At 43.0% G+C, this 60,948-nt stretch overlaps 6 protein-coding genes across 6 annotated transcripts in view; 4 read left to right on the top strand and 2 right to left on the bottom strand.

Annotated features, from left to right (window-relative positions):
- Window positions 1–1,917, top strand: part of evlb (Enah/Vasp-like b) — a gene marked incomplete at its 5' end in the record, with an annotated part of 32,053 nt that extends 30,136 nt beyond the window's left edge. Inside the window, 2 exons of the mRNA XM_079216073.1 lie at window positions 1–46; window positions 1,804–1,917. The exon at window positions 1–46 is cut by the window's left edge and continues 12 nt beyond it. Of these exons, the coding sequence (XP_079072199.1) occupies window positions 1–46; window positions 1,804–1,841 (84 nt within the window). The 3' untranslated portion in view covers window positions 1,842–1,917. The remainder of the gene's footprint in view (window positions 47–1,803) is intronic.
- Window positions 1,918–4,111: 2,194 nt separating this feature from the next.
- yy1b (YY1 transcription factor b) lies at window positions 4,112–10,482 on the top strand. Its single transcript, XM_079215559.1, has 5 exons — window positions 4,112–4,831; window positions 5,972–6,122; window positions 6,889–6,949; window positions 7,379–7,537; window positions 8,871–10,482. Exons 1-5 carry the CDS (start codon window positions 4,210–4,212, stop codon window positions 9,051–9,053), a joined length of 1,176 nt encoding a protein of 391 aa, XP_079071685.1. The 5' UTR covers window positions 4,112–4,209; the 3' UTR covers window positions 9,054–10,482.
- An 11,024-nt stretch (window positions 10,483–21,506) lies between these two features.
- On the bottom strand, window positions 21,507–24,825 carry lrfn5b (leucine rich repeat and fibronectin type III domain containing 5b; the record flags this gene model as incomplete). Its single annotated transcript, XM_079214823.1, has 3 exons — window positions 21,507–21,844; window positions 23,018–23,192; window positions 23,935–24,825. 3 exons carry the CDS (start codon window positions 24,823–24,825, stop codon window positions 21,507–21,509), a joined length of 1,404 nt encoding a protein of 467 aa, XP_079070949.1.
- A 9,240-nt stretch (window positions 24,826–34,065) lies between these two features.
- Window positions 34,066–42,075, top strand: LOC306734741 (methylmalonate-semialdehyde/malonate-semialdehyde dehydrogenase [acylating], mitochondrial-like). Its single transcript, XM_079216128.1, has 12 exons — window positions 34,066–34,143; window positions 34,498–34,542; window positions 35,738–35,812; window positions 36,197–36,358; window positions 36,520–36,598; window positions 37,512–37,814; window positions 38,113–38,234; window positions 38,532–38,721; window positions 38,851–39,032; window positions 39,364–39,543; window positions 40,824–40,922; window positions 41,035–42,075. Exons 1-12 carry the CDS (start codon window positions 34,108–34,110, stop codon window positions 41,137–41,139), a joined length of 1,578 nt encoding a protein of 525 aa, XP_079072254.1. The 5' UTR covers window positions 34,066–34,107; the 3' UTR covers window positions 41,140–42,075.
- A 2,204-nt stretch (window positions 42,076–44,279) lies between these two features.
- Window positions 44,280–50,727, top strand: entpd5b (ectonucleoside triphosphate diphosphohydrolase 5b; the record flags this gene model as incomplete). The annotated part of the gene is made up of 13 exons (XM_079215546.1): window positions 44,280–44,505; window positions 44,900–44,976; window positions 45,289–45,432; window positions 45,928–46,003; window positions 46,463–46,498; window positions 46,738–46,826; window positions 46,918–47,000; window positions 47,350–47,411; window positions 47,793–47,894; window positions 48,679–48,822; window positions 49,080–49,136; window positions 49,297–49,412; window positions 50,093–50,727. 13 exons carry the CDS (start codon window positions 44,280–44,282, stop codon window positions 50,174–50,176), a joined length of 1,296 nt encoding a protein of 431 aa, XP_079071672.1. The 3' UTR covers window positions 50,177–50,727.
- Window positions 50,728–50,876: 149 nt separating this feature from the next.
- Window positions 50,877–60,071, bottom strand: znf410 (zinc finger protein 410). The gene is made up of 12 exons (XM_079215547.1): window positions 59,993–60,071; window positions 59,619–59,726; window positions 59,479–59,530; window positions 59,248–59,380; window positions 57,651–57,836; window positions 56,783–57,004; window positions 54,387–54,546; window positions 53,766–53,947; window positions 53,220–53,309; window positions 52,980–53,099; window positions 51,733–51,852; window positions 50,877–51,012 (listed from the first exon to the last, which is right to left on the bottom strand). The coding sequence occupies exons 3-12, from the start codon at window positions 59,509–59,511 to the stop codon at window positions 50,912–50,914; spliced, it is 1,347 nt and encodes a 448-aa protein (XP_079071673.1). The 5' UTR covers window positions 59,512–59,530; window positions 59,619–59,726; window positions 59,993–60,071; the 3' UTR covers window positions 50,877–50,911.
- Window positions 60,072–60,948: the final 877 nt, after the last annotated feature.

Below are 60,948 nucleotides of genomic sequence, written 5' to 3' on the forward strand. Positions count from 1 at the left end.
GAGGTGTTTCGTGAATTGCACAAAGTGAAGGATGAAATCATCGATGGTATGTTTAATTTTCTCTCTTGAAACACAATGAATCAACATTTAGGAACACATGTCTCTCCCCTGATTTATGTTAATGAGTATTTAATTGGCTCAGGGGGATGAGTGGTCGTCCCGAAACTGCAAGGTACCCCAGTCCTCCCATAGCTCACATGTCGAAGTGTCCCTGAGCAAGACACCCAACCCCCGGCTGCTCCCCGGGTGCCCCAAAGGGCTGCCCACTGCCCCCCAACCAGTGATGGGTCAAATGCAGCAAAGAATTTCCCAAAGGGGACTAATAAAGTGCATGTTTCTGTTTTCTTTTTCTTTCATTTGGAGGATGATCGTTTGGTAGTTATGTAGAGTTGTGACCACTAGGTTGCACTAGAGTCAAAGAAACCTTCACATGGAACCTTAATACCTTCTTTTTTATATTGTTTACTTTCCATGACACATCTATTCTCAAAGTTGCACCATGTTTTTCCAGTTTTCTCTCACATATGGAGGGTACTCTGTAAACATATTTATGTGATTCTGGGGGACAGAAGAAAAAATGAATGATTTAGCACAGAAAAAGCCGAGATAACTTTGTACTCTTTTTTGTGCTTTCAAAAACACTGGATCCTACATTCTCCATAATGCAATTGGATAGTGTCTTTAAACAAATGTCCCCCTGGGGATGAATAAAGTATCTATTTATTTATACATATATCTATCTATACATATATCTATCTATGCATCTATCTATCTATATATCTATCTATCTATATATCTATCTATCTATCTATCTATAAGCCCAATTGACCCCTTAAACTCTGACTGGTCAATCACAGCGTAGCATCCAAACTAAACAGATCAAAGGGCCACTGCACACCATGGGTTTGTGGTTTATGCAGGCAAACGAGTTCCTTGTCCATCCAGGAATCTGAGTTTCTCATGATTGATTTAACAAAACAATCAATCAAATTAAATAAGAAAGACAATCGTATTGCTGCCTCTCCTGCTCCAGTAAAAAGCTATAGGCCCACCCCGGAGCATGCTGGTCCTGTACCTGCCTACTGATATAACCGCAAGTGTCCACAGTGTTACACAATTCATAAACAAACCCAAAAACTATACTAAACAACAAAAATTCTTTAACTAAATGAGTGATTATCAGAAGAAAAAAAATCTAAATATATGTAACCTAAATCAGCAAACATCTAGAATAATTAAACAATACTACGTGTGAATAAAATAACAAATTACTAACATTCCCTGTATTGACTTTAGTTATGTAATGTTCCTTCTAAATCATATATATAAAAAAACAGCAGCACTGTTGACGAGTTATCGCTGGGTTCACCAACATCTCGCGATATTTCAGTATCGGCGAGCATAGTGGCAACGAGAACGAGAACTAGCGTGGGACTGAGCGAAGAGAGTTGTTATCGAGGAAGAGGGAGAACAGTCAGCGGCAGGAGCAGAGCCGGGGGTGTGTGTGCGAGAGAGAGTGTGTGTGCTTGCGTGTGTTTGTGAGGTCCCCAAAATTAGGAGCACAACACGGCGTGAATGACTGAATGACTGAGTGACTGGTCAATCACAGCGTAGCATCGTTAAATTTCAACCAGGGTTCTACTAATGTACAAAAGCACGGCTTGTGATGACTTAGTGCCTCTTTTATTTTGTTGCTCCAGGTCCCTACTAAGGACAATGGAGACAGAGTGTTGTGTTATGAGGGTTGTTTCCAGCGTATTGTCAACCTAACGTTGTCCCTCGTTTTCTCTCTTTCACTTCCAGCCATTAGACATGAACTCAGTCGAATTAGCACGACATAATCTTTCAGAGCCACTCCCCCCGACATGAACCACCTTTTTGAACCATTGCCCCCTGCAGCAGCCGCTGTGGCCCTGAGAAGAGGAGGAGGAGGAAGAGGAGGAGGAGGAGAGAAGTCAGGAACGGAGGCCCAAACTGTGACATCTACTCATCCTGTTCAGCTGTGGTGTTGAAGCAACGCGGCTGTAACGCCTGCAACCTGTCTGTGTAACATTTGGTTTGTTTGTTTGGATGTGAATGGGGCTCACTCTCGCACTGATTCCTCTGATTTCCTCACATTTTCTGTTTCTGTTTGTTCGCACAGTTGGCCCCTCTGTCCTCTGCCTAAAGAAAAATTAATATGGTTTCATTGGCTTTTTTTTTTCCACAAGATTATTTAAAACTTTGTATTATTATTATTGTTATTACTATAATTTTCATTATTATTACTATCATTTTTATGATTGTCAATGTAATGTTGATATGAATAGTAGTAATGTAGTGAGTACAATGGTAATAATGAGGAAATGATCATGAGAATATGATAGTAATGATAATGTCAATAATTATAATTGCACATCATTTTATGTCAGCCTTTTTTTTTATTTTATATTGTTTGTTTTCATTTTAGATACAAGCACATCCCCGAAAAATATTCTCATTATTTATCCTGGAACATTTTTTTACATGTTTTTTATCCCTTTCGCCAACACAGCTGTGTGTGAAACAACGGCAGAAAAGAATAAACAGGCTCTGACCTGAAACCGAGGGTGGAATAAACTTCTTTGGATATTGCAATCTTATAAACAAAAAAATAAATAAATAATACACCAGAGTATTTGTGATCATGTTGTTAATAAAATGTTTATTGGCTGCAAGGATATGGTGAAGTATTTTTATTTTATTCTCTCCTTTTAATACAAAGTGCTTCCTGGTTGACAAAAAAAAGAAAAAGAAACGCACTAACTTTAAAAATGAATTCAAATAAAACTGTGAACAATGTCTTGGATTAATGAGGCTGTCTTGTTCCTTTTGTGTTTCTTCTGGTGCTATTTCGGTGCCTGTCTGGTGATGTTGTCCGACTCAATTTACACAGAAACATGTGCTTATTGAATAGCTGCCATACATTCCAGCTGGTGCAGCAGAGGAGTGTGAAACATCTGAGCAGTTTCAGTGCAACCTTATTGTGTCATGCAAGTGTTGCACATAATGAAGGATGCTGTTAAAAGTGTCCTGGAAATGTATTTATGCTCAATAGATTCAAAAGATAAGCCCAGATAATCAATTAATGTATTGATTTACTGGGTGTTCATGAAAGTATTTGTTATTAAATGGAATTAATAACAACAATTCATGAATTCAACCGTAGGAGTGTGGTGTGTTCCTGATTTTGAACTTTCTATTTTATTTTTTAATTTACACAACTTTTCATCTACATACAGTATTTGGTATGTTGAATAAAAAAAATGCAGCAATGGCAGAATGTGTCAGTTGAGGTCACAGAACTGATAATACAAGTTGGAAATCCTCATGAACTCTTTTCTTTAAAACTATTTTGCAGGTTTACAGTCGATATAAATCAATAAAATCAGGCAAGACTAAACAACTACTATTAATCAATCCATAGTGGTCATTTGTCCCCAAACAAATTTAAACTAAACAGATCAAAGGGCCACTGCACACCATGGGTTTGTGGTTTATGCAGGCAAAAGAGTTCCTTGTCCATCCAGGAATCTGAGTTTCTCATGATTGATTTAACAAAACAATCAAGCAAATTAAATAAGAAAGACAATCATATTGCTGCCTCTCCTGCTCCAGTAAAAAGCTATAGGCCCACCCCGGAGCATGCTGGTGCTGTACCTGCCTACTGATATAACCGCAAGTGTCCACAGTGTTACACAATTCATAAACAAACCCAAAAACTATACTAAACAACAACAATGATTTAACTAAATGAGTGACTATCAGAAGAAAACAACTATCTAAATATATGTAACCTAAATCAGCAAACATCTAGAATAATTAAACAATACTACGTGTGAATAAAATAACAAACTACAAACATGCCCTGTATTGACTTTAGTTATGTAATGTTCCTCCTAAATCATATGTATAAAAAAACAGCAGCACTGTTGACGAGTTATCGCTGGGTTCACCAACATCTCGCGATGTTTCAGTATCGGCGAGCATAGTGGCAACGAGAACGAGAACTAGCGTGGGACTGAGCGAAGAGAGTTGTTATCGAGGAAGAGGGAGAACAGACAGCGGCAGGAGCAGAGCCGGGGGTGTGTGTGCGAGAGAGAGTGTGTGTGCTTGCGTGTGTTTGTGAGGTCCCCAAAATTAGGAGCACAACACGGCGTGAATGAAAGAGGCAAGCTGGCGGACTTCAATATGGCATCCGGTGACACGCTGTACATCGAGACAGACGGCTCGGATATGCCGGCCGAGATCGTGGAGCTTCACGAGATAGAGGTGGAAACGATACCCGTGGAGACCATCGAGACCACGGTGGTCGGTGGGGACGACGACGACGAAGACGAAGACGACGACGACGACGACGATGAAGACGACGACGACGACGATGAAGACGACGACGACAGGGAGCCCATGATCGCGCTCCAGCCGCTGGTCACGGACGACCCCAACTCGATCCACCACCACCACCACCACCATCACCACCACCAGGAGGTGATCCTGGTCCAGACCCGGGAAGAGGTGGTCGGCGGGGATGACTCTGACATGCACACTGACGGCGGGAGCGGGTTCGAGGACCAGATCCTCATCCCGGTGCCGGCTCCCGGGGTGGAGGACGAGTACATAGAACAGACTCTGGTGACCGTGGCGGGGAAAAGCTCCGTGGGTCGGATGAGACGCGCGGGCGGCACCGGGGGCAAAAAAGCGGGCAAAAAGAGCTATTTGAGCGGCTCGGAGGCCGGCGGGAGGAAATGGGAACAGAAGCAGGTGCAGATAAAGACACTGGAGGGGGAGTTTTCTGTTACAATGTGGGCATCGGGTAAGTAAACGTTATTAGCCGTGACACGCGGCCTCGTTGCAGGGCGTTGTCCTGCTGCACCAGACTAGTTCCTGGAGCGGTGCGTCGCACTGCCGTGAACGGCGACGATTGACGCAAATTTTCGCTACAAAACACCACCGTGTCGTATGGAAATGTTTTTGTTTTGAAGGGAGGCCATGTTTTAAGTGTTGCTGGGCGCCGCCATATTCCCCGAGACTAGTAAGTATGGCGGCGGCCCCCGAAAAAATGGCGATAGTCGCGGCCAGGCAGAGATGGCGGCGGTGCGAGGGGGGGAGGGGAGACAGGGGGAGTCTACAGACAGCTGGTTTGAATATCTGCAGGCCGCAAATTGTGGCGCGCGCACGTGCGTACCCAACTACCGGGTGGTCTTGTACGTACGCGTGAAGGCTTTTAACTGTGGCGATAATTATCCGGTGGATCGTTTCAGCGGTTCGGCTCCGGTTTGTTCGCCGTGTAGCGGAGCCTCTGCGTTGGGCTGATTACTGCCTCCGCGCAGAGCGGCGGTACTGCGTGTAACGTGACACCGACCAGGTGCGACCAGGTGTTCACCCGTCAGTTTAGGAGGTTTTACAGGTTACGTTTCACAACCAGGTGTTGGGGGGAACTCTGGTTGTTGTATTGCTTTGTATTGTTTATAAAACAAAATGTTTTCGTGCTCGCTTGATTCACAACACATTAAATTAGGAATATGTATGTGCACAATTTATGTTATTTTCCGTACTACATGTGTAATTACTTTTAGCAAGGTAATATTAGCATTGTTTACAGTAGTAACATTTTGTACGTCTATACGGTATAATTTGCAAAGTAAAAACGTGCAAAAAATTCTCTGGAGTGAGCGTTGGATTAGACTGGATATTTGTCGTTTTTATCCAACGTTAATCATAATCCGAACAGTTTAATGCGAAGTACGTTACACAACCAAGGAATTTGACTTGGTGACCGGTGCATAACAAAAAACAACCCAGTGCAATAACATGAGACACTATTTAAACCGTGACTCCTGGTGTAACTACAGAGCTGCTGCAGGTGTGTTTTCCCTCCCTCAGGCTTGTTGCTAGGGAACACCGTTGTGTTATCGGTTCAGTCTCTGTAATGTATTCCTAGATGACAATAAAGACATTGACCATGAGTCGGTGGTGGAGGAGCAGATCGTCGGGGAGAACTCCCCTCCGGACTACTCGGAGTACATGACGGGGAAGAAGCTGCCCCCTGGTGGCATCCCAGGGATCGACCTGTCAGACCCCAAACAGCTGGCCGAGTTCGCCAGGTGAGTGTGTGTGTTGGGGTCTCTGCGTCCCTCGTTATCAAATATAAACACACCAGAAATGATAGTAGTAGTGTAAGGCTCTTAACACAATTATCAGATATTCTGATTGGAGTCCATCGTGCAGAAAATAAATAAATATAGCATGTCATACTCTAGTACAAACATGAATGAGGGAATGGATCAAATAAAAGTGCAAAGTTGGAGGCATTTTTGTGTGTCTGTAGATTGTATGTATTTCATGTTAAAGCAAACGCTTTGAGTAAGCTGTGTGTATAGTATTTATTAAGGAGAATACCATTGTTAGTGGGCTGAAGTGTGTGTGTCAGTGTGTGTGTGTCAGTGTGTGTGTGTCTGTGTCAGTGTGTGTCTGTGTCAGTGTGTGTCATTGCTTGTTATTCGTTCCAGTTTTGTTGTCATTTAATCGAGCAGCCTGTGAAATGTCAGCCGCATGTATAGCAGGCTTGTTATAGGAAGAGACCAGAGAATGTTTATAGTGAGTGGGCATTATGAAATAATTTACCATAATAACTGTATAGTCTTCCCTGTGTGCGTCACCTTTCTGTCAACATGTTTACATCTCGAATTGAAATGTTATATGAGGATGTTTCAACTGTCGCTCATACTGGCTATTGATTAACTAAAACAAATCAACATTCAAACTGGACTGGAAGATAACACGAGCTCTTGTGTAAAAGAAGGAAATACTTTGCAACATTTGTTTGTTTGTTTAAAATCCAGAACGTGCCCTTTTTTCTTTCCAAATCAGGATGAAGCCCAGGAAAGTCAAAGAGGACGATGCTCCTCGGACAATAGCTTGCCCCCATAAAGTGAGTCTAATGATGTCGTCCCCGAATGATCCTTCCTGCCACAAGAAAAATAGTTCCTGATGGGTTTAAGAGACATTGTTGCTTCTTTGCTTTCTGGGTACTTGAACATTCCTGTAAAGGTTATTTAAGAGTGAAGAAAGCACTCGAGTGTATTGATTTTCATGTACTTACAAGAGCAATCAAACCTTATCTGAACTCTACATGTTTAGCTAATGTAATGGAGTATTCACTGTGTGAGCAGTCTGCCATTTGAATGGGAAGTGGTTCACAATGCACTTCAATTTCAGGGGAGAATAGACGTGAATCCACTTCTTTTCAGGATTAAACAAAACAACTCTTTTGATGCACCGCTTTTCAAATCTGCTACAAATTAACCCATCCTTTATTTACTCATTTAACGCTGTGCTGCACTTCCTTTTTGTTCTCCAGGGCTGCACAAAGATGTTCAGGGATAACTCGGCCATGAGGAAGCATCTCCACACCCACGGGCCCCGCGTGCACGTCTGCGCCGAGTGTGGCAAGGCGTTCGTCGAGAGCTCCAAACTCAAACGTCACCAACTCGTTCACACAGGGGAGAAACCCTTCCAGGTCGGCATATGGACTAACTTTATACCCCCCCCCCCCCCCCCCCCCCCCCCCACCACACACACAGATTCACTTGCACTATTTTTACATTTTAAGCACATAAGCCCATCACAGTTTGAATATCAATTTAAGCAAAGGAGAATAGGATCATAAGTGATGCCACCCATCAAGTACCAGAGGTGTGAATCTTCACTGGCCTCACGATGCGATTACGATTCACAACACTTAATCACATCTATATGTGTTGCATCCTCAACTTCCTGTATTAATGCACATAAATGAATATAAACAGTCGGATAAATCTCAACTCTCTTTTTGATTGAGAAATTGCTTTAAAAATCATACTATGGTACAAAAAGCTGCATCTTTTCAATGCCAGTATCGGTGTTAGCCACCTCAGTAAATAAACATTACAATAAGCTGAAATGAAGCTAAGTAGAAGTACATGAAATGAAACCAAACTTCCAATACGGAGTCGGTGTGGCTTGATGCATTTCATAAAATGGAAGCGTCTCCGCTCCGTGACGTGCGCGAATGATGGACTTCAAAAACACTTGGTGAGGATTGGTCGTAACTTTCTATGACTCCTGACATATTTCAATTTCAATGTTTTCCCTGGTCATTTTTAACATGAGTTTTTGCTTCTCCTGTCAAACTTTTGTTTTGCAATGATAACGTTGACAGAAGCCTCCGCAGTGTTCTTATTCAAATAGCTTATCCATATTAGTCGTAAACCGTCGGTTTTGCCGACTGGAACGCCAACCGTGACTCGTAAAGTTTACACCTGATGAAGCTAACGTTAGCTCCATGAGTTGTTTGAACACATCTGACACATAGCTTTTAATATTTGGGAAAAACTTCGACACAGCGGGGGGAAACTACACTGTGATGGTGCTTTTTTTTTATTACATTTTTTTATGCATAACCTGTAAAACCCAAAGTAGTTTGTTTATTATCCAAAGTGTGGTTGCTAGTGTAGGTCTAGTCGGAGAGTTAGCTAAACATTTTAAACATTTGCAGCTTCCAGAAGAGCAGCTAAACACGCTGTTCAAGTCTGTTCCTTACGCTTTTTCTCTTGTGTTTTAGTTTTTTAGGAAGGTAAAAAAAATAAACTCCAAACTCTTGAAATGCAAAGTGTCGTTCTCCTGACTCTGCTTCCTCATGTTGGGGAAATCCAAAGATTGACAGGCCCTCTGTTGCTCATCTGTGATTGGACAATCGGCGCTTAGGCGGAGGTGTAACAAATAGTCAAATTAAGCCCTTAAATTGGATGTCACACACTGTATGATCAGCGTAAAGACTGACTCTCTCCCCCCGCTCTTCTCATTTCTTTTAGTGTACCTTCGAAGGCTGCGGGAAGCGGTTCTCTCTGGACTTCAACCTGCGCACACACGTGCGGATCCACACCGGAGACCGGCCCTACGTCTGCCCGTTTGACGGCTGCAATAAGAAGTTTGCGCAGTCGACCAACCTTAAGTCTCACATTCTCACACACGCCAAAGCCAAAAATAACCAATGAGAGCCCCGTCCACCAGCATCGAGACACAAAGACAAAATGAAGAAGAAGAAAAAAAGCATCCCAGTGTCACACCTGAAACCGGAATGAAAAGCTTGAGACTTATTGATTTATATGGAAAAATCTGACATATTTAAAAGACTTAAAAACACTGAAATTCAGCTAGTTCTCCTGCGTCCCCTTTCTTCTGCCGTCACATTGGATGAGGAACACAGTGACTATTCCCCAAAGCTTCGGCCAACACAGTCCCCCGGTTCTCCAGTGGCACTCAGCTGCCAGAAGATGGAACTCATGGACAAACATCAGAGACCTATTTTTACCAGAGCGAGCAGAGAAGCAGCAGCCGATTAGTATTTTTTATTTCCGCACATAGCTTTTATTTTCACACAAGCGTGCATATTGTACACTTGTCTCAGGCTATGTTTAGTAAAAATTGTGATTCATTTTTTTCCCTCTCATGCATTATGAGATCATACCGCTGATGCAAAAAGACCCGTTTCACACGTATGAGAAGTTTAAAAACAGCTGTATGTTTGCATTTCCATACCCTCTTTGGTTGTATTTTTCTCTAACCACAAAATAACCGTGTATACTTGTATTGTATGGCTGTATTGAAATTACGTAGACATAGATAGAGGTGTGATTTAAAGTGTTAACCAATTAAACTTTTAGTCATGAGTTGCTTTCTATTTTCTATGAACTGTCTTTACACAGATGAATGAGTAAAATGATGTTACTCAGCGAGTCTCGGTTAAATTATCCGGAGCGTACATTGAATCGACTGCGAGACCATCACTTATTTTTGTTTTGTTAGAATGTAATGTACAGACGTCAACCATTAACTTCCTTTTGTCGATATTTACACACATGTATCTCAACTGCCCACAATAAAATCGCTCATTCCAACCCTGTTCAAATATACCAAAGCTTTTATTAAGTGCATCTTCTTGATTGATTTGTTATCCGTCTTTATCGGTGGTGACCCAATGTATTTTTCACCCTGCTTGTTATTATCGTACACCGTCTAAAATAAATGTGTTGGCATGTTTTTAATTCAGTATTAGGTTTATCATTTAACTAATTAAGAAAAGATTTAGAGCTGAAAACAATGTTGATTAAAAATAATTATTTGATGAAAGTTAATCAGCAAATCTTTTTGAGAATACATTTATTTCCCTCAGAAATATGTTACTCGTTGTTTAGCAGATTATAATTCTGCATTCAATTAGAAGATCTTATTATTTTTATGGATTATTATGCCCAGTATATAAAGCAGTTAACGTTATCTCCCCCTCCAGGTCAACTACAACATTAAAGGACTGCTGACAATGCGTCAGTGCTAATTATCCCATAATTTAGTAATTTAACAGACGGGGGACATTCTGCTCAATGAGGACTTTTATTTGTAATACTTGTTAAACATGCACTTTTACTGCCAGTGTGTTTTCTTCTTTTATGTTGCTTGTATTGGAGAGTTTTCATAGTTTTGTTATAAGTAATGATCCGATCAATAGATGTCATGGTGCGTCTTTGTTCTTAAAGACCAGTAACACTAATATCCACATCACACGTAGGCTACAGTCTAAAAACTAGAAACAATGCATTATCACTATATTCAAGGGCTAACAATGACGATTAATCTGACTAATCATTTTCTCAAATAATCAATTATTTGATCTCTGAATAGTCACAATGTCCATCACAAGCGAGCATCCTTTTAATCGTGTTGTGTTTGTCCATTCGATGTTCTGAAATCAGTCAATGTTTCTTTTTTTGTTGTTGCTTAAATATAACTTCAGCTTCACAAAATTGCCCCGTCGTCTCAGTTCTTGTGATTAGTAAACACACCACATGCGTGTAAAAAGTGTTTTTGATATAGCTATATATATATATATATATATATATATATATATATATATATATATATGTATATATATATATATATATATATATATATATATATAAATAAAGCCCCTTCATTGATGTTTTAACTCAGGATAACTGACTTTCTCTAAGCTGCATCAGCTCGGTGGGATTTCCTTCCTTCCTTCTCCGGTCTACACTTGCAGTTTTTGAGTTTCCACATAAATCCATTCCCTTTTCTGCTCCGCCAGCAGGATTAGCACAACTGTCGACCTCAGCGTCCTGCTAAGATCCTGCTCTTTGGCCTAATCCTGGTCCTCCTACTGCAGACTCCAGACCAGTTCCTACTGCCCCCTTCTGGTACTAACCAGCAGTGCCCGGGTGGCGGTGCTATCCATGGTGCTGATCCCAAAGGGGTGGATACAGCAATGTCACCAAGCCTCTCTCTTTGTGTGTGTGTGTGTGTGTGTGTGTGTGTGTGTGTGTGTGTGTGTGTGTGTGTGTGTGTGTGTGTGTGTGTGAGAGGTTTATGTTTGAAGAATTCTCTCTTGAGTCCCTGCTTGCTGTCTGTCACGTTAATGATCCAAGAGGAAAAACAAAAGGGAGCTGTGTTGCTTTGTGTTTTCGGTGAGGAAATACATTGATTTAGCTTTTAAGATGTGCTGCTTGAGATTCAGAAGCAAGAGCTATTTTCCTCTACCTGAGACCAACTCAGTCAACGTATATGTAAAGGTTGATTCAGGCACGATTCCACTTGAGAGTCTCTGTCTTTTCTTTTTTATATACTAAGGGAGCATTTATCCCTGGGATTGGTTGTTTTGATTGACAAAGGCATGGGAGAGTAAATGCGCTACTTGTTATGCAGCTGAAGTCTGTCAAGCCTCCAACACCTGCTCTCTTTCAGATGCTTATTTCATTATGGCTTCCCTCTCCCAGGAGTCAAGGCACTTGTGTTTTTTTTTTTTTGGCATCCTGTTTTTATTTCTGTGCTACATGTTTACCAAGATGTTATTCCCTTTTTCTCTTTCTCTCTCTCTCTGCTTCGGTAAAATCAGAGCTTATTTGCAGCCGAAAGTGTGTTCGCACCTACAATCTCAACGCCTGGATTTCCTTTCATTAGGTTGTGTGTGTGTGTCTCTCTCTCTCTCTCTCTCTCTCTCTCTCTCTCTCTCTCTCTCTCTCTCTCTATCTCTCAAGCAAACAACGGCAACAGCATAGCGGGCGGCCTCGGCAGTGAGATACCCACAGTTCCAAAACCCCTTCATCTGTGAGTGGAGACTAAATCAGGAAATCCTCACAGATCAACCCTCAGCCCTCATGTGCTTTATAATTTATTTTACATTTCTTAATAACACCTCTGTCGAGGACTTTTCTCTCACGTGTGCTCTGCTGCCAAAAGCTGGATTTCATATTTGATGTAAATACATCTGGAGGCACACGACCACCCGGGCAAACATTAAAATGCATAAACTATCTTTATAGACAGAGTAAACTCCATTCTGCGAATATGAATACTTTGTAGATTCCTCTACATCCTTGGTTACATATAGCGAAAGCCCGTCTATTACGTTCAACTCCTCCATCGCTCCATCAAACGGACAATTTGATGCCAAGGCATGCAGAACGATAGAACTCAATTATTTCGTTAAGTTAAGTTAAATCTGTTCGAGACCCGTTTAAATCTCTTGAAGTGCCTGCTTTTTTTTGTTTTGCAGTGGGCACAGCGAGAGATGCTATTTCCAAGCAGAAAATATGTTGCCAAGGTAACAGAGGAGAGAGTGAGAGTATGTGAGAGAGAGAGAGAGAGAGAGAGAGAGGCTGAGATACACCCTGAATACCAGGACGTAGAGCACAGCGCTCCACCCTGTCAGCATCACTACAGCCGACTCTCAGCACCGTGTTCAACATCCGTTGCACATCTTTAGGCCGACTTTGAACGCTTTAAATGTCAAGACAGTCGGGTTTTTATTTGTGTCTTTATTTGTCAAGGTGTCACAGCCGAGAACAACATAGGTTTTAATTTATCTCTCTGCATCCCAGCCTCTTTTTCACCTCTGTTCTCCTTATCAGTGCTCTCTCTCTCTCTCTCTCTCTCTCTCTCTCTCTCTCTCTCTCTCGGTCTCTACCTATATATAGACTGCCTTTCCTTCTTTCCTCCGCTACAGTTTCTCAAACTCCATCTATCCATACCGGTCTCCTCTCTCAACTTCTCTATCTCTCTGTCAAATTCGCTTTGTTGGAACGGCTCTAATTAACTGCACTGCTGCCAAAGTGAGTTGCACACGGTGTACAATCTAAGTGTGATGGTTCAGAATGGAAATAAATACAACAAATGTTCTGCACATTACAATATTCTATAAAATAAACTCATTAATGGATTCATTATTAAGGTAATTTATCATGCAAAAAAGAAAAATGCTGGTACTTTGCTCCATTTGTCTGTTTTATATAATTATAAATAATATATAGAAATATCTTTAATATTTGGGGCATTTTTAAAAATCTTCTTATTCATGCATAACAATGGTATTATGTGATATATAATATTTTAGCAGTCAAAGGGGCCGTTTTACTGCCGAACAAGTACTATTCCATTTCATACACAAGTACATTGCTCTGCTTGTATTTGTGTATTAGTATCATTTCAAATGCAAGACTTTTTCTTGTAACAGAGTACTTCTACATTGTTGTATTTCTATTTTAAACTAAGTAAAGGGTTTAAATACTTCCTTCCCCATTATCAACAGGTTAATCACCAATGAAAATAATCATCAGTTGCAGCCCTAAAATATCGTAGATTATAATAATGAGAGAGCTTTGAAGTCTGAGAGCGTGTCGGGTTCTTGGAAGCTGAGTTTTAATTTGGTAAAGAGCTGTTTCTGCGTTTATACAGGCTGCAGTGAAGCTCCTCTTGCTCCTCAGTCCCTATATCTCAACATACTATCATACTATTTAGTATGCCAGAAAAAAATAGATTTGGTATGTCCAAATACTTAGTTGGTCGAATATGCCACAATTACCCAGACATCCTGATTGCATTTCAGTGTGCAAGCCAGCATGTTGTTCTGGCTACTAAATTAACTTCATAAAAGAAGTGGACGTAGTCACAGTGACGTCGCCCATTGGTTTGTCAACAACCTTTTTTAAGTTCTCCATTTTGGCTGTCGCCATCTTGGTTTTCTTCGCAACCAGAAGTGACACAAGAGGGTGGAGCTAAGTCCAAACTTAATATGACTATATTACTTTAAATGGACCATCATTTACTAAATGAACATCATCCTGTATTGAAGAAGATTTGAAACTAGCGATTGAGAAATAAGTCAAGAGATAAGTAATTTTCTGCAGAGGATCGCAGATCAGAATAGCCAGAAAAGCATGCTAGCTTGCATACAACAAAATGTGACCGGATGCATCAGGACATCTTTGTATTTTTGTCATATTGCATTTGACATGCTACGTATTAGGACATACTAAACGCACAGGCATTGTCGGTCTCTTCTGCATTGCCAAATTTGTCTGTATCCACCAGTCTCAATGGCCAACATGTGATCACTCACTTTGCATTTAAGTATTTAGGTCTATTCAGTGCTAAATAAACAGCTGGTGTACTGTTTGGTCCAGATTGTTTGAGGGTTGCACTGCCCTGTCTCTCACGATAGTCTCCACCTGTCTTTCTCTCCCTCCCACCTCTGTCCCCCATCTGCTACCAGACGTCAATCACAAATCGACCTTTATTTGATTAATGCCTCATTTTGGGATCCTCGTCACGTCCCCGCTTCGTCGGACGCGGTCACTAAAGGTGAACTCTCTTCAAAAGAGCGTAGCCGTTGCATCTACATTTCAAATCACTGACCGTAGAGATGTGACTGGCCTGCAGGTTCAGCACTGCAAAACGTGGTCACAGTCAGATCAAGAGACCTTTAAAGCTTTGTTTATGAAGAGCTACCTGACATTATCAATTTTACCCGCAGTGGCTGACAACTGATCAAACAGTAGCTGTGGGGACCACGGCACCGTTACTCCCTGTCCATATGCCCCCGTATATGTTAGCGTGTGCGCTTTGTGTGCCCAATTAGCTGAAATTCAAGTTAAATGTGGCACCGTGGTTTGATATCTCAACTCAGCTAGCACCCTCAGATGAGATCACAGTGAACAATAAATAAGATTAGCACAGAGAAACAGTCGATTCATGATCCTGATGTGAGCTGGTTATAAAATCCCTGAAGACATGCAGATTTCTCTCTCTCTCTCTCTCTCTCTCTCTCTCTCTCTCTCTCTCTCTCTCTCTCTCTGTATAAAAATGATCCAGCAGTGGGCAACTGAAGTGCTCATGCAGGCAGTAAGATGCAATGGTTTGGAGCACTTCTGCGATGGGTGAGCAAGATAACGTGGCCCACGACCTCCCGACGGCCTCCTGTCCTCCATTACCAGAAGCCTGAAGCGATAACAAGATTAGCATAAGCACTTTTAGTAAGTCACAGTGAATGGGAGCCTTAAAGAGGCTTAAACTACCCCCCCTCCCTCTTCACCAGCAGCTGATAGATAGTTGGGAGCTGACTGACACGTTTGCTTGCTGCACTATTCTCTTAGAGATCTCAGACGCCGGCAAATCAATGGGAGATCCATCATTGGGGGCCGCTCGGTGTACAGACGAAGCAAATCACTTCTATAAGCGATAGCAGCTATCAGGCAAATGGGCATAGAATGGTTCCTAATGGTGCCTGGTATGTCTGGTGTAAACTGCAGCCAGCCTCTTTGTCGTCCATCACCCTGGAGCATATGTAACTGAAGGAGGGGAGGCGGCATGGAGAGGAGAGGAAAAGAAGGAAGCATCTGTTCATTTCAGTATGGAAACCCCTTAAGAGAGCGACGATAATCTGGGTTCAAGTCAAACCAAATCTGGCGTCTGTGATGCTGAGTCACTTAGTGAGTGTCACTCAGTGGAATTCACTCAGTCAGCTCCCCTTGTTGTGTGACCTTCACTCATCCGACTCGTTCTAATGGGATTTCGAGAAGGAGAAAAAAAAGGCTCGCTCGTTTCCTGTCTCGGCTTTGTCAAAAATCCTGTTGGTAATTGAAGCACAGTTGACTCAAAGGCTGAGATCATAAAAAAATAATGACTCCTTCTCTAAACTCCTGAAATCTGAAGTCAGTTGCAGGTAAACACTGGTCAAGAGGGGAGCGAGGTTGTTTTTCGTGGGAGGAGCCATTCAACATCATAGCGGGACACTGGCCAGAATTAGTTGTCGGCTTTAATCACGGCTTTTTGACGAGACATATACAGTTATTGCTGAGTAAACAAGTAAGTCTTTAGTTTAGATTTGACCATTTCAATTATCTCCCCCTTTGCCTAGACTGCTGTTTTCCCAGAAACAGTAATCATATTCACTATTAATGAGCCATGATGTTCATCCTGGACCCATTTACTCTTCTCAATAATGCATACTCTTTGGAATTGCCTGTGCATATTTTACACTGTGCCACCGCCCCTTCTGCGTTCTCCCCCCTCGAGAGGGATATCAGTGGTGTTTTGGTTTATCTCGCCCCAGGCTCCCTCTACATGTACTCCCAGGGATAATGCTTGCCAGGGGAACAATGTCTCATGCATGTCTCTGACTAAGACTGCCTGCTGCGCGATGATAATGAAACACCGAGCTGCAGCGTGGAGAGCAAAAGGTGCTAACACACTTGTTGAAGGACCTTGGTCCTCTTAGATAAAGCCTTTGTCTCACTCCTCTCTGAACTGTGATTTTAATAGGCTCTTCGGTTGGTTGAAATAGGCCCAACAATCTCTTTAAATAAGACAATTGACCACAAATTGCACACATCAATGCCCCAATGTGATTTTCCCCACATCATGATTGTCATTAAAAGCAGGCAATAGTGCCATCGGAGGCCATGTTGGTTCAAGTGCTCTGTAAAGGGACTCGTCCTGTCAGAGCCAAGCGTAACTCACGCAAAGGAATGAAAAGCCCATTAGCGGTGACAGCATAAAATGGATTTAATCAGCGGAACAGTGAGGCCACTATTGAAGGGGGGTAATCAAAATGCTTCTGACGGTCAGTCTGACCCCGGTGGCATTTGAGCAGCATATCGAATCAGCACAGACTGATGAGGGCTCGGCCGGTCTGTTTGTAGAAGGCAGGTCAGCCTCGCAGAGAGATTGGCAGGTTCAGCTCTCAAGTGGGCCAATGCTGGGGGAGGGAGAGGGTGGAGGGGTGGAGGGGGTTGTTTCTCAGGAGCAGAGGAGTGAGTCAGCATGATGTGAGACAGAAGACCAGAGAGAGTAGGGGATCAGGTGGTGTTGAGTGGAGGAGGACGACTAGACGAAAGGCCAGGGAACACATTATCATGGTATGGAAAGCGGGTCAGGCTCGTGCAGCGTCGTGAAGGAGAGCGTGTGGTTCGGATCTGGCCACAGGGCTCGCTCCGCTCTGCTCCTTGCCAGACCTCCGGCTGAGGTCTCTCACCCGCACTCACCCCGCCGTCGCTGCCTCCTCCTCCTCCTCCTCTTTCTCTCACCCCCTTTGTGAAGGTGCACTGAATACCGAAGAGCCAGAGGCTGCACGGCTGCACGGCTGTCTTACAAAGGATGCTCTTTTCTTCGTCTCCTGCCCTGCTCGTTCTGTTGCGCTCTACATTCTCTCTCACTCCCTGTGCCCTCTTCCTCTCGTCTCCCTTCCTCCGTCTCTGAGCTGTCTCGGTTTCTTCTCTGCACCTCTCGCTCCCTCTCTATTTCTTCCTCCTCACCCTCACGTCTCTGCCTCCCACCCTCGTCGTCGTATTTGTTTCACAAAACCTTCCATCTACTCCTCTCTGCTTCGCATCCTCTCCTCCCTGTCTCTCTCTCTCTCTCTCTCTCTCTCTCTCTCTCTCTCTCCCCAGCAATGCATCTATTATTAACACACACCTCTGGCTCTCGCCAAAGACCGAACCAAGGTTTAGGCCAAGCTCCTCAGCATTTCAATCACCCCTAATGAGCAAGAACTATTGAATAAACGTGTTTGAATCTTGCCTGAGCGAGTGACAGCGATGAATATATGCCTTTCATCCAGCATGTGCAGAACAGGTTGAGTTAGAGACACATTCTGAGAGACGCATGCCAGCGCATGGATATCAACATCAATCAGACCGCATCCGACCACCAAAATACACAGTGAATCAGAGCTCGTATTCCAGCAGATAATGCATATCATGTTGGCCCCGCTGTGAGGGAGACATTACTGTAACTGTAGGATTAGTCGTGCTCGGGCTCCCTTTGTGGAGGTTGTGTTTAACCTCTCCTGCAGTGGGGTTTTTCTGCAGCGGCTGCCGTCCAAGGGCTCGGCGCTGTCAGGCAAGCGCGGAGATGCTCTGGCGGGAGGCGTCCCCGGTGACTAGCATGGCCTCTTTTCATCTTCTGCTTCCCTCCTCTCTTTGAACAAACACAAGGGCTCAGGGCAGGGGATCCGTCAAAGGTCCACCGCTTGCAGAGAGAGGGGAATTATGCTGCTGCAAGACTACTGAAACCCTAAATTCATTACCACGTTTTGAGCTCGCTGAGCTGAAGGGATGCATCTATTGTTTTTAAACAACCAAAAGGAGGGCTGCTCTCTAATTCTGATGTGGGAAGTGTTCACAAGGCAAGCTGAAAATGAGAAAAGTCTGAGTGTGTCCCTTTTATCACTGGTTTATTTATACTGGTAAACATCAAACAGAAACAACAGCAAAATCAAGAGCTGACGTCCTCCCATACTTGTGATTATCGTTTCTCTTACATCGACAAGCTCATTTACAACGGTTGTCATCGACACGATAACGTCAGTGAGTAAAAAATATGGAAATGGAGCGTTTCTCCAGATCTCGTCCACGATTAATATCAGATTACCTCTCGCACATGTCACGCTGTTGGTGTTGGTTCAATTGTCGCTCAAATCAGTCGTGACAGGAATCCTATCAGAGTTGAGTCTTTATGTAATTATGTGATAAAAATGTATCGACTCAAACCGGAGGGCAACATTAGACTGAGTCGACTTGTGCCACAAAAATACTGCATTGTGCTGTGTCTGGGGGTGTCGGCATGAAAAGATGGAGCGCTCTCTTCCTACTACATTCTGTTCCAACACCTCTGGGATGTAAAGCAAATTTGTAATCTCTCCGAAGATAATTAAGACATGTCACCGTCTGTCTGCGGCGCCGGAGACAAGGATTTGCGTTCAAAGTCAACAGAGGCTGTGTTTCTTTCTTTGTTATAATACAGTATGTCAAGATTACTGTATTCAATACCACATGAACACTTAACGTTGTACTGAGATATACAGCATCTCACACAACTAAACATTTTTGTACATGACGTTTGTTTTATACATTGTTGTGCCTTTTGTCAAAGTCGTTATAAAGACGACTTTGATTGGTTATAAGGTAAAAAACAAACAAATGTGAAACATTCCCCATAACCCTGTATGCCTGCCTCGGCCCCATGTATATATGAGAGAAGCTTACAGGTCCCTCAATAGAGAGCACGGAAGCTCAAAACAAGGCATAAAATCCCTGTGTGTTCCACAATGGGCCACAAATCCAACCCAAGAAAAACGAGAGAACGCAGGTCATAAACTCCAAATCATAAAGTGCTCTCCAGAAGCCACTCAGACTTGGAGAGCTTGTCCCTGGCCCGTCGAATGTTTGTTGTGCTCTCCAGCTGCGGCAGCTCTACGCTCATCGACAGGCTCCGCTTGGAGCGCAGGCTGGCCCCGGGTTTGGGGTAGGCCACGTAGCAGCGCTCCTTATATGAGTCTGCATTGAGGGAGTGCCTGCGGTTCACCCTCATTCCCCCTGCAGGCACAGTCATGTAATGTTGAGGCCCCTGCTGGGGCCGAGGACCCCTGGGAACAGCAGTCCACTTGGTGGGCTGTCGGGGAACGGCCAGAGCGATGGCGGCGGTCATTTTAACCTCTGACGACGAGTTATTCCGGTTCATGTTTTCGAGCTCGACGTCCGCCTGAGCCTCTGAGGGTTTTGGTGGAGCAAAGGAGCGCTTGGGCCTCGGAGCGCCCGGGGAGGCCGGGTGCCAGCTGTGGCTGACAGCGGAGGTAGAGACGGTGCAGTCCGGGACGGAGGTTTTAGCGCCGGCTACAACGGCCGGCGGACGCTGCTTTGTCGGCTCCGGGGGCGGCAGGGAGATTCTGAGGCACTCCTTTTCAGTTTTCTCTGGACGCAGGATCTGCTTGGAGAGGGACTTGGGAATCCCGCAGCCCTGTAGCTGACCATCGCTGCTCAGTGAGCGAATGTCCCCCATCTCTAGGGCCTGACACGACCGGAGAGAAGCATGAAAGCAATACTGTTAGACTAGAGTCAATTTTCAAAGAGAAAATAATTAGCAGACGAAAGAACAAAAGCGATGCCAAACTGACCTTATCTGCATCTCCTTGGTTACACACCCTGTAGCGCACAATGAGGAAGATGATAAAGGCGAGCACTGAGGCCACGATAATCCCTCCAATGATAACCACAATGGTGCCGCCGAGAAACTGGGACTGCATGAAATGGCATCTCAGATACTGCGGCTCCGTGGTGAAGTGGATACAGCCTATCACCCTGGTGGCGGTCAGCGAGGTCACCTGGTCATCGTAGATGGCCAGCACGCACAGGTCGTACTGCGTACCGGCCGCCAGGTTGTTTACCAGGATGCTCTTACTGGTCGGGGGTATCATTCTGTCAAAAAAAGAAGAAAAAAAATACCTTTGTGAGTTCTGACATAGATTAGGGAGGTTTAAATGAAAAGAGACAGAAGCAAATCAGATTATCCAGCTTGTTGTGTTGAAGGGATGAAATGACGTGACAGTCCGTTATCTCTCAGGAGCCTATTTAAGATCTGTCTTGGCATAATCTTTTGTGACATTTGATTTATTTTTCTCCAGCATCTTTGCTGATAAAAGATTGCTTTTAGTCGCCGGGGATGAAGGAGGCATCTCCTTTTTTTTGTCCACAGCGACAGGACTGCCGCTTCCTGAATTCAGTAGCCGCTGCCAAACACCGCATGTGTAGTTGACTTTGAGTTTCTTTGGAAAACTCTTTGCGGCGATCCTGTCACATCACAGTGATTAGCACTAAATACGGGAAGGGAAAAAAGGGCAGAGATGAAAGAATGCTGTGTACACCGCTTTCTCAGATGAGCTATGTGCGAAAGCCTTGGATGCTTTTTGTAAAAACACTGTGGCGGACTCTTTCATCTTTCTATCAGTCCGCGGCTTAGTGCTGACATTCGGTTTTGATTCTGTTGATTAAGCATTATCAAGGTTTTGCACATAGTAAATGATACACTCCAGCAAGGGGGGAGGATTATGAGACAAAGAATAAGGAGTCAGATACAGTGCATTAATCTGTCTTCCTTATAGGATTAATAGACACCACAAATAATCATGTCGACTACATATTTAGAGGGTAAAACAAGGGTGAAGGATTTTTAATGATATGATTCCAATCTGCTTAAGTTTGTTAGCATCAATTCAGACTCAGATTTAAGGTTTGTTCACCTTATATCTCGTTATTCGGCTAGTATTTTAAGAAAGAGAGATTAGCTTTGTATTATTAACCCAGCAGGTCAGTTATGGCCGTTTACCTGTAAACCAGTGAATCATCATAGGTGCCGTTGTATTGGATCTGAAACATGCGTATTCCAGGAATACTCCTCTGGAAGTTAAACTTGACCAGGGCCGAGGTTGACGTGGCCTCGGCAATCACTACTTTTTTCTCCTGGCTCGTCTTCGCGTTCCCCAGAGGCAGCCCTCCCCCGTCTGCACCCGTCTTGGTCACGGTGGCGATATCTGATGACCCGGGGTCGGGCTCCTGCTCTGCGACTGTGTTGTTGGTGATATGAGGGAGTTTAGCGATGACCAGATCCACCGTCTGCTGCGCCTCACCTGCCGGGTTGGAGGCCACGCAGGTGAAGGAACCTGGAACACAAACTGAATCCATTATCGTCCCTCCTGGTATTTATTGTGAGACACAGAATATTATTGAGGGCCACGCATGCATTCCAGTTGCAATATAAACATATCTAATCATATTTAAATCAAATTGTTCAGCATTTCGGGAACGATTTTTTGTTTTGTGCACATAACAGGAAAAATATTGGAATTCAGAGGCTCCATATTAAGGCACATTTAGGATTTCCTGAGTGAGTTCATATTTGTAAATATAAGACTACAGTCAGCAGTCGGTTAGCGTAGCTTAGCTTAGCATAAAGACTGGGGGACACACAGCTAGCCTGGCTCAGTGCAAAAGGAACCTTCTATCACCTCTAACGCTCACTAATTAACATGTTATATCTATTTTATTTATTCCAGACAACAACTTGTGTTTAAGAACAACGAATAGTGGTATTACTGGAGTTTTCTCATCACCACAAGGTTGCTCCCGGGCCATGGAATGGTACGGCTTATTAACCCCCCATAAAATCACAACTCGACATTTTTACACTGGTGTTTTTGTACAGATTAAACAAACATGAGATGGTGTGTTAATTAGTGAGTTTAAGATATGCTGGAAGGTGGCTTTTATTGTGTTTGGACAGAGTCAGGCCAGCTGTTTCCCTCTGTTTACAGTCCACTAAGCTAACTGGCTGCTGGCTGCACTGTAGCTTCATACTTAATGGAGAGACGTGACATCTAACTCTCAGCAAGAAAAACAAGTTGGCGATTTTAACTGCGTGATGATTCAACCTCATAGAGAGGTTCCAATACCGTTTTTACCGATACCTAAACCAATGCCGTGTATCTATCCGATACCGTGCATCCGATACCAATGTGTTAAGCGTTTTTTCTGTTGGTATTTATTTTCCATGGTAAATATTCGGAATTATTCTAGCTGAATTGCAGGCATTTCTGACACTGGTATAACTCTAAAAACATTATTTTAAGTAGATCTATATGACTGCCAATAATGTGAGAAAGTCATTTTTCACTCCATCGTGACCTCAATTAGTGTGTGAGCCTCTCTTCCACACTCTAAACTTTATCGCCTGATGTCGACAAATACTTCGGTCATATAGCCTTCTGAGGACACAAGCAAACAACTCATTCTGTTCAGTAAACAACACAAGCGCAGCCCCCGGGGTGCAAACAGACCTGAGTCCTTGACGGTGCTGATGAGGATGTCCAACGTGCCGTCTGTGTGGACGGCGGCCCTGGAGGAGTTGGACATGAGGCGTCCATCAGGGGCGATCCAGTGGATAATGGGGTCGGGGTCGCCCCTGGCCTTACAGCGCAGAGTCACACTCTGACCCTCCAAAGCCCGCAGCTCCTGAAGTAGAGGGAGGAAAGGCAGTTAATGGAAGGACAGCAGAAATTAAAAAACATCTGTTGTGCTGTCAGTTTGATTTGAATATTATAATCAACGCCCTTATTGATGGTGTTGTGTTTAAACGCGTAATTCCCTCTAAATATGATCAACAATTGATCATTGTCTAGATATTGAATTAGCATCCTTATGAAGGCAAGATAATCAATGTGACGGTGCATTGCAGTGAGTGTGATGGAGTCCAAGTAAAACATAATTTCCAATGCAATTAAGCAAAAGAGGTCTGCAGAATGTAAACAAGATGATATAGCTGTAGTTGTTTGGCAAGGATATGATCAGATCATTTTGTTTGGATGCATGAATCAAGGGCTAAATCACTCTAAGCCTTCCCTGTGTAATAAGAGCTTCACTGCGGATCCATCATAAACCTGCAAATAGCTTTATTAAAATGGTAACTGAAAATCCTGCGAAAAAACATCTCTAAAAACCCTCCACAGGCCACAGTTTGATTACATTTTTTAAGTAAGTCCAATATGTTTTATAATATTTCTGTTGGCTGAGAGGCCCAGATGAGTCCCACAAGCCTTGTAAGACTCTCCTGGCTCGCAAAGCTAATATTTGGTCTGACAGTCAAAGAAAGCATAAAGTGCCACCTCGGATTAACTGAGGCAGAAACCAATGTCTGGCTCAGAGAGTGTAACAGTAGGGAGGGTTGTGCCTGCTCAGCTCAATTTGGGGGTTATACCTGAGAGTGCCTGGTGATGAGAGGAGGCTCACACAGGAATTCTTCCTCTGAAACTGTCCAGAAATAGCGCCCGGCGAGGTGTTGCGGTGATGCACAGGTCTCCAGATCATCCTCCCTGTGCAACCTCCGCAGCCAGAGCAGCTCGCAGTTACACCTCAGCGGGTTTCCTCCGAAGCTCAGTGCGAACGACATCGGCCCCATTGACCCAGAGGTGGCCAGGACCCCCGCTCTTTGGAAAATTGGGTCAGGGGGAAGCTTCTGGAGCTTGTTGGAAGTCACGTCCAGCCTCTTGAGCTTCTGCAGTCCGGAGAAGGTGCCCTCTGGGATGTAGCTGAGCATGTTGTGGTCCATATTGAGAGTGTGGAGGCTGGACATCCTCTGAATGGCCACCCATGGCGCACTTTCCAAGTTGTTGTAGGATAAGTCCAGCTCTTCCAGCGCCGTCAGATCATTGAAGGCACCGATCTGGATGTGGGTGAGCTGGTTGTTGTTGAGGATGAGGTGGTGCAGTTTGGACATGCCGCTGAAGGTGTCGTTGATGATGCGCGACAGCCGATTGCTATCGAGGTGAAGGGCTCGTAGGTTCTCCAGGTCTTTGAAAGCGAGTGGCGCAATGGAGCCGATGGTGTTCCGCGAGAGGGTCAGGTCCACCAGCTTGGTCATGTTGGCAAAGTCTCTGCGTTTGATGTTGGTTACAAAATTATCCCCGAGGCGCATCTCCACCGTGTGCCTGTCGATGTTCGGGGGAACAAAGAGAAGCCCCTTTTTGTCGCACAGAGTCGCCAGATTGGGGTTGAGCACCTGGCAGACGCAGCGTTTGGGGCAGACCTGAACTTTGTGGGCCTTCACAGCCACACCGAGGACTATCAGGTAAACGAGGAGATACTCCATTTGGCTTCTCAGTCAGGTTAATACACCTTCAGCACATTAGATCAAAAAGAGAGAAACAAAAGGTTGTATTATTCAATCAGCAGTTTGGGAATGCAAAGCTTATTTGTATCATCTTTATGAAACTGTAATTTATGTGGCTGGTTAATCACACATGCACTGAGAGCTCTCTCTCTAAAAAGGGAATTGCCAAACTGCTGTATAAGGTTAAAGCTTGTTGCTAGATTTGAAAAACCATCATTGCCAGCTCACAGCTGAGATTTACAGAGAGTCCAAATGCTAAGCAGGAGAGAGAATCGAGACCTGAACAAACAATAAATCCTGTGCTATCAGACATGAAACAAATTAGTCACCTGCAGACTTGAGAGTGAAACATTAATAAGTAATCTGGAATATTTCTTCTGACAGCTCTCCTTTTTAGCGCCCCTGCTTCCCCCGATCGTACTTTTTTTGATATGATAATGCCAGTCCTTTTTATGTTTGTGTGCAGAAGGATGAAAGTCTAGACTGGCAGTCCAAGGCCTCGTCAGAATTAGACTGATATCTCCCAGGATCATATCGCCAATAGGAAGGGATGATTGGGCCCAGTGCCTCAGCGAGGATGTGCTATGCCTTGCTATTGATTTTCTCTCTGCTGCTACTCTTACTTATGACACAGCTGAGATGGGGATAAGGAGGGATCCATTTGATGAATCCAGAGACCTTGTCAGGGATATAGCATGTCATAAAACTAAGACAGGGGAGATCAGATCGCAGCTCTGCAGGTGCACGACACAATGTACCAGAGTGAGATTGAAATTCCCTGCGATTATTCTTAGAACTGAAATTTAGTGTCATTTTGGGAGAACATGCAATAGTCAGCCCTCTGGGTGTCCCATTACAGCACACAGAAAGGAACACCGATCCAATCAAACACAGGGAACAAGAGATCCAATCCCACAACTGTAGTAAAAATCCAAAGGCTAACCTTTAACTACAGGAGAGAACGGCTGATTGATGATTATAGCTTTTTTGTGGTCTGCTGGTAATGTCTCCATTGTAGAGGCCGGGTCCTGGAGAGTGTGCGTGAAAGTCTTGCATCAGCAAAGAGCATGCCAACTGAGTACCTACACAAAGCCTCTGTTGCACCGGAGCCGTGACATACAACTCACGGTGTAATAACCTTGACAGTCTGAGTATGAGGAAACTATCATAGAGTAATGAAAACGTGGGTGGGAGTGACATGTCCCCCCAGTGAAGGAAGCCTGGTGGTGTCCGCTGACAACAGTTGCGATCTGACAGCTGGGTAAAATCTATTGCAGCCTTGGAAGGATACAGGCGAGAGGTTGCTTTTAAAAGGCCCATAATAGCAAAGGGAGGAATTATATCATTGGAGGCAACACACTGGGTGTAACATTTTCATGAATACTGCTGATCGAGCAGCAATGAATCAATGTCTTTCTCGACCCATTTTTACATGGGACAACTTCACCGAGTCACACAAGCCTGTTTTTTTGTGGATTGTAGTCTGGGGTGCAGCGGTGCACAGAGATCTGAGCTGCTGAAAAGCGGCCTCTGGAGTCACTATTAAATGTTGTCAAGACACTCCTTAAAGATGGCAGATGACTTCAGCGTCAAGCTGAGCTCCAAAGCTATGTGTAGTGGTACCTAAGTGGAGACTACTTTATTTGTGTGTGTGTGTGTGTGTGTGTGTGTGTGTGTGTGTGTGTGTGTGTGTGTGTGTGTGTGTGTGCGTGTGTGTGTGTGTGTGTGTGTGTGTGTGTGTGTGTGTGTGTGAAAAAGAGGAGCGTGTGAAAGCTGAAGTGTACGCAAGTGTGTTCATATTGGTGTGCCAACCAGCTTCTGCTCTGACTCTCAATGGCACGGCCTCTGGATGTGCAATGAGGCGGAGAGGACCAGCTACTTCCAGACTCGAATGGCGCTGAAGACGTGATATTGATTCACTCTGTGGAGATGGGGCTTTTTTTTCTTCTTCTTTTTTTCTGCTGCTGAAAACTCAGTCAATCGTGAAGAGAATGGTTGCAATGGTTATCCCAACAACATTCGTTCTGTGATGACAAAAGGACAGACAGCCCCTCGCTGCCGAGACGGGGCAGGAACTGTCCGTTGCCGTCTGCCTCATTTGCATTTAATTATGGATGTCCCGAGGAGATTTGCATAGCAGGTTGCACTCATCAGGTACATGAAGGAATAGGTAGATAATCAATCAATGCATTCATCAATCCCGCACTTCATCTTTAAATGTCACAACCCCAGAAAATCATTATCCTCCAGGTTGGGCTTTTCATTAAATTGAGGCGACATGGGAGGGCCACAAATAAACAAGAAAACCGATAATCTACTGATGCATTAACCATAATCTCCTTCCTAGTCAATCAAATGTTCATTTACTACCTCTGAAGCAGGTCTTTTTGCCCTCGGAGGACAAAACAGACTGACAGCTCACACCCACACACACACACACCGGTGGGTGGATTTGTGCCTAATAGAGGTAGCTCACTACACAACAACCCCCAGCAATGGAGACAGACATTCATGTGCAGCGGCAGCGGTGGCGGCAGCAGCAGTATACTGTAGCAGAGGATATCTATGGTCTCCCTAGGGCAGCATTCGCCAAGAAAAGCCTTATGCAGCATACTGCATGCCAGTCGTCCAGCGAGGTAATGGGGGGGGGATATGTTTTCAGATAGTCTCACTTATGCTGGAGCTCATGTGAAAAAGCCTTCTGCAATCCACGCCTGAGCAGGGAATCTGGGAAAGCAGCCCCGCGAGGGGAAGTTAATGAGATGAAGTCTGCGTGGTGTGGTCGACGCGATGGCACATGGCAGCGTCTCGGCAGTGTCTCACCCGGTTTACTCTGGGAGGAACGTCTGCTCCCACATGAAATATGCTCTGTTGGGTCAAGGAGGTAAACTGATGCGGCAACATGATGGTAAAATGGTATCGACAAAGCAGTGAAATAGGTCCTCGGCCTGTTCGCTTTATGAGACCAAGTGGAGCTGCTGCAGCAGCTAAAGAGGATCATATTCGGAGTGAGCTGGTAGGAATTCTATTTTGTCGGGTAAATGCTTGTGCAGCCCGAGTCCAAACATCCTGACCAAACACCGATGCCGTTACAGACCGTCTAACCAACACATCTGTGTTTGTGAACTGTGCGCTGTGACACCCTTTTCCGACACAGTCTGCCAATGTTAGAATGCGATAGCTCCTGGGTGACAGCCTTGATGCCATGGCAACACGGGAAACGTCAGTTTTGGGTGAGATGTAATCAGTGGCTCATTTTCAGATCACCTAATAATATGTTGAACAAAGAGTTCTCGACAATTGAGGTTCTGTTTTGAAGGCCAGAGCGGACTCGTTGTACCATTTATGACTGTGTGGTGATGAGACGCAGGGAGATTGTGCACTCAGCTAATTTTGTATTGGATACAATGTTTGGAGTGACTGAACCATTACCGGTTTCCCAGGCTTGTGTGTAATAACAACCTAAATTACTTGATGTAGCCCTCTGATGTAGTTGAAATAATGTTTCAGTCTGACAAGCTTGTGTGTGTGTGTGTGTGTGTGTGTGTGTGTGTGCGTGTGTGTGTGTGTGTGTGTGTGTGTGTGTGTGTGTGTGTGTGTGTGTGTGTCAGGGGTATAGCATACTAAGCAGACCCAACTGCATCAATAGAAGTGCTGTTCATCAGCATTTACAACTCCCCCCCTTGCATTTCCAAATGTTTTCCTTCACACACTCTCACAGGAAATTCAGTGATACCTTGATAAGCTGGATATCTCATCACTGGAGCATCACTCCAACAGATAAACAAACAAGCGCCGAAAACACTCTTCACATTTTAGATGCTGTCTTGTGTTTGCAGCGGGAGGCCAAATTGAAATGCCGATCACTGACTTTGGATCCCAATTCTTGCACCGTTGTGGCGTACCCTGATGTGAGGGGCTTATGAACTGGGATTTTCTTCCAGAAAGAGCAATGCAAAACCTGTGAACGCCACCACTGAATATCAATATGGCCTCCTCGAGTGAATTTTCCCCACAGTATGGGCCCGCACGTCTGTGGACTGTCAAATCGGCCAATTTCAGAGTGCAGAGTCGGGTAGAAGTGTAAGAAAAAATTCAATCTCAACATCTCTTTGTGAAAATAATGCCCTTCAGTACATGGGCTCCATTCATGTTAGTGTCTAAATGTGAGGAACTAAGGACAGCCACGAAGTCCACAATCACTGTGTCCATTGACTCATTTTCCCTCTTTCAAAGACCCTCAGAATGAGTTTTCTACCACACACAGCATCAAAAAGGTTAAATAATGCATAATATTCCATCTCCTTGTTGTGTTGTGTAATCAAAAAAGCAACACTCCTATATACACAACATGTGAACCAGATGTGTGTGCGTGCAAGTTTGTGACTGTCCAATAACCTCAGGTGGTTTCACATCTTAATGAAAGCCCTCCTTCAGCAGAAACAATGGTGGATTTTGTGCAGAGTAAAAATTAGGGTCAGCGAATGCAGAGCTGGTCTGCAGAAACAGCCTCGGCGCTGAAGGAACTACACATCACTTCTCAGTGAAAGGTAGCAGCACATAAGCTACACCGCCGAGTGCATTAACATAGCAGCAAGAGCAAATAGAAGCAGCAAAATGAGGCGTGGGCCTGATTTTACTGCTGTTACAATGTTGCTTCGGGCACTCGTGAATAATAAGATATGTGATAACTCACAGTTGATATATAAGGACATGTATACCTCACCCTTTTGGAAAGCAATGCAAAAAAATAAAGCATCATATTTTCTTTCACTTGTCTTCGTCAGTCACCTGGCAACACGTCCCCCTGCCCACACACTCATCCTATTATCAATTGTGTTACTTAGGCTAATTTAGACTTCATCACACCTTAATGGCTGGTGCACTTTGCATATCAGCAGGGGTTTAACCACAGCACAGAGCAGCAGATCACTGGGTCCTCTGTGCTGATGAAATAGGCTACACAAGAACACAAAGAGGCATCTCACGTCTGAATTCAGTCTTAACCTGCACCTGAAAGGGCTGAATAATGGCCACATTATATAGGCATGATGCTCAGCTTCACCTGTGGGGAGCGAAAAACAGCACAGGATGCAGCCAAGTGCACACTAAAAATAAAATGTATATCTGACGGCGTTTCTATAGCAATTAAGGGGATTTGTTTTTGACCTTGCGGTACAGGTCCTGGGCTGGTGGGTTACAGCCACAACCCCTGTCACAAGGGAGGATCTGAACCCCATCAGATGGGGTCCTGGAAGAAGTACTTCAAGTAAACACTGCACCCCTTCAAAAACAGTTCACCCAAAAGAGTTCAGACTCGAGAGCCCACAATTCGCCGCCTGTAAATGATTGAATTTACCTTGCAGATGAAACATCAAGCCAAGTCAGAGGAGGGTGTGTTTGATCTTATTTCCTCCCAGGAGGGCTGAGCGCATCCTGACAAGCGGGCTCGCCTAAAATGGGACCGACGGTGCCTCTCGGAGATAATTCAGGTGTCCCGAAAACACGCGTCTCGGCGCCTATAACATGTGACGGCCTGCGAAACCAGCGATGCCCTTCAAGAAATCCATGACCAGTATGTAAAGGACGACTCCTCTCCGATCCGCTCACACCGGAGATATGTAACCCAGCTCCCCCACTTTCTTGAAGAAAAAAATGAGAAAAAAAGAAGAAGAAGGAAAAAATATACTGGAAAACGCAACCCGAAGTGTCCCGGTGTGGCTGTGTGGCTGCAGCTGTGCGGGATTTATCCTCTACTGCGCATCCGCCTTGTATGTGCACCTCCAGAAGAGAAAACGCCTTTTGTATATAGCGACAGGCTGTTTAATATCTACAGCGCTGTGAGTGACTGGTGCCGCGCTGAATCCAGCCAGATGTTCGTATCGCTTTCACGGGCTTTTGCTGGCGACGCAGGGCTCAGTGCGACTTAATCCAGATTGACTGAAGGGCTGCTGCCATAATATGCGCCCCCCTCCCTCTGCCCCCGGACTACTGTCAACCACCGACCCGGCTCCATTTCTGACCAGAGGTGCTGTGCTCGGAATGGTAATCAGTGCGCTCGCTCCGAGCTGCACAGAGACCATTTGTGTGCATAGACAGATGCAGTGCCTCCCAGCCTATCTCGCAGGCAGGCATCATAATTTATTCATGTAGATTGAGCTCCACTGCACGAAACGCAGATAGGTTCATATTATTTTCTATAGAAATGTTGTACAAAAAATAAATAAGCAGAGTTTTTTTTTTTTTCAAACAAAAAGAAGATGTCAAATGAGCAATAACCAGAGTGGCCTAAACAAGACTGTTATTGGAAATCCATCCACCCCTTTAGGTAAAACCTCAGGTGCACAGCAGGCCAACATCTGTAAAGCCAAATATAGCAGCCTAGTTTAACAGTCCTGCATGTATTACATAGATTATTGGCAAGAAAGTGTTGTGTTGGCTGAAACTGAAAGCCCTGGCTCCCTGTGGGTCCTCTTGGCACTCAACCCATCACTATCTGATGCAATGCTCTTATGGCCTTTTGTGCAAGTTGGCAAATGAGCTCATGTGCACAAGTATATTACAGTAAAGCAGGGCATGAGACTTTGACTCGCAGCACAAGTGTTTTTTGTTTTATTCCAGAGAAATGACACTGCTCCGGGGGACTCCTGTGAAGTAAGTACTTATTGTCATCCACAGAATTACCCTGAGGATCTCTACCCCAGATCAATAGCTCCATCCAGATACAACATATCCACTTGAGATCAATAGAAATATTCCAAGTGGTTTATGGTTATCCTGAATTGGAACAGGTAGACCTATTAAACTGTTACATGCGTGCATGCACCCATATTTATGTAAGAAAAAGTGTTGGCTACCTGCACATATAATTGAGTAGAGTAACCGTTTTCCCCAGCCACAACAACAACAACATACAAACATTTTGCTGGTGGGAAGTGTTAATGTCAAGGCCTGCATGTGGCCTCGTGTGAGTGTCTCATCCGAGTCATCATGAGCTGACAGTTGGTGATATGAAATGACACTGACATGTCTTGGATTTTGCTGCGCTCCTTTACTATGGTGATTCACGTCAGGCTCTCTCATTCTCTTTCTCTCTCATCAACGCATGTCATCCACGAGGAGCTGAGTAGGCGAGGCTGTTTGCCCGTTCACCTGTCCGGCCCTTTTTTTCCAAGAACAGGCCCACAGCGTCCCGTGGAGGGTCGGCGATGCTGCTACTCCACAGGGTCTCTGTGATCCCAAGCAGCTCACGCACATGGGCACTGATGACCTGCGGGGGCGCACAGCAGGGTTGAGTCCTTTGATGAAGTGTGTGTTTACACAGTATCTCACCTTCATTTAATAAGGTAGTCCCACTGAGAGTGAGAGAGTCTTTCGAGGAGAGCTCAACAAGAGTGTGGCATCGTGGGAGGAAAAGGTTACAAGTTTACACTCCCAAAAACAAACGCATCAAAGGACTTCTGGGCAAACAATACACAGTAAATCTCGACTAAATAGAGCACAGACAGTTTTTACAAAATCTGTCTGTCTCGAGTTATTTCATTATCACTTTACACTCACCAAGAAAGACAAATTCTTCTTTTTTTTCTTGGTTTGATGCTTGTACAGTAAAGCAGAGCTAAATACATAAACTCGCTTTGAGCCAATTTAGTTCTGACCTCAGGGATGGATAAGAAAAACAGTTGCTTTGACTGTAAACAGCACATGTGATACAGCTGATCCGGGGTGTCTGCTGGCAGATACGCTCGGTTTCAACACTTTAATTGATGTCATACTGTTCAAAGAAATAGTGTTAAAGTGCCAAATGGGATGTAAAACTGGGTTGGCACAGACTAGACACCAGTTTCCAATGTTTACGGTTCACTTATAGCTTACTGTAGAGATATTTGAATACAATTGATGCGGCAAATATTAATTATTTCACTTCAAGGTTCATCTTTTTCATCTTTTTCTTTGTAACGAATCTTTGACTTTACCATGTGAATAAGCAAACCGAGCAAAGAAATACCCATGCCACAAGTTGCTGAACCCTAAATTGATGTCCGGCAAATGTTTGATATGTCCACCTGATGAGTTAGGCTGCTTAAATGATTCATCACGTATTCAAAGTTGAATAAATTAAGACAAACTCATACTTCTTTTTCAGCACAAGAGGACAGGAGTAGGTTATGTGGGCCTACAGTAGTTTCACAGCGCTATCATTATCTCGGTGTTACTCAGCCTGTTGAAACTGCCTTGAACATTGTGTGAGCCTCCAGCTTTGATATGTAAACAAGTCTGCCTCCATAATAACATCAATCTCCTCTGGAGGTTAGAATAAAAATAAAAAAGAGTCTCTCCCTCCTCTCCCTCTTCATAATAATACCTTCATGTCTTTAAAATCTGTGATTCCAAGTCTTGGCAAAGAGATGCAATTTACATAAATGAGCTTTCTTCCAGTGACGAGGTTCTCCGTGAAACATGCCTGCGACAAAAAAGTATAATGAAGTTAGAGCTTTGAAAACAACAAGAAAACAAGTGGTATCGTGTGAAAGCAGACAGGCACTGTCCTGTTACTGTTAACGTTATATATGTTTAGCCAGGTGACTGTTAACCTACTTTGTATTGTGGAAATCCTAAAGACTCGATCCATGTAGCAACATCTTGACAACTCCACTGTAGGAACTCCATGTTGCCATGGAAACTGTTGCCTGCAACTAAGTGTTGATACGTGTTTTCCTCACATAAAAAAAAAGCTATTTATTATTTTACAGTCACAGATATATATTACAACTTTACGAGGCGTGTTGTAAAGAAACTAGGCAAGGTGTCTGTGCACTAAATATATATATATATATATATATATATATATATATATATATATATATATATATATATATATATATATATATATATAAAATAATATCTTTAATACGACTCCAGTTTGTGTTTATGTAAACAGCCAATCAGCTTCTTGTAATTTAGGGCGGTTGGTAAATTGCGCGCAGTGATTGGCCGTTATAATCAGGTCTGTCCCGCCCACACCAAACGGAAACTGCGAATGGTGTCGCGCGCAGCATTCACAGACCTACAAAACATGTGCGCGTGCTGTCAGCCGTTGACGTTCACGCGGATAAACGGCTTGTAGCTCTAGTTGAAGCGCAGCAACGTCTCCCACCAGCGCTGCCCTCTGCGAGCTGAAGTTCTATTTGCACTCTGGTGTCGTTTTGGGTCGGTTGAAGGGCTTTGGAGCAGGAATAAGATAAACCCCGACTCACCATAATGGCAGCACTTCTCCGGTCCCTTCTGAACAAGAAGGTGAGACAAATTCATGCTCACGTTTTACATAACAGTTTGTTTTTGTGGGACGTTTATGAAACTCAACGTAGCTAACAACCTGAGCTGCTAGCTAACAAAAGTCGTTAGCCCAAAACAAACGCTATGCAACCAGTCTTTCCCGTCGTCTTTGCGAATATGTAAAAGTACTCGTTACATGCATGTTAAGTTGGGTAACTCACGTTTTAGGGGCGGGTTTGATACGTTGTATGTGCATCGCGTGGACACAGGGGTCAAGCAATACTCGGACATGGTTGTTATCCATTAACGTCCGACTTTGAACATTGAGTTAAAAATAAATTGAAGTTGACTAATGTTGTCTTTTAATTATTGCAGGTATCCCTCCAGCTGGGTCGCGTGTGTTACTCGTCCTCCTCAGCGGTAAGAGACACCCAATGACCAGCTTTCATAACCCACCAGTGAATGAATGAATGACAGCCCCGGTGTTTCTAGTTGTCAGTTAGAGAAGTCACCAACACTTCTGTCCTTGTGCCACGTTGTGTTGCATTATGCAATAATTTAAAAAGTGAACACATGCATTGTTTGTTTTTTTGAGACACTTGACCTTATGATATCAAAGTAACACGGTGTTTTTAAGAAATGTCAACAAACAAACAATGTAGTTTTTATGTGCCATGAAACTGTAAATGGAGCTGAGAAACATCCTGTTTTCTTTGATCGTATTCTCACCAAGACAAAAGCCAGAATGAATTATATTTTTGACCATGTAATGAAGAGATGGTTTTAAAATACCTCAAAAGCAGATTATGATTTCTTGTTGCTTATCAGTCTTCATATTATCTAAGAACAATATATATATGTGCTAAGCTGATGGCTGATTGTACTGGTCATTAGTCCAACTCTACATCAGATGTCTCCAGATTTTAAATATTGTTGCAATTCGTTTTTTAACTGTAAATTAGTCTGTGTGTGAAGTTTTGCAGATTTCCGAATGAAAAGATTGAGCAAAATAGACTTAGAAATCCATAGAGGGATATTTAAACATTTTCAAAGCAAGAGGAGTTCCTAGTGGCATTGCATACATATTGTAACTCTGTGTAGAAATGTCTCCTTGCACTTTGTACTTGTTGCACACTCATTAACCTTGTCCTAGGTCTAGGTACATATCCTATACAGCACATGTACCATGCAACTGTTTTTGCAGTTCGTGAGCAGTCGGTTACATTGTGATTTATACTAACAGGAGGTTAATATGACATTAGTCAAACTCCGATTTAGGAAAGCCAAAACTTCACAAAGAAAGCTCAACCACATGCTCAAAAACCAAGTGTTTTGATAGCAGTATGCATACTGACTATTTCAGTGCATACATTTTATCGACTCACAAACATTCTTAGAATTTGTGTGTATTAAGGGATTGGGAGATGGCTGCGGTACATTGGAAATCTCTGATCAGGAGGACTTAAACTTAAAGTCGAAAGAAAAGCGATCTAAAAAAATAAAATGCTTTGGCCAGTTGATGTATATGTTGTGACGGACAGATGTCCTAAATGAACTTAGTCGTGATGTAACCAGACAGGAAGGGAATTAACCATATGCCTCTGTGATCCTCTAGCCCACCACCAAGCTGTTCATTGATGGCAAGTTTGTTGAGTCCAACAGCTCCGAATGGCTTGACATTCACAACCCCGTAAGTATTCATAGATGAACTATATCCAGCCTGCGAAGAGGCTGCAGCAACAAGAGATTTACCTAGAGCTGGCTGCAACTAACCAGTTCAACTTTGGTAGTAACTCACTGTATGAACATTGGGAAGGGGGAAATAAGTTGTCACTTCCTAAGAAATCAAAGCCCAGTTTACACAGCCAGTGATGTTTCATATTGTCCAAAAGGGAAACGCAGTGATGAATAATTATAGCATACATCAGATAAAATATCAAACCTGTAAAGAGATAGAAAACAAACATGTGGTTGTTAATATTGATGAATTAATGCACATGCCAAGTAAGACCAAGTCATGACTTCCCTTGCGCTCAGTCGAACCTGTCTGTATGGGCTGTCTCCTGCTTCTCAGGCGACTAATGAGGTGGTAGGACGTGTTCCCAAAGCTACCCAGGAGGAGATGCTGGCAGCGGTGGACTCCTGCTCCAGAGCCTATTCGTCCTGGTCGGAGACCTCCATCCTCAGCAGGCAGCAGATCTTCCTACGCTACCAGCAGCTCATCAAGGATAACATTGTACGGAAATCTGTCACTTGTTTTTCTTTTTAACCTTTCCATATTTTCCATTTCATGATTAACAACTTGGAGCTCAAAGAAGTTGTAAAAACAAAATTCCCCCTTACGAATGTCTTGAATTGATCGTTAGCTGTTTGTTGTTTTTTTCTTTTATATTTCAGAAAGAACTGGCTAAAATGATAACCTTGGAGCAGGGGAAAACTCTTGCCGATGCAGAGGGAGACGTATTTAGAGGACTTCGTAAGTAAAGCATCGGCTTTGCTGTGTGCTATTGTGTTTTGTTATCCTGATTAGATTAGAGTGCTAGTGAATATATAGCGCAGATCAAATTCCCCTGCTCAAAGACTGTTGTCTATAGTATCTGTATCTCCTGATGAAAAGTCTGTGTATTCGGCAACCCTTTGCCTGGATGAAAGTTTGATACTAAGTGTCAATTATTTGCGCGTAACCTGACACTTCCTGCGAAAGCAACTTAAACTTTGAAATGAATAATGAAGCAAGGCTTTCTGTTTTGGTCCCATTGCCATAGAGGAGCCTAAACTGCTTTTCAAGAAGCTTTCACAGTGTCCAACGATAACAAAACAAGGGTTAAGGAAATAGTGTCACTGCAGCATCACATTGTTGGGACCTGATGTTAAAGTGTGACTACCTAGTATGTCTTTATGTAAAACACTCTGCTGTTAGTTACATGCTATATAAAGATAATTATGCAGTTCTCCTCATTAAGGTGCGCTTTGGCATACTTGCATCATCGAGAATCCTGTTGAGAAATTAAACAAGCCATGCTCACTTGCAAGTAAAGGAATATGTATTTTGGTTGTTACAAGACGAAGCTGCCAAAGAAATTTTTTTGTACTTGGTAGAGCTCCCAGTTTTGCGATGCCCGAGTTATTCTGGCATGCTAACTTGTAACTTGTCAGCTGAAAGACAGGCTACGGAAGCAGGTGTGCTGCCAGCATTAGAGATGATGTCCTACAGTGCTTGAAGTTCTCACAAGTTTTATAAGATAATTAAGTAAGAGGCTAAACTGCATAATGCTTTGTAATGTATACATTAAATGATCTCATCCTAAATAACTTGTATTCATGCATCCATTAGTTTATTGGGTGCCTCACATCTCTGCACTGTTAGTTTACATACTCTTCATCTCCAGAGGTGGCTGAGCATGCCTGCAGCATTACGTCCCTCATGCTGGGGGAGACGTTGCCTTCCATCACCCGGGACATGGACACCTACACCTACCGCCTGCCCATCGGAGTGTGTGCCGGTATCGCCCCGTTTAACTTCCCCGCAATGATTCCACTGTGGATGTTCCCCATCGGGATGGTATGTGGCAACACCTACCTGATGAAGCCCTCCGAGCGGGTCCCAGGGTGCACCATGCTCCTGGCCAAATTGCTCCAGGACGCAGGAGCACCAGATGGCACACTAAATATCATTCACGGCCAGCATGATGGTGAGTGTGTGTGTCTGTCTGTCTCCCTCTTCATTCAGAAGCACACAATCTGTGTGTGTGTAATAACCAATGGCAAAAGGTCCATGGATGATTCAAACACTAATCATATATCCCCTGGCAATATGTAGATGGTTAAATTTCCATAAAATGTGCAGCTCTATATCTGTAAGTAATTCATGAGTGTTTGAGGAAATGGATCACCATATTCGAGGCCTTTGTGCTCTTATGTTGCCTTACGGGTGCAGCAGCACAGATGAAGAATGGAGGATTTACAGTACCCGTTTGTATCTTTGTGTAGCGGTGAACTTCATCTGTGACCACCCCGCCATCAAAGCCATCAGCTTTGTGGGCTCCAACCCGGCTGGAGAGCACATCTACACGCGGGGATCCAAAAACGGCAAGAGGGTGCAGTCCAACATGGTACGCCCTAACTTGCAGTGCACATTTTAACATCCTTAGACTGAATATACTGTTCTTACATTCAGGATTATCAGTCTCATGAAGCTAAAGTAGTTTTTGTGCCATAATAACCCACTTATTAATCACTGCTATGGACAAAAAAATCATATGGAGCAAAACATTTACTATTCTGTCACCAAGACAACTCGGTGCTTAGCTGTCAATCACGGATGTTTGTAGCCTACGTGATGAGCCCTTTGCTACAGTCTAACTGGAGAGAAACCCTTCTGAGCCGTGTCCTACATTTTTCATTTATAGGGTGCCAAGAACCATGGTGTGGTGATGCCTGATGCCAACAAAGAGAACACCATCAACCAGCTAGTGGGTGCTGCCTTCGGCGCAGCTGGCCAGCGCTGCATGGCTCTCTCCACGGCTATTTTTGTCGGGGAGTCTCGTGACTGGCTCCCAGAGCTGGTGGAGCGCTCCAAATCACTGCGCGTCAACGCAGGTAACATCAAACTTAACTGTGTCAACGCAAAGTAAAAATGGCTTTGCTAAACATTTTAATATTAAGAGTGGCATGAAGCTGCTTTTTTTATGATGGGAGGTTTTTGACATGTACGACTGTGTCCTGAAGGTGATCAGCCCGGGGCAGATGTGGGTCCCCTGATCTCTCCTGAAGCCAAGGCCAGGGTGGAGTCTTTGATCCAGAGTGGGGTGGATGAGGGTGCCAAGATTCTGCTGGATGGGAGAAATGTCAACGTCAAAGGATATGAAAATGGAAACTTTGTAGGACCCACCATACTGAGCAGTGTTACGGTGAGATTTGGCGAAGGGGGAAACATGGCTGCCTTTTGTCAGTTAGTAGAAAGTCTTAACATGATGAAATATAGGTCCCAGAATTATGTTTTTAGAGAAAAAAAGAAAATGGTTTATAGTTGCTTTTTTAACAGGAGCCTAAATACTTTGTGTTAAATGCACTGAAAGCACTTCTTCTCAGTCTTCTCCATGTATTGCTCTAACATCCTAAAGTGTGTACATACTCGTACATTATGTACTGTTAATGATGCCTTGTGGAGTTCTTGTTGCAGATGATGTTAATTAAATGCTGGAGGAAACTCTGATGTGATCATTCTGCTGTTCTTTCCAGCCGGGCATGAAGTGTTACAAAGAGGAGATCTTTGGACCCGTGCTTGTCGTCCTGGAGGCTGAAAATCTTGACGAAGCCATTTCTTTAATCAACAATAACCAATACGGCAACGGCACCGCCATCTTCACCACCAACGGAGCCACAGCACGCAAATACACACATGAGGTGGACGTTGGCCAGGTGAGACACACTTTTTACAAGCACTGAATAAAAGGACGCTGGAGATTGTCTGTCAATTTGAACACTATTCCCTGAACAGAGCTCTGTCAGGGTCTTAAAATAAAAGTTCACCTTTTGCCTTATTTTATTTTTAAGTGTGAGCCACTTGTGTGAGACTTTGAGTTAACAGTTTTGTGGTGACGGTGTTATCTCAAAGACAGGAAACAGGCATAGACTTCATGTGAAGTGTGAATATTAATTGTAGCTTGATGGCTCAAAGGAATGGTGCTATGAAGTATCCTTTATAAATCCAAGTTTCACGCTTATTGTTTGCGGCATTAAAGGATAGGTTCACAATTTTTTAAGTAAATCTTAAAATGCATGTGGAAATGTCAATGTGCATTGAAAAACGTTTTTATTGGCTGTAATAACTCCCCCCATACAAAGAACTTATGTCAGAATTGGTTTATTGCCAGGTATGTTTGCATGGTGATTGGCGCATAACGATAAACGCAGTGGAATAATATACATAATAAAAAAATATGAAACTGTACAATAGAATAAACAAACAAATTAATAGTATGTTCAAATAAGTCATTGTCAACGTGTCAAGTGAATATTTAATGTGTGGATTTGTGCAGGGATACGTAAATGTCTGTAATTATCCTGGACATGTCAGTCAGTGGGGGTCCCGGTCTGTGTGAAACCTGTTAATACAGCAGGAGACAATTTGCAAAGAGTTGTCTAAATTGTGTGTGTGAAATTAGTCTTTGTCTATGTGCAATTTTAAATGTATAACAACATTTCATGCAGATGGATGAGAAAATAATTCTCCATGTCTCCCTCACTTTTACGCTGTAGTATATGCGTAAAGATGGACCCATTCTATTGATCCGTCACACCTGGCATTAAATGTACTGTTTTCCCCCAGAGGGGAGGTTATGTCAGATGAAATACATGATCACAATACATTAGCAGTTATGTATGATTTGCTCAAACTTGACAGTAATTCCATATAATACGGTTCTTAAATAGAAAAGCATTTTCTGAAGAGTGTTTGGTGTGAATGCTGAAAAGCTGACGTTACACAGATTTGCTGGTTTAAATGCACACACAAAAACGATAATAAAAGGGCTTGATTACTATGAATGTCATCTAAAAGCTGAAAAATACGATCTTAACGTTTTTAATCAAGTAATTAGTATTTAATTAATGAGTGTATATAAAACCATTTATTTAATTGCCAGAAATCATGCTCTATTGTGTCCATATCTCCCTGATGTTTGTATGCCTTTGTACAGATTGGTGTGAATGTGCCCATCCCCGTCCCTCTCCCCATGTTCTCCTTCACTGGCTCCAGAGGCTCATTCAGAGGAGACACCAACTTCTACGGCAAGCAGGTAAACAACAACAAGGCGTGTTGTCACGTATTGGATCATTAAAAATGACTGCATCAAAATAAACAATTGTGAACTTGGGTAGTTGACACTGCAGTTGTCTCTTTCCCACCAGGGCATCCAGTTCTACACTCAGATCAAGACCGTGACTTCACAGTGGAAGGCTGAGGACGCCACTGTGACGAGCCCAGCAGTTACCATGCCAACCATGGGACGCTAAAATGCCCAGCACATCCAGCATAACCTTGAGAGACATCTCATATGCCTTAAGATGAAACCCATGGGGGCGCGGGGTTACATGTCCTTTTTTTTTCGATACAGGTACACTGGGGTATTATTATTAGTTGGTGATTTTTATTTTATTTTTTATCTTCAGCCATCCTTAACAATGTTGTTGCACAAACGCAAGCGAATGCAAACTTCACCGCATTCGGAGACGCGGGGAATGAGCTGGACTGATGCAATGAAATGGGGTTTGTTGTGTTTTGCACCCGTTTTTCCTCCTGTTCATGTCCGGTCCTGACCGGGTGGACTACGGATGTAAGCCAGCTCAGCCATCATCAGTTGTAAACTCTGGTGTCACATTTATCTGAACCTACAGTAGAATTTAAAAGGATCAGGGATTTTACCTTTTTAAAGCAATGACCCCAAATGTCTTCCACCATTATCCTGTGTTTTTTTTCTTCTTTTTTTTTTTAGCTTGTTCTGTTTGTCAGAGCGTTGTGTAGATACTTGGAAAGAAGATGTAAATGGAGCAAATGCTACATTAGAACAAGATCACACCTTTCTCTGTTCTGCTGGTAAAACTGAAATAATGGTAATAATAATAATTGTCCCTCCTAAATGTATTATATCCTACTGTCCAGTGTTGGGGCTAACTTGGGGTTTCTGTATGTCGGAGAGAGGTTCAAGGGTTTTGTACTGTATTGTCAGGAGTGATTATTTTATTCTGATCATGGATGGTATACAAGTTACATCGCTGTGCTTGACATGACATCTGACGTTCTCTATAAACCATCATGATGAAACACTATGTGCTGAACATATTTCCATTCAAATTATGAGCTACAGTAAATTTAGTCACCTAGACTATTTGTGATTAAAAGATGACATAGTTGTAGTTGACTGTTCGAATAAAGCCACAATAATTTGACTAAATTTACTTCTGCTTTGTGTTGAAATGGTCCTCTGCTTGTGTTGCAGTTCAATACATTATTCATGACACATTAAAGCCGACACATTGGCAGGCAACTCTAAATGATGCCTAATTAACTTCACAGACGAGAAGGAGTTTAAATGTTTAAACTTGTTATTCTGGTTCATCAACACACAGCCTGTAAATTAGCTGAAAGCGACCCACTGTATTTGTGGGCGATCTGTCTCATGCGCAGCATGTTTTGTTCCACTATGGACGTCCGTCGGTGACCGAAAACAACTTTCATCACGACGCCGGTGACGTCACCACTCCGCGAGTCGAGAGAGGAGTGTCGTCGGACGTCCGTCATGGTGAGCTCCGAGTGTGTTTGGCGTTCAGAGAGCACTCAAATAAGTCCGCTAACGTTACAGATATATCTACTTTGTTTTAATTGTTCTTTAGGGGAGTTATACAGCTATCACGATTGTTGGCGAACGTTAACCAGCTTGTTAACTAACTTCACCGGCTAGCTTTGTTTAACGTAGCATTCACGCAAGCTGACGTCGTACGTAACGTCAGTTGACGGAGAATGAACGTTAACGAGGAGCTTTGTGACCGTCAATTAATTCGAAGCCAGATAGCCGTTTAAATAATACTACTACTTTCATGGCACCGACACCCAAAACATAGCTGTATGGTAACGTTTTATTCGTAAAGAACGTGTTGTAAAGTGTATAAAGGAGTGACAACTAGAGAGGATGCGTATTGAGTATTCTGTTAATGCTGCAGTGAAAGTGGGTTTATTTGAGTTATAACATTAACATTGTCCGGCAATCCGCTATTTATATGTTTATATTCGTAAGTGAGGCAGCCACAGAAAGATCGGTTTAAAAGTATCCTAAAGCACCAAGGATTATTTAACAATATTACAAATTGAATTACAACATTCATAATTTGTTTTTTACAATCAGAGCTTCATGAAACTCCTAACACCTCTTTTTGTATTTATTCATTTTTTACACAAATCTTCTATAGTGTAGAAATATGGCTCATATGCCCAGTGATGATCACAAAATACTCTCTTTGTTTCCAGTGTAAATTTCTCTCGGGCAGCATTGTTTGCATGATTTGTTAATATTCATAAATACTGGTGTGTAATCATGCAGCAGTGAGAACAGCCCACAGTCGTGGTTGCATGTCTCTGCTGCCTTTTAAGCCATCAAACCAGCATTTTATTACGCGATATGAGTGAATCATGCAAGATCTTCCTTCTCCAAGGCCGACACACTTTCCTTGTTTTGCCCAGAGCGTGCGGCCCACTCTGGAGTCACAGCTTTACTTTACATTAATACAAATCAGTTGGGACCTCAGAAAAACCATATTCGCATATGTACACACTGCCAGACTTTTAAATACATGCTCTTCTTACGTACTGAGATGCAACGCTTATGATCATGACAAGCTTTTCTTACACACAAACCAGTTCTATCAGTTCACGAGTCCTGATGTATTTTGATGTTCAGCATTTTCTAGCTTTAAATTTGCAAAAATCCAGGCCGTTATCTCATGCTCAGCTTCTGAAACATTTCAGTGATTAATAATTAATAAAGGGTCCGAGGCTGGGGTCTCATTTGTTACAGTCTCGTTCTAGCATTTCTATACATTTTTGTAATTTGCTCCAGTTAAATGCCTTAAATGTAAATCTTCAATCTGAATTCACAGGCAGCAAAAATTCTCACGTACAAATGGCTTTATCTTCTGTGCAAGCGGAGCGATTGTCTCAACGGGGGTTTCTCACCGAGTGTTGTCTCACTGAGGCTTTAAATACATTATAATTCCTCACATTAGGTATCTGAGTTTTGTTGAGACACGAGTTGCTGCGTATCGATCAAAGGATTAAAGTCCACCAAATTAAGTCAAACATGGTGTTGATGTGATGTTTTTTTAAATGCTCCGCAGGAGTCGACTCAGCAGGTAGAGAGGTTGATTTTTGGGTTTGTCTCTGTGGTTGGTTGGAGAGTCTGTCGTGGGTGTGGTCTATTATACATAACTGTTGCTTCCTAAGCCTCTTATCGCTTTGCCATGCTGTAATTTACCATCTCCCAAAACCAGTCAGCATCAGTTTGAGCTGCTGGTTTGGAGCATCTCAATGGAATAGTAGCTTTAAAGTGCTCTGACCAGAAAACCTGTGATATTTGTCTTTTGGTTAACTCCCCAGAGTGAAGATGAAGCTCACCGTGCCACTTCCACTCCTGGTGCTGTTCGCCGTCGCGGGGCTGAGCCAAGCCCGGGTCAAGACCTCCCTCCTGGACTTGACCAACGTCTTTGGGGGAACCCTTCCCAGACTCAGCCGACCGGCGAACCACAGCCACATCTTCTACGCGGTGATGTTTGACGCAGGGAGCACAGGGACGCGCATCCACGTCTACACCTTGATCCACAGTGACTCAGGTGATATATTGGGCTCATTCATCTGACCTGCATTCCTCTGCTCTGTTACACGCGTTATGAAGCCAACTCACGTTGAGAAACAGGTCGAATCACACGCGTGTTTACTGTTTATTTACATATCCTGTAATCAATTGGTTTTACAATGCAAATTAAATGTACAATGTCCTCACAACCTTCTTTTTTTACCACAGGGGACATAGATTATACTTGACTTCATTTACTTTTGAAGATATAATCCTATTCTGTCAGATTCCAGTCAACATGCCTCATCTTGAATACGGGGATATATTCTGCATATGTATGCAAAGCAGATTTAGGCCTTTTTAATGCTTTTAATAGCTGCTGCATATTTGATGTGGGCGGATCTTGTATTATTTTTTTAATTTTTTTTTAGAGCTGCCTATTTTGGACAATGAGATGTTCCACTCCATAAAGCCTGGTTTGTCAGCATATGCTGACTCCCCCGAAATGGTGAGTTCACTGTCAAATCTAATCAATTATATCGAGCTGAAGGACAAGGTTCGCTGGCTCTACATTGTATTCAAAAAACGCTGCCGGTAGCCTCCCTCTGCGGGGAATCACATCACGAATCAAAGTAAGTAAGAAGTGAGGAAAAAAAAAAGAAAAACGACAAACAAGGTTATATTCAAGCAGCATAATATGCAACACGTGCAATCAAGTGTTCTCTCGGCTCTAACTCGTCACCCTGTTTGTCAAAAAGCCGCTCTGAGCAGTACCACGCTGTAGTGAGCGTTGCCTGTTTTCTTTTTCTTTTTTTTAAAGGCCAGACACACAGTGAGGATGCTGCTGAAGGTGGCCAAGAAGACGGTGCCTCGTCTGGAGTGGAAGAGAACGCCGCTGGTCCTCAGAGCCACAGCCGGACTCCGGCTGCTGGCCGCAGATAAAGCCCGGGTTCTTCTGGAGCAGGTACGAGAGTGCACCGGTACACAGAGACACGACACACTGTCGAGACCTCTGCAAAGTGGAGTGCAGTTCTTCATCATCGGGGAGTTGCGAGGCGCTGCATTGTCTGACACTCTCAGGCAAAGTGCAGCCTCTTATCCGGGGAAGTAGCAGGCGGGAGGGGAAAGAGCATTTTCAGTGTTGTGGCAGGTGGCGCGTCGACGAGAGAAAACGTATTGTTATCGAAGTGGTGTGAGCTTAATGTGGACGGCTCTTGTGGAGGGGATAAGGTAGTAATGGATGGCCCCAGGGCACCTTGGAAGATAAATGATACTTTATTAATCCCCCTGAGGGAATTAATTAATCCCTTCAAGCGGAGGGCACCTCTGGATGAGCTACCATTATAGTAGATAATATTAAGGCCATTTCTCTGTTGCTTTCCTTGACGCTCTCATGCTCTTTCTCTCAATCACTCATATCCCTCCCCTCTCCCTACACTCTCTTTCTCTTCCTCCACAGGTTCAACATGTGTTTGATGAATCTCCCTTTTTGGTCCCAGACAACAGCGTCAGCATAATGAACGGCACGTATGAAGGTAACATCGGCCCTGACGAGCAACACATCCGTCAGCTGTCGCAGCCCCTCGTGTTCTGTCTGCAGCTCTTTTGGAGTTGGCATCCGTGATCCGGCTGCCCTACTTTGTGCGCCGAGCAATTTCTATAAGGCGTAACACGAATTGCGGTCTTTTATGATGACACTTAGGAAAATGAAAATTGCTCTTCCCCACAAAGTTGTTTGTGACCTTAAAAGTCTGTACTTAGGTGGTGGGAAAATTGGTGTTATTGTCTGTTGTGTGGGTTATTGATTTGTCAGCATTTCAGCCTTGTTTTCTTAAGCACCATGCCTCTTGCTCACGTGTTTGTGCGTGTGTTTGTACATGCTTTCTTACACAGTTGTAATTTCTGTGAAAATTAGGTGTCAGCGTTTCTAAAAATGTACTTGTGTGTTCCACCTGAAATATCTGTTTATTGGTTTGCAAATCTCTTTAATTTAGGGATCCTGGCATGGATATCTGTGAACTATCTGACAGGTGAGTACCGTAAAGTATTTTTATAGCCCCTGCTTCACATATTCATGCTGAATGCACACCACTATGAATTCGTTGCCCTAAAGGGGGGTAGCTCTGATCTTTATCGGGCTCCGTATCAGGATTAAATACTTTTTGCGAGCACAGTCTGTGTCAAATAGGGCTTTTGAAGATAGCATCTAAGGTGTAACTGATTAGCTCCTCTCTGTTGGCTGCTGGATTAAAGTGGGAACTGTTTTCAGGTCACCTGAATGCACAAACCAAAAAGACAGTGGGGATCTTGGATCTGGGAGGGGGATCCACGCAGATCACCTTCCTGCCAAAACAAAGGGTGAGTTTTTTGTTTGCACGCTTAGAGATTTCTGTGCAAAGGAAACTCTCAGTGATTCCTAACCCACTATATCCTTCATACTTCACTGTAGAAGACCATTGAAAGTGTCCCAGTTGATGATTACGTTGCCAGATTTGTCATCTCCAACACATCATTCGAATTATACACTTACAGGTAACTGATTTGTTGATTAATGCACGTTTCATAAAATATATTAATCTTGCATTTGATTGCATGAAGTCACTTCTTGATAAAAAAAACTCTGTTAACAGTAATTTCCATGTGTTTAAAAGAAAAGATTGTCCTCCAGTAAAATGCCACTGACTTTGTTCACATTGTAACTTCACTTGCTTTGCCTTTTTTTTATTTCGGGGAACTTCTATTATCTGTTTAGTCGTGAAGACGTGAACAGTTTGTGACACCATTTGTTTCGCCTATTTTCAGAATGACTTGCTTGTCACATACACAGTCTGTTCCTGGTTGCTTGTTTAACTGTATCACGATCCATTTTGACTTCATCCAGTTACCTCGGAAATGGACTGATGGCAGCCCGACTGGCCACACTGGGCGCTTTGGGCGCCGAAGGTGAGGAAGAGGTGCTCCGCCGCCATTAGCTGCGGGTCGGTGTTGTTCATTGTGAGTGTGTCTCTGAAAGATACTGAGACACAACAGTGAGTCAGTCCTCCAAGTGTTCTCTCGGGTGTTGTTTCCTTCTTGGCCGTTTCTACAAACACTGAGTGGAGGCGGTAACAAGAGAGAGAGATGTTTTGTTTTGTTTTTTATTCCTGAGATGTACTTTCAAGTCTTTCTCTCTAATAAACAATTGGAGTGAGACCCTGAGATGAATCACCGAAAGGGCTTCAGAGGAAATTGTGTTAGTGAGTCAGACTCACGTCGCGCTGACCAGTTGCAAAGCAGTTGGAGCGAGTTAGACGATTAAACGAGTGGCGTCTGTGCTTCTAACAGGGTTGGACTGGCGCGTTTTTAAAAGTTCCTGCCTGCCGAAGAAGTTCAGGGGTGAATGGAGTTTTGGAGGGCAGACCTATCAAGTGAGCGGCGACCCAGATGGTACGACCCTGTTTCCTTAAAGTGTCATCAGTCTGTTGATTAAAACCGAAGCTGCTGTTTAAGGGAATTTACTTTCTTTCTTTAATCCCTTCGAATTTAAAACTGAGGATTGTCAGACGACAAATGTCCAGAGTAAATCAGAGTATGTGAAAGATTTGAGCAAATATACAAAACTAAATATTTTGTGACGATAAACAAACATCTGCATTTAGTAGACCTCTTACATTTTGTTTCTCCATTTTGAATCATGCCAAAGCACCACTTCAAAGTCTTGAGATGTGTTCCACTTAAGGAAATAAGTTATTCAGCATGAAAAAGTATATAGGGCACTCATTGAAATACTTTGAGTAAAATGTATGGCTACTTGCACGATATAGGGCTACAAGAAAAATAGATGATTGACTAAAGAAAAAGACCAAAACACAGTTATGTTTCCAAAGCCCATTAAAATGGGCATAACAAAACAAGGAAAGTGTGTCGGCCTTGGAGAAGGAAGATCTTGCATGATTCACTCATATCGCGTAATAAAATGCTGGTTTGATGGCTTAAAAGGCAGCAGACACATGCAACCACGACTGTGGGCTGTTCTCACTGCTGCATGATTACACACCAGTATTTATGAATATTAACAAATCATGTAAACAATGCTGCCTGAGAGAAATTTACACTGGAAACAAAGAGAGTATTTTGTGATCATCACTGAGCATATGGACATGTCATAATGTGTTTATTCTCCCCCACAGAAGATGTATACTTGACGCCACTGTCTCCGTTTCTTCTCCAGGTTATGCCGGATACAAGCTTTGTTATCAAGAAGTACTGAAGGTGGTGATGGGGATTATTCATCAGCCGTATGAGCTGGAAGACAGCAATGTGTTCTATGCATTCTCCTATTACTTTGACAGAGCTGTGGATGCAGGCCTTATCGGTGAAAAAAAACACACACACACACACACACCATAATTATACAGACCTAGCAGGATATTATTCAAGCAAGACAGAAGCTGGGAAGTGTGAGTCATCTGCACCCATCTCAGTGGAGTTGAAGCGCTAGAGGTGTGTAGTTATTAGAGCTGAAAGGGCACACGCTCTTATTAGTATTATGGAAATGTGGATCTACCTCCTTAATGAACGCTGTAGCATTTAAAAAGTGTGGAAGATGACCCCGATGACCTCCCGTTGCAGATGGGGTCCGTGGAGGGGCGCTGGAGGTCAGAGACTTCAAGAAGAGAGCGAAAGAAGGTGAGACGGCCAAAGCAATGCGTCCTCACTCTGACAGCTCTGTGCTCGAGACGCAGCGCGCATCTCAATAGTCTGGACTCGTGTCCTCGCCGGTATCTGAAATCCTGCGCTCTTCCTTCGCGTTCAACCTCAGACATCGATTTCCTTTTTGTCTGCTCAGTGTGCAAGAAGATGACCAAGTACCCTCCCGTCAGTTCTTTCCTGTGTATGGACATGACCTACATCACTTGTCTGCTCAAGGACGGGTTCGGCTTCAAGGAAAGCACCGTGCTGCAGGTGAGCGTTACGCAACACCGTTAGGGTTCAGGGCCTTGTGTTGTTTTTAAGAGGAGGAAACAATGGGAATAGACACAAAGGAACATTTACAAAAGGTTGCACGTTATTATACAACATACTTTTTTTATGATACATACTATTACTTTTTATGACATAATATACTATAATAAAAAATAATTCAACATACTATATTACTTTTTTAACAACCCACTTTTTTACAAGACATTATAGTATGACTTTAAAAAAAACATGATATACTACTATATTTCTTACTATAACTTAAAAGCCTTTTTACAACATAGTATTACTTCATCATACTGTCTTAATTACTTTTTATGGCATACTATATACTCAGATTTTATTACTTTGACTAATAAAATGTTTTTTTTCCAAAATAATATACTATGACTGATTTAAAAAAAAAATGACATACTATTACTTTTTTCGTTGTACTGTCCTTTCTAAAAAAACGTCTGCCGTACTACACGACATTGTGAAATATTTAAGTATGAATGTAAAACAACCTTTGACTGGTACTTTTTCTGTGACATACTTTCATATATATTTTGTACACAATCCATCACAAAAGTAAATTCTACACAGTTTTGGTAACTTTTTTATTTCAATAAATACAAAAGGCATTCAAGTGATCTGCTGTTTCCCCCCCCCCACCCTTCCAGTTGACCAAGAAGATGAATAACGTGGAGGCGAGCTGGGCTTTGGGCGCCACGTTGGACCACTTCCACAACCTGAAGATCCACTGAGGCTGAGGCGGGAACAAACGCGGCTCATTCAGGTGGCGCTCCATTACAAACACGTGACCACCTTATCTAGCGGCCCAGACGGCCACCGATTGTTTCATAAGGACAGCGCTAACCTCATGAGTAATTATTAATTTCTCTTTAAAAAAAAAGAAGAAAAGAAATTATTCTCAAGTGTAATATATTGAGCAACGTGTCATCTTACTCAGAACAAAGTGAAGCACTGGAGGTCGACATTTGAGTGGGATGTGACCAATAACGCACTAGGTTAATGCAGCTTTGGGCCTTCCTGGAGACAGTTTGTTTGAGATGTTTTTGTGTTTCCATCGGGCCGATTAAGGCTTGTTCAGTGCTCCGGTAGCTGGTAATCATGTGTTTTGTAGTTAGTAATAAGGATAGCGGGGTACACACGTGTCTGGTACATTTCAAATTTGACAGCATTTTAACAATTGGCGTTTTAGAAATAAATGGAACTTATTTTTCATCACTCCATGTTAACCTCACAATGATAATGTACACGGTCATTATATATTTTCATAAACTTTTAAAACCCGTCTTAGTATTTCTTTGGGAGTATTTGTTTTCAAAAACTTTAAGGAAAAAGGTTGTTTGTACAAACTTTCAAAATAAAACCATCATCGGTTGCTAATTACAAATATCTACAAGGGCAAAGTCAGTGATTCGTTTCTTTAGTGGACTAATTGTCCGTCAGTGTGCGACGTTTCTCACGGCGGCAGCCTAAAGCAGCGCCACCATGTGGTCTCCGTATGCGTGGCCTTCGGTCGTCACTGTCACCAACTCGTGTGGCTGAGAGAGAATAATCACAGAGTCTGCAGAGCCTGGAAGGAGGGACACAAAGAGGAAATCCCGTCAGTCTGCAAATACCTACAGTCACGAAGAAACGTGAAGGACATGCAAAGAAACCCACATAATGCTGAGGCTATGAAAGAAGTATTCAGACCAAAAGGGGGTTGAATATTTATCTTTAGAATATTCCATATTTACATATGGTATGGTACATTTTATGGAATGGTAAATGAATCCATATAATACATTAATATAATAATTATAAGAAATATTATCATATTTATAATTAATTAAATATTAAAAAATATATATAAATATACAATTATTAATTACATTTTGAAGTTTGGATCACAGAGAATATCAGTCAAACTATTATCAACATTAATAATAATAATAATATCTCCAGTGTAAATTGGAGAAATGGCCCAGAAGATGATGTACAAACGCTTCATGGGTCGATAAATATTACAACCTTATATTAACATGCGTCGGACTTACATGCATCAGAAATCATTAAATATTTACATCGAGCCTCTTGTAAAATTGACGACGCGGGACCAATAACCGACTGAAGTGGAATCTGCATCATGCAACTTGGCAGTGATGAAATATTGTTGTCGGAAACGGTCCAAGAGTTGAATAAATCACCGCTGGGTTGCAACCGACCTTTTCAGAATAACGTTTATAGCGGAAACGAAGAGAGAGACGGGACTGAGAGACAGAAGTTTGTTTAACGAGAGTAAAAAGCCCACCTGGTGATCTCAGCATGACGTGGTGAAGGTGCATGGGTTCGACGGTCGTCGCCATGGTGACCATACCAACCCCATTTTCGCCGTCTGCCTCCAGCAGGCTGCTCTGTGTCAGAGCCTCTCCTGTGGACCGCAAGACAACAGTCTTCAGTTCATGTACGACGAGGAGATCAAAATCTGCTTGTGTGAATTTCTTTTTAGATTTTTGGGACTGTAGTTATTCCAATAGAGACAGTTATTTAATTATTCATTCAATAACCATCTGTTTTTGAAGCCACATCTTCCTTTGCTTTTACTTAAAGACGAGCTTCTTTGGGGAGGCTGACCCGAATAAATCTGCTGTTTATAATTAGAGCTTTGGCAGTGTTTCCTCTGTGGTGATTCCCCACTGCTACACAAATACTACAAGGAGTCTGCTCCCATTGTTTTACTGCAATAAAAAAATACATATATTTAAACCTATTTTGTACAATTAGACTATATGTTGGAATGTAGAGAGCTCATTGAGACACTTTTTAAATGGATACTAGGAGTGAACTCTGGGGGGAAATTCTCATTTATCCGAGTAACTTGTAAGGTGGCAAAAAGACATTTGAGTGAGGAAGGAGAAGCTTCAAGACATGCGTTTGAGTTACTGTGCCATCATGGCTTGGTGATAACATACTTTTTCCTGACAAATCTGACCCCGAACACCTAACAATATTATTTCTTGCAGAAGCGTTGTGCTTTTTTCAGAGATATGTGTCGAAAGCGATTCAGCTGCTGGGCCCCGAAGAATGAAAATGTAAATGATAAATTGCTTTAAAGCCAATAATTATTCAGCAAATGTTACGAAATGCAACTTAAACCAACACTATCCATGCACATTTTAAAATGTATGAGCAGCTTGAAGCTACATCAGAATCCGTTTATTTGCCAGGAATGTTTACACAAACAAGGAATTTTTCTTGGTGGAAGGTGCATAAACATTAGACGAGACAAACAACAACAACAGTGCAATAGGTATTAAATTAAGTATAAGATAAAGAGCTCAGACAAACAGATAACGCAAGTGTATGTTAAAGTAACATGTGTTTAAATATGAAGTGTGCAGGGGGGTAGCCGGTAAGAAGAAAGAAAGAAGAAATAGTCCTGTCGCTCTGTCGATGAGCCCGACTGCCGACGGGAAGAAACTGTTTGTGGCGCGATCCAAGGATTAGCATAACCACCTTGTGAGTGAGTGAGTGATAATGAGATTGAGGAGGAGAGACCTGTTTCTCTGCTTTCGCCGCCGAGCCCCTCCTCGCCGTGTCTCTTCCTCATGTGGACGTTTCTGCTGCCGGACTGGGAGAAAGTCTTCCCACAGATCCCACAGTGATGCGGCTTCTCGCCTGGAAACACAAGGAGACACGGAACGCGTCTCTTCCAAGGCACGTGACAATATCTGTACTGCAATTGATTACAATGAGGGGTGCTCAGCTGTACAGCTGTCAACTCGCTGTCCCACTCACCAGAATGCACCAGCATGTGTTTTCGTAGACTGGAATACTCCGCAAAGGATCGCCCACAACCATCTGCTTCGCACAGAAAAGGCTTCTCCCCTGGGAGCAGACACACACACACACACACAAAATATTAAGACTTAAAGTAGTAAATTGTGGAACCCACGGTGACAGCTGACCTATTTTGATGCACTGAAACATGACAAATGTAAGATAATTTTGTCCGACTAAGTGGATGTTACAGCCCATCGAAAGCCATTCTTACAGGCAAAAGGGCACAATATAAACACGGTATAGTGTAGATGGCCCCGAGATAGATGAAAGCAGACTGAGACAGGCCATCAAAAATCTTAATGTCACCCTAAATAAAATATGACAAGAGAACAGTTACTCATTACAGCAGTGAAATGGAGGCGCCAGAGCTGCTGACTCCTCAAATCTCCGGCCATGACTGCACCAAGGAAGCATTAAATGAGGAGTCAAATGGCCTGAGTCAGTTATTGCCTCAAGCGTGTTTGGGCCTTCATACGCGAGGATCTCTTGCCCCTCCCTCACCTGTGTGTATGCGTCTGTGGTTCTTCAGGTTTCCAGCTGTGGTGAACTTCTTGCCACAGTTCTTCTCCTTGCAGGTGAAGGGCTTCTCGCCATTGTGCGTCCTCATGTGAACCTGCAGCCTCTGCAGCACGTAGAAACTCTTCCCGCAGCCCTCGGCGCCACACCTGAACATTCGGTCGTTCCTGAGAGCCGAGACAACCAAACGAAACAACCCTCAGTGTCTGCCGTGTGTTTCATGTGCAGCAGTCTACCACAAGGTCAGACAGGACGACCGCCAATAGATTTTTCAGACACGGATGTTAAGAGGGTTCCTGCAGTACAAATACACACTTTGGATAACATCCACAATTATCTCATGCAGAAGGAACAGAAGTGTTTTTTTAAATATTTAAATATTGCGTTTTGATTCAAGAACTGCTTTAACATTTCCATTAACAGCTCAGATAATGCCAAATGTAATTACTTGAATGAGAAGCTGTATGCTGAATTAGATGCAAGCTTGATCAAAGCAAGGATTCGCACAGGTTGATGCTTTGGAAATGGCATCTTGTTGGAACTGCTGCCTGAATCCATTATTTTACCTCATCATGTATGTGTGTGCGTGCATGTGTGTTGTGCTACCTGTGTGTTTTGAGGTGGTATTTGAGATGAGCGGGCCAGGTGAACGTCCTGCAGCAGCCCTCAAACGAGCAGCGGAGGATCTGCTTGGAGAGGGGGCGGCTTGTCCGAGACTGCAGCTCCCGCTTGTCCTCGTCTGCTGTCAAACTGTGAGTGAGATCGCCTAGGCAACAAGGGTTGGAAAGTGAGCAGAAAACAATAAAAAAAAAGGAGTGTGAGGCGGCAGGTCTCTGGAGCCCGGCTGTAGCCAATCATCGGGAACTGACTGAGACCCACCGAACAACTGCAGCCCAAAAAAAGCAACCAGCCGAAGCTGAATGCAATCACTCCCCTTTCACCTGCTAGGACCCACCACTGTGAATGCATTTAACAGGTCCAATTCTGCTTACAGTGTGCCGGCAGTAATGCATCTATAACGGATACCCCACTGCTGAGGGAACTTGTCTAATCTACCGCCAGTTAGTGGGAGGGCAGCAGTCACACTGGCTCAGATAGTGGAGTTTTAGTCCCACACCGAAACCACTTACAGTCTGCTGCAGACATTTTATCCAACAGTAGACACATTATTTTACACTCCTTAGCTGGTGCACTAGCTCAGAATAAGACATTGTTCAATGTGCCACACAGTCGTTTACCTTTTGGGCACTTTGATCATGTCGAAGGCATCAACAGTCTAGAAAACGTGTTCTTACTTGAAAGAAAGATAATGAGGTCCAAGATAAATGCTGAGAAATCCTAATGAGGTAAGAACACCTGTGCTAAGAAAGTCCATCTGTAACACAAACATGTTTATGTTACAGATCCAGGTTGGGGTGGGAGGCGTATACGAGGAGAGAGAGAGAGAAGCGCAAAGATGGAAATAGACTTCACACTCATATCATTTTTCTGACCAGGAGCTCTGGCTGCAATTCAGCTCAGTTCAAAGATCAGAGATGTAGCTTTGAGTCATGGTGTCCTGAAGGTCATCTGCAAATGTATTTATCTGTCAGGCAGCCGGTGGAGGGAAGTTAAAAGTGGTTGTGATCGTGGCTCCAGGTTCATTTCCTACCAAGCTGTTTGCCCACAACAGATCAGAGAAGATAGCTTCACAGTTAAGAGTGAAAAAAGATCAAGAAAAACTAAGTAAGCAACATGTTGAGATATGAATTTGGGAACGCTCGGCTATGATGGCGATATTTTAACACTTATTATCATACACAATTTGGTAACTTTTCCAATCAATTTGCCTATTGTGCAAAGTTATAGGGTAGTATTTCATAAAAAGTTATAGGGTAGTATTTCATAAAAAGTCATAAGTCAAAATGCCTCATTGTGAATAATGTCTTCAAATTTGTTAAGAAAATCATATATTATGTAATTTAAATGTAATAGTATGTCTTTAAACATCAAAAAAGTATATAGTATGTTGTAATAAAAAAAAAAAAGTACAGCTTGTTATAAAAAAGTAATTGTATATAGTATGTCAAATGTCCTAAAACAATCCGAGTATACCATGTCGGAAAAAGGCATGGTATAGTAAGCCTTGAAAATATTTAAAAAGTAATAGTAAAGTCATTAAAAATGTAAAAAGGTATGTGTAGTATGTCATTCAAATCTCATAATATAGTAAAGCATGTCATAAACAAAATCATGATATTGTCCTAAAAAAAGTATGTGATTAAAATGATAGTATGTGATAAAGTATATGTTGTAAAAGAGTCATAGTAAGTATGTCATAGAAAAGGTATCTAATACAAAATGTAACATGTTACAATATAGTATGTTAAACTATAGTATGACTTTTGGTTATCATAAACAAAAGGCCATAAAAAAAAGTAATGGTATAGTAGGTCATTAAAAAGACATTACATGTCATAGTAAGGCCATCAAAAACAAAACAATACAGCAGCTTCTCTGCAGGTAGAGACTCCACACACTCCTGGTGGGTCATATGTGATGATTGATGGATTTCTTTTGAATGAGTCTCTACATTATTGTTATAAACTCTATATTCCTTTACTACATTGTATCCTCCTGATCTAATGCACGTCCTTTCTCGTCTGTCTGCTCACTTCTCTTTCCTGACGTCTAACCCGCGTCTGTCTCTCGGATCACCACGGACTTGTTCCCTCTGCATTAATTATAATACTAACATCAAACCATCACAGACACACTGCAACAATAAGTGCAGAACCACGATCAATGTCTCACGATAATGTGCTGTTTAGATCTCCGCTGTCAGACTTGTAGATCTGTGGTGACAAAGTTACAAATTCATTTTGATTTGAAGACTTTTGATGAAAAGCGTTGAGCAGCTTCTTGTACACATTTCTTCCCAACAGCAACATAGTAGTAGTTTGTTATGAGGGGCCCGTTCTTCTTTCCCAGTGTACAAGACCTCAAAGACAAAGTGACTTTACCGTTGCCAACGCCTGCAGCTCTGGCGTCCTGGCTGGCCTTGGCATCTCTGGCAAGCTGTGCGCGCGTGGCGGCTATCAGGCTGTCGTGTGCCAGCTCCTGTACCCGCAGGTACCAGGGAGCACTGCCGTCGATCCCGTAGTCCCCCGATGAGACCCCCTCATCGTCATCCTCCCCAGCGCCGTCTGCGGCGAAGATGAGGGACTCTGAGGAGGCTGTGATGCCTGAGAGGGAAGAAGTGAAACCCCTAAAATTCAAAGCCAGTGCAACATTCTGCATGATCATCAACGGCCTGAGTGTCTGAATTATTGTCCTCCCATCACGCTCAGCAATTTGAGGTTTAATGTGAAGAGATTCATACTGAAAGGCTGAGAGGATGCTGGCGAGCAAACGGTACATAAAGACGTCAAAAAAAGAGAACCCAATCCCTCTTTATTCAGGATTTGAATTCAATGACACAATAGACAGAAAGCGGTTCTTTCTCCTGAAAAGCCTTTTCTATCCTTCACATCGCTCACTGAGTCACAGACAGAACACTGCACAAAGGGTGCATGTTAGAGACCAAAATTAAAAAATGTTGGCTGCCCTGCCACGGTCTGATGAACCAAGAGAATGCATCTGCAAAAAGGATAATTTCTTCCAGCCGAAATAATTCACGGTTCCTCATGAAAATGTGTCACCGCCCCGGATTTCTTTTCAGCACCCCGCGTAGAATCGCCAGCAGTGCGAGACACAAAGTACCGAAACTAGATCAGACTTGGAAGTTTTAATGAAAAGAATTATGTTTGAAATCCATCAGGAAGTGAATCCTAAAACAGGAATACTTTGAAGACTCTGTGAATATTTAAGGATTGGTTCAGAATTCCTTACCTTTGGCGAGGTTCAGCAGGACATAAGAAGTGCTGTCTGACTGTTGGAGGTCATGGAGGATGGGTGGGGGGCTGGGCGAGGCCCGCGGGTGAGAGTGCGCCTGGGCCACTAACGGGCTTCTCTCTGACAAACCTCCGAACTCCGACAGGGACGGAGATCTCTCCGGCTCGTGGCTAAGGCCTCCATCTGAGGAGAAAACCAGAGCGGGTTAGTTTTTAGTCCAAATTAATATCCAAAATAATCAAACTATGGTTTACACTGGGAAATAAGTGCTCAGTAGATACAAAAACAACCCTTTCAATTATGTAACGGACAAATGTTTTCAAATGCAATTTGTAAGAAACACTGAATATAAAACACATCCGTGTTTGCTTACAAGAAAACACCACAGGGCACCGTTAACATATAAATACATCCGTTCTTAAATCTATTATTAGTTGCATCGTTCTTTTCGAAATGGGTTTAGAGGGAATCACACATACAAGGCGGCCAAAGCACAGACATGATGATGCATCATAACGGGCATCTGTCCATGCAAATAGAAAAGCGTACTGATGTGTCCTGAACAGATACTAATCCTGTTTTCTATAAAAAAGTCTGCGGCAGCTCGTCGGAGCTAAAGGGCGTGGAGATGTTGTGTAACAGGAATAATGTTCACAAACCGACAACACTGTGACAAACAGGTGAACACACATGAAGAAGTGCAGGCCGTGTTGCAAATAAAAGGAAGTTGCAAAACGGACTTCTTGAACATATTCATTCTCACACACTATGTTCTCTTTGCCACTGCGTTTTTTTGTGCCTTAACTTTTTCCATTTTTTTTTATTATAATCATTCAGCTCAATGAGGACCTTACTGCCATTTATTTTATCACTCAGCCATATTTCGAAAAAAAAAAAAAAATCGCACATTGTTCAGAAATGAAATGTTCTCTCTTTTTTTTTAATATACTTATACACTAATTCATACTTTGAGCCGGAAACTGAGACCAGACGTTCCTGGAGGAAAGCAGCCAGTGCCGGTTTTCTCATCTCTCACACGTTTGACACCACAAACATAAAAAATGACATTGACACGTTCTGCAGTAATTTCTCTGACGTGATAATAATAGTTTGGTCATTGGTCTTGTGTTTTTTTAATCTGGCAAGCAGGGCTCTGCCCAGGAGTCACACAGCTGTTACAATCACCATGAAAACCTTTGATTGGAATCCAATAGGAATCCTCTTGTATATCTGGTTTTGGTCTCTACAAGCTCCGCTATGTACATCAGCTAGTCACAAACTGTGTCTCTCTGCCGTTTTGGGCGCTGAGCAGGTCGGGTACAGTGGAGTTTTAGATCTTTTTTTGCTGAAAGTAGCTGCATCCTAAAACAATGCAATGAGAGAGATTTCGATCCAGATTATGTTTCTCTGTAAATTCATCAACATAAGCATACCCTTTCCAAATGTTCATAATAATTCTGAGTGTTGTCACTTTAATATGGAGAGATTAAAAACATTAAGGAGCATGTAGCAACACTGAAAGTGAGTTGCACACGACTGCTAGTTGTTTGGCCTCTGTGGTGGACAGAACCAGAGCAGTGAGCGGGCTGCTCACCTGTGAGCTCCAGCGGGCTGCACAGCGAGCTGTCAGTTGGACTCAGCAGAGGAAGGCAGGAGTGTTTGGACCCAGAGTCCTCCAGGACCTGCACCAACGGGATGGACGCGTTCTGCACAAACTGCACCAGCAGCTGCAAGGGGGAAAGAGAGGAGAACCACAGCGCATTAATGCGTTATTCTATGCCACAACAAAGGGTTTCCCCATTCTTGTGCAATGAGATTAACTCACCTCTGGTTTGGAGTCGAGCTCATCAGAAAGCATGGGTCACCTTGTGTGGAACCTGCAGGGTGACAGGAACAACACAGACCCATCAAACGCGTGAATATATTCTACGATTAGCTCAAGGACGAATCAAACGTAATGCGTACCTCAAATATGAGACCTGCTGAATGTGAGCCTCTCGGTCGGTTCATAAGGGTCGAGTCCAGGTCATCTGTGTGTCGAAACCATCACAGGATGAACACGTGAACCTGTCGCTAAAAAACACAAAACAAAACGAGCCGATTAATAAATGCAGCTGACGCTCGAAAGCACAGTTAGTTTAAATTGTGTTAGGGGGGAGAAAAATAAAAAAAAAGACTATCTTGTTAAGTTAGCTAGCAAGGTTAGCAGTTACCGAACTAGCTCCCGGGGCCGACGGACAGCCGTTAGCCGTTTGGTGTCAAATCCCAAGGAATGACGAGAAACTGTACGTCGATTTAACGTCATTAAATCGTCTGTAACGTGGAAATATTTCGTTTACCTCGTTATAGTTGTGTAGCTGAGCTAAAGAAAAGTGAGAGTCCTGTTCCTCTTCTTCGTTTCTATGAACGGTAGCTGGCATCCTCGGCGTTGCAATATCGCCATGTAGTGGTGAAACGAACACCTATAGCTTCCGGTTTGTTATTCCCCATTTCCGTTCTCCACAGACAGATGGTAAGTCATCGGCGCCACCTAGTGGTCGAAATTGTAAACTACAATGTAAAGAGATAAATCACAAAACAGAAAGTTGTGGAAGAATTATTAGGTACTCAGAAGACCGTTCAAAATATATCAATTGATAAACTTCCAAAATATTTGACTCAAGAGGAATAGATGCATAAAAGGCTTTGTGTAAATCTCTTGAGTTTGAAAAATCCACACATTGTTCTGTCTTTGTTCTGTAAGAGCAGACATGTAACTTCTCGATTTCTCTTTGCTGGTGTGATTCCTCTTTCTCACCTCCATCTAAGATTCAAGACTAAATCCTCCTTTTAGTGTTTTCTGAACTGACTTAATACGCTCCAAAAAGCAGTACCAATAATAATTCAAAAAAGAGCTATATAACATTATACCCAACAAAAACAAATTCTTTAAAATGACATTTACTATACCAGCATTGAGCCTCAAACTTAAAATGTACCCAATAAAAACCTAAAACATGTTACATCAAAACCTTTTTAAATAATAGTTTATTGATCTTTGATTGGTACAGCTGTAGTACCATTATAAGACGTTCCAAACTGTCCCACGAGGATTTTCAAAAAAAATGATCGCCGTGAAGCCACATCCATTAAAAGAATCGTTCACTTTCCCACAACTCACATTTTGTTGTACATTAATAAACAAATTACTTGAGTTCAAGATCTTTTTTTTTCTTGAACCATAACTACTGCAACATGATCAAACAAACGATCGTTTTCACAAACATTTGTGAGCGGATGGGAGCTACTTTCTAAT

The sequence above is a fragment of the Taurulus bubalis genome, assembly GCF_910589615.1.
Source record: "Taurulus bubalis genome assembly, chromosome: 3".
Classification (NCBI taxonomy): Eukaryota; Metazoa; Chordata; class Actinopteri; order Perciformes; family Cottidae; genus Taurulus; species Taurulus bubalis.

Bases quoted from the DNA above. Each gene is read 5' to 3' on its own strand.
- LOC306734741 (XM_079216128.1), top strand. From the start codon at position 34,108: ATGGCAGCACTTCTCCGGTCCCTTCTGAACAAGAAG. The intron at 38,722-38,850 runs GTAACATCAAAC...TGTGTCCTGAAG, and splicing joins ATCACTGCGCGTCAACGCAG to GTGATCAGCCCGGGGCAGAT. The intron at 40,923-41,034 runs GTAAACAACAAC...CTTTCCCACCAG, and splicing joins CCAACTTCTACGGCAAGCAG to GGCATCCAGTTCTACACTCA.
- yy1b (XM_079215559.1), top strand. From the start codon at position 4,210: ATGGCATCCGGTGACACGCTGTACATCGAGACAGACGGCTCGGATATG. The intron at 6,123-6,888 runs GTGAGTGTGTGT...TTTCCAAATCAG, and splicing joins CAGCTGGCCGAGTTCGCCAG to GATGAAGCCCAGGAAAGTCA. The intron at 7,538-8,870 runs GTCGGCATATGG...CATTTCTTTTAG, and splicing joins CAGGGGAGAAACCCTTCCAG to TGTACCTTCGAAGGCTGCGG.
- znf410 (XM_079215547.1), bottom strand. From the start codon at position 59,511: ATGCTTTCTGATGAGCTCGACTCCAAACCAGAG. The intron at 53,948-54,386 runs GTAGCACAACAC...CTCGGCTCTCAG, and splicing joins TACCACCTCAAAACACACAG to GAACGACCGAATGTTCAGGT. The intron at 51,853-52,979 runs GTCTCTCCTCCT...TGCGGTCCACAG, and splicing joins CGGCGAAAGCAGAGAAACAG to GAGAGGCTCTGACACAGAGC.